The sequence below is a fragment of the Macaca fascicularis genome, chromosome 17, assembly GCF_037993035.2.
Source record: "Macaca fascicularis isolate 582-1 chromosome 17, T2T-MFA8v1.1".
In the NCBI taxonomy this organism is placed as follows: Eukaryota; Metazoa; Chordata; class Mammalia; order Primates; family Cercopithecidae; genus Macaca; species Macaca fascicularis.
In genome coordinates this window covers 81181922-81254010 of record NC_088391.1, presented here as the reverse complement: position 1 = coordinate 81254010, position 72089 = coordinate 81181922, and the positions used below count along the sequence as shown (strand labels likewise).

General features: G+C 36.3%; 1 long non-coding RNA gene and 2 pseudogenes across 1 annotated transcript; 1 reads left to right on the top strand and 2 right to left on the bottom strand.

The window, feature by feature from the left end:
• Positions 1 to 2853: 2853 nt before the first annotated feature.
• Positions 2854 to 3679, bottom strand: LOC102116583 (keratin, type I cytoskeletal 18 pseudogene; annotated as a pseudogene).
• Positions 3680 to 22665: 18986 nt separating this feature from the next.
• On the top strand, positions 22666 to 49976 carry LOC102120685 (uncharacterized). The gene is made up of 3 exons (XR_001486527.3): positions 22666 to 22781; positions 46306 to 46449; positions 49553 to 49976. It is a non-coding gene; the product is annotated as an uncharacterized lncRNA (long non-coding RNA).
• Positions 49977 to 61293: 11317 nt separating this feature from the next.
• Positions 61294 to 62834, bottom strand: LOC102120946 (fatty acyl-CoA reductase 1 pseudogene; annotated as a pseudogene).
• Positions 62835 to 72089: the final 9255 nt, after the last annotated feature.

Here is a 72089-nt window from a genome sequence, read left to right as displayed (position 1 = left end):
CTTAGTTCTAGTCTAATAGCCAGGCGTATAGTGTTACTTATAGCCACTACATCAACAGAAGTTTTTATTTTAAAAGAAGATGCTACAGTATTGAACATACTAATATAGAACTAAAATGTTTGGGGAAAAAAGACATTATAAGAGTGTGAATTTTAAGCTGTTTTGTTTCTCTTATTTAATCCATAAATATAGTGCCATAATTAGGTTCAGAAAATTAAAAAGATGAAGCTTTTATAAATCAGGAAGTTTAAAGTCTCTCCTAATATTGAAATAATCCCATACATCAAGTTTTCTTACATTCCAAATACAAGAGCAAGACTATTCTTAGAAATCTTTACATCGGGCCGGGCACAGCATCTCAGTCTCTAATTCCAGCACTTTGGGAGGCCGAGGCAGTTGGGTCACCTGAGGTCAGGAGTTCGAGACCAACCTGGCAAACTTGGTGAAACCCCATCTCTACTAAAAATAGAAATATTAGTTGGGTGTAGTGGTGCACACCTGTAATCCTAGTTACTCAGGCGACTGAGGCAAGGGAATCACTTGAACATGGGAGGCAGAGGTTGCAGTGAGCTGAGATAACGCCACTGCATTCCAGCCTGGGTGACAGAGGAAAAAAAAAAAAAAGAAAAAAAGAAATTTTTACATAGCTAGATTTTAGGAAGAAAAATATTTCTTTTTTCATAGAGCAGTAAAACCTTATTTCCCACACAAGTATGATTCTTTCATAATCAAGTCTGCAGTCATCTCTTTCCACAGAAGAGAAAAACTATACGAACCCACCCGAACCAATGGAGAAAGTGTGTGTGATTAAAAAAATGTATGGTTATTTCCTTAAGTGCTTGAATAAAATAGCCAGTCAGCCAGGTAATATACATAATTATTCAGCATTTTGAAAATATAAAAAAACAAACTTGAAATGGCAAAACATTTTTTTATTTTCTTTTTTTTTGTCATTTTTTTTTTCTTTTATGAGACGGAGTCTCACTCTATTGCCCAGGCTGGAGTACAGTGTCACGATCTCGGCTCACTGCAACCTGCGCCTCCCAGGTTCAAGCAATTCTCCTGCCTCAGTCTCCTGAGTAGCTGGGACTACAGGCATGCACTACTATGCCCAGCTAGTGTTTGTGTTTTTAGTAAAGACAACAGGGTTTCACCATGTTGATTGGCCAGGATGGTCTCGATGTCTTGACCTTGTGATCCGTCAGCCTCGGCCTCCTAAAGGGCTGGGAGTACAAGCATGAGCCACTGCACCTGGCCCATTTGTCTATTTTCTTAATACTCAACACTTGAAGGCAAATAATGTACAATAATAATCTGACAATTATTGAAAATTATGTATTTCTTTAAAATAAAACTTCTGGTTTCAGAAAGTTTTTTAATGTGGGGTACTGTATTTTCTTAATTATAACTCATAGAGAACCTAGCCAATTAAGAATGTTCATAAATCAATAAATATTACTTGAATAACAATGCTACATACAAAGACCAAAAGAAAATTATGTGGGCAAATTGTTGGCAGCAGCTAGATTTTCTTTAGAAATTCCTTTCACATAACACTATTTGGACAGAATGTTACCTATTTCAATCACTTCAAAACCATCTTGAGAAAAGAAAGTCAAGGAGAGTTGCAAGGTTTTTTGTGTGATGAGAACCTTATCACCTTTCCTTTGATGTGTAACTTTCTCTTGAGCAAGGCCTAGGGCAGCTCTGACCGAGATTGGCATCTGAAGAATCTGAGTGTTGCAACACTGTGGTCCCTTCATTGTACTTGTTTGTAGGTAAATATTTTATAAAAGCCTTCACAAATAAAAATTCCCCGGTCATGATTATTAACATTCTCTCTGGTTTAACCAAGTTTCTTTTCTTACTTTGTCTTAATAATAGGGAAACTGTAGTAAGCACTTTTCAAACATCAAAATCAACAAGCTCATAAAGAATCTTTTATATTATAAAAGATTTTGAATAGACAGTTAAATACTAATCCTAAATCATTTCAAACAATGCTGCCTAGTAGTTATCAAAAACTAATTTGTCATGATTGGCATTTTATTATAATCTTTAACAATAATAAAGTGATTGTGTTTGATCACTTTCAAAATTTTAACAGAGATCTGTGAGCTCTTTATGAATGAATATCACAAAAAACTTGAGTGTTGTCTCTATGTTCCAAAAATATCCATACATTTTAAACTTCAGTTATTATGGGATTCATCTTTTTGACTAAGGAAAATAGTTGAAATAACATATTCTGTAAAAAAACAGTTCTATCAGAAAAATCTTCAAGTTGTGGCGCACGATGGCTCATGCCTGTAATCCCAGCACTTTGGGAGGCCAAAGCAGAGTGGATCACTTGAGGTCAGAAGTTCGAGACCAGCCTGGCCAACACAGTGAAACCCTGTCTCTACTTTATTTTTTTAAATTAATTTATTTATTTTTACCTCTGAACTTCTTATTGGCCTCTTGCTCTCCAAAGAGTACCCTGCTGGCTTAATGTCTCAGAACTTTGGTGTTGTTAGTCTCAGACACCACTTTGTCATCCACTATCTGGCCGGTGGTGGACTTTTGGTTGGTTTGCATGGAGCTCCTGCTGTCCAGGGCATCACCACGATTGAAGTTCTCGCCATCTTCCAGTGGGCTGTGGTAGGTGGCAAGCCTCCAGCTTGACCTTGATGTTCAGCAGGGCCTTGTACTCCTGGGCCTGGTGCTGTCCCTCTCCCTGGGTCTGTGCCAGCTCTGACGCCAGGTGCAGCAGGATCTCGTTGAGCTGCTCAATCTGCAGGGCACAGCAGGCCTCCACCTCCCTCAGGCTGTTCTCCAAACTGGCCTTCAAATTTCCAGGTTGATCTCCAGGGACTAGACTGTATGTCTCAGCTCTGTGAGTGTCATCTCAGCAGCTCCAACCTCAGTGGACTGCACAGTGACCACTGTGGTCTTCTCTTCAATCTGCTGACACCAGTACTTGTCCAGCTCCTCTCAGTTCTTCCGAGCCAGCTCATCATACTGGGCCAAATGTCTGCCATGATCTTGGTGAAGTCCTGAGATTTGGGGAAATCTACGTCCATGGTCAACCCAGAGCTGGCAACCTGGGCTTGTAAGCCTTTTACTTCCTCTTCATAGTTCTTCATGAAGAGCAGCTCCCGCTTGAGAGCCTCAATCTCTGTCTCCAACTGCAGCCAAGTGACATTGGCATCATCAATGACCTTGCGGAGCCTATGGATGTCACTCTCCACAGACGGGTGCATGGCCAGCTCTGTCTCATACTTGACTCTAAAGTCATTGGCAGCAAGATGGGCATTATTGATCTGCAGAAGGATGCAGGAATTGTCCACAGTATTTGCGAAGATCTGAGCTCTCAGGTCCTTAGTGGTCTTGAAGTAATGGTTCCCATCTCTGACGTGGGGTCTCTTCTTCTCCAGGTGCTCCCGGATTTTGCTCTTCAGGATTTTGCTCTGCAGCTTCTAGTTCTCAGTCTCCAGGCTCCTCACTCTCCAGGTAGGAGGCCAGGCAGTCGTTCAAGCGTTGCATGGTCTCCTCGTTCTAGATGCCTCCCATTCCTGCCAAATCCCCCGCCATCCCCATGGCCAGGCCCCAGGACCCCATGTCACCCAGGAAGCTGGTAAAGAGGGACACAGAGATCCGCGAACCAGAGCCCCTGGGGCCTTGCATAGGTGCTGGTCATGCTGCTGACTGGCCGGGCACCTTAGCTGGATGCCTGGACAGAGCCCAGGGAATGGTCATTGGTGGAGAAGGTGGAGCGAGTGGTGAAGCTCATGCTGTTTGGGGAGGAGAGCAAGAGGACAGGACTCAGGCCTTGCCAACGACTCCCTGTCTCTTCTTTAAATACAAAAATTAGCCAGGCGCGATGGTGCATGCCTGTAAATCCAGCTACTCGGGAGGCTGAAGCAGGAGAATCACTTGAATCTGGGAAGTGGAGGTTGCAGTGAGCAGAAATCCCACCAATGCATGTACTCCAGCCTGGGAGTCAGAGTGAGACTCCATCTCCAAAAAGCAACCAAACAAACAAACAAACAAAAACAATCTTCAAGTCAACCCAAAAATTGTCAATAGGCCTGTTTTTGTTTTTGTTTTTTTTTTACCTAATTTCTCTTAAATTAATGTTGCTCTTAACTGAGATAATAAAACAAGGGACTGGTTAATACGTAGGAATCAGTAGAAGTAAAGAGGAAGAGGAACTATAGGAAATGATATTTCAAGGTGAGTGCTTTAATGTGGTATCGTTTAAACCCAGCTATTTCAAAAGATTTTGTAGTCTTATTGATAATAATATGTCATTGTCATGGGAAGAAAGATACAAACACAAGTTAAAGACAATATCCGTAATCTAACTTTGAAACAACTTGGGTGCTACTCAGAACTCATAATAACGAACTCTAATATTGTGACTGCTGAATAAAATTACTTTAACTTCCAGTATCTTCTAATTCATGTACATTTTTAGTATATTTCTTCTTTGTGTTTGTATAGATGTATACAGCATGGGTTTGTAAGAAATTTTTCTTGTTGAGAATACATTATTATTAAGCCATAAACTCAGGACAATTTTGGTTTACTAAAGGTCAAGGTTGCTTTCATCACTTGCACTAAAAATGGTTTAGTGGTACCACTCACCACCGTTGCCTCTCCTTTCCAGCTCCAGAACATTTAATTCTCTGTCCTCAGTCCCTTCGTAGTACCACATGTATACTTCTGTCCTAGCACTTGCCACATTGTGTTGCCAGGTTTTACTATACTTGTGGGCCCAGGAGAAAACTGAGCAGCCCTGATATAGGTTTCTTGGTATAGTTGATACCTTTTCTTTATCATTTCATAACCTGTGCTGAATATAATTTCTGGCTCTTGTTGGATCTCAATGAGTATTTTTGAAAGAATAAATAAATAGTGTGAGCAATGTGAATTTCTGCAAGCAACTTGCTTTTGGAAATAAGTTAATCCATTTGTCCTTATTCCTATTCTGTATGGATAGGGAATGTGCAAATTTTTAACCTCCAAATTGTGAATGTTAATTTTTATTCTTTTAAGTAGAATGGGCTGAAAAGAAGTCAAACTGTACATTAACTCAAAAATTTACCTGGAACAGTAGTAACTGAGTCAATGAATTCTGGGAAGAAAATTCTTCTTGAGTTTTTAATCTTGACTTGTAAGTTATAAATTCTCTGAATATATGCTCCCTGTGTATGCCATAGCATGAAAATAGTAATAATGGCAGAGTGAGCACATCTACAATATCAATTTAACAAGAAGGAAATGGGCCAGGTGTGGTGGCTCATGCCTGTAATCCCAGCACTTTGGGAGGCCGAGGTGGGTGGATCACTTGAGGTCAGGAGTTCAAGACCAGCCTGGCCAACATGGTGAAACCATGTCTTCACTAAAAATATAAAAATTAGCTAGGCCTGGTGGCATGTGCCTGTAATCCCAGCTACTCGTGAGTCTGAGGCAGGAGAATCACTTGAACCCGGGAGGCGGAGGTTGCAGTGAGCCAAGAACATGCCACTGCATTCCAGCGTGGAGCAACAGAGCAAGACTTCCATCTAAAAAAAAAAAAAGAGGGAAATATTCAGACACAGGACATGAAATAACCTCATTGATACTATGTTGGATAAAAGAACCTAGATACAAAAGAATATATACTGTATAATTACATTTATATGGAGTTGAAGAACAAGCAATCCTAATTAATTTTAATAGTTGTAAGAATAGTGGTAACTTCTAGGGAATAGGTTACAATATAATTAAGAACAGGGGCACCATTAGAGTGCTAGATGTGTGTTGGGGTTACATAGGTGTAAGCCTAGTTATATATTTGTGGCTGCACTATTGTACTATTCAGATTAGTTCACTTTGATAGTAGAACTTTCCATATTAAAAAAAAAAAAAGGCTGAATATGGTTTGTAAGAAGGTGTGAAAGAATCTGAGAATAGGTGAACCGTGTTAATTTGCACTTTATGCAAATTACTCGGTATATTTTGTGTTTACTCAGTATGTTATGTGTCAATAAATTCAAGAAGTTTTATCTATACAGATGCGAATCACTTGAACCCATGAGGCAGTGGTTGCAGTGACCCGAGATCACACCACTGCATTCCAGCTTGGGCGACAGAGGGAGACTCTAAAAAATAAATAAATAAATAAATAAATAAATAAATAAATAAATAAAAAGTAAAATCTTGAAGAGTAGCTAAGATTTTACTCAAGTAATTATCTATTGAGAGACTTACCTAGACATGATTTTGTTGCTGATGTAACTTGGCCTTGCCGCCACTTCCGGCCCTAACCCCGTTTTGAATTTGCCTTACACTGCTCATCTGCAAAGCTCTCTGAAACACAGCACTTCTTTGCCAGGGTAGGAAGCTTTGTTCTCCTGCCTTCAATCTCTGAGGACTATGTGTTATTAATTCTCTTTGCTTAAGGCCCTGTCAACATATGCTGTGTGAGCTTACTGATTTGTTAAGATACTCACAATGGTACACTCTTTCACTAGAGTAGAAATGTAAGGTATGGATAATGAAGTTCAAAAGATTTCTTGAGCCATGAGAATACTTTGGGAGACAAAAAGGTATATTTTTCTTTTCTTTTTTTTAGACAGAGTCATGCTCCGTTGCCCAGGCTGGAGTGCAATGGTGCAATCTTGGCTCACTGCAACCTTTGCCTCCCGGGTTCAAGACATTCTCCTGCCTCAGCCTCCTGAGTAGCTGGGACTATAGTCATGCACCAGTCATGCCTGGTTAATTTTTGTATTTTTAGTAGAGATAGGATTTTGCCATTTTGGCCAGGCTAATCTCAAATTCCTGACTTCAGGTGATCCGCCCACCTTGGCCTCCCAAAGTGCTAGGATTACAGGCGTGAGCCACCACGCCAGGCCCAAAAGGATGTATATTCTCTATCTTTTAAATTATTCTCTAAATATAATACATATGTAAAGGAATTTAGAAAATATAAAAATGTCAAAAAATATTTGGGAGTCTGACCTATTATGACCTCACAGGATTTTTCAAATTTGCTTCTATAACACTATATCATACCTGTAATTTTGATAAGTAGGAAAAAATTGTATATTGCTTTTAACAAAAACTGATTTAGGCACTGAATTATTCTTTCACAATATTCAGTTTGCTTTCTGATTTCAATAAATTTGCTATTTTAGTAAGTCCAGTTTCTTAGCCTATTGTACTCTGACATTCATTATTAGCAGGATTTTGTAAAATAATTTGAAATTATCTGTGTGGGACCAAGCTGAACTAAGAAATGTGGCTCCAGACTTGTTTTCATTAGAAACTTGTCTTAATTTCAAATACTGACCCCACGCGCACATATAGACACAGCACCTCATGGAGAAATGGAGCAAGGTTTGCCTCACCAGTGATTACCTGCTGTTCTCTTTCCTGACACTAACAGCATCCAAAATAGTAATCACTGCTTTAAGGGTGTCCAGATAACTCTGTTCTAACCAGTGAGATATAAGTTGACTTCACAGAATGAGGCTTCTAAGAACCCATAAAGGGAGAAATAGGCTGTGAAAACATTTTGTCCTTTGTTCTTCTCTGACCTGGAGTGCACTAAGTGATGTTGAAGATGAAGCAGGCAATGAAAACCTTTTCACCTTAATGTCCCCACTGATTATTTAGAAAACTATCACTCTTACCTCCTAAAACAAGCCAGTAGACTGACCAACTAGAGTATTTTTTTTTTAATTTAGAGAGACTATAAATTGAACCTGTAACAGAAGCATTTAAAAATCTGTTCAGACAGAAGAACTGAGTATTCACAACCACCAACCTGATAAACTGTCTTAAACAGATATCCTTTTTTTTTTTTTTTTCCTGCCTCTACATATCCAGAAGTTTGAAATAGTCCTGGGCTAATACAAGAGTTCCAGTGGTTATCAGGTACGTAAGCATCCTTTAGAATTCCTTTGTCTGTTATTTTTCAAGTGGAGTGAGCTTTTCTGTGGTCGCAAGGTGCCTGCTTTACCTCAACATCACTTAGGGCATTGCAATCCAGACGAACAAAAGACGGACACGATAATTTCACAGCCTATTTGCCCCATAATAGACTTTCATGGAAGCCATACTTCACAAAGCTTTTTATATTTTATTGGCCAGAATAGACTTATTTGAGCAACTTTAGACCAATGATTGGAAGCTAAATTTGGAGAAAGTGGTTGTCCATAGGGTCAGTCAGTCAGCCAACAATGACCTCCACTGTTTTTACTTAAAAGTAATACGACAGACAGAAAAGAGAAAAGTTAAACAAAGGAATGTAATAATGCATACAATTTTTAAAATGTCCTTTCTACAGTGGCTTTGTGTACAGAATAGCTGACAAAAAGGAGTTACTAAGAATTCAGAACTCTGGTCTTGGTTTGCTTGGCTATGCTTTGCTGATATGCAGAAAGGCTGACATACTTAGTTGAGAAAACAATATGGAAATATCATTACATAAGACACAGTTACTATCAATATAATGCTATTATATATTATATTCTTCCTGGGGAAAAATCACTCAAATACAAGCATTAGATTCAAAAGTAGAAGCTGAAAAAGGAGTGTTTACATTAATTACCAGTAACCAAATTTGAATTGGCCCTCCTGGCCAAGGTAAAGTGCCACTGAACCCCAATACCTGAGCTTGATTTTTTCTCGGCCACACTTCAACAGGTGCCTCTCATCCTTCCATTCAGGGAGCAAAAATGGAGTAGCCCAGTAATCCTTTGGAAGTTCATAAGCCTTCAGTTAGAACAATATTTCGCAATGTTTCTTTCAGGTTGTGACAAAATAGTATACTATTTGAAGTTCCTGGAGGAACATGCTCCTGGCTGGACCAGGCTGCATTGAGTGGTTCCATGGATAACGTTGTTAAAGATCATGGGACATCTTTAATCCATTCATAGCCACCCTGTGCATCATAATAAAATGATTGAAAAAATATTTCTTCGAACAGGAGTTTATATCACAGCTAGGGTTTATCTACTAAGCTGAAACATATTCTTCCGGGTAGTCATGACCCTACTAATAACTCATCCACTTTCTTTGTCCCCCATGTCTTTTTTCCCGTCTGGAACAATTTGTCTCATTTTACAATCCAAATTTGTCTAATTTCATTTTATTTTCAGATCCTTATCCTTATTTAAAAAGTCTTACTCCTTTCTTAATTTTTTTTCCAAGACTTGACTGTTCTCTTTTTATTAAATCATAGTATGCAGTATGGATCCTGAACAGTCATAGGCAAGCTGTGTGCATTGATTAGCAAGGTGGAGCTTGTCCCTGAACTGATTCTCTGTTGGCAAATTCAGCGTAAGGTCAAGTATGAAGTTTACAACTTGTGTTTTCTCTGTTTTTGACTACCCCTCTTTTTGTGACATTCTTGCCCTCACTCTTCAATCCCCTTGGCCCACCCACCCTAACTCAAGAATATTTTTCCTCTGGGACTGGTTTTCAACCAATCAGGATCTTTGGTCCTCCCAAAAAATCTCTTATCATACAAAAGTAATTGTGTTAAAATTATTTCAGCTGGTTTTACTATCACTTGGCATTTCATCTAAATCATAAGTTCCTTGAAAATAACTGAGTCTTCTAAATATTTGTACCCACAATGCTACACTATATATACATAATCAATAAGGTATGCTTTCAAAAATATTTTATAACTTTTAAAGCATAAATAAAACTATAGAGTGTGGTATAATGTACTCATTACACCCATGATTCATACATGGCCAATCTTAGTTTATCTTCATCTAATGCAGTTAGTATTCCCAAATGTCAGACACCAAATAGTATGTCAATATATGTTTCTAAAATATAAGGGCTTTAAAAAATGTAACATAATTCTGGGAAGCAGGTTCACCAAAAGAGGACTCCCATTGTGGGGAGGATTGCAGAGATCATCATCATGTGAACCACCAGGAATTGGAGTCCAAACCCTTCCACCCACTGCAGCCTGGGCTGCACTGTTACCAATGAGAGAAGGAACACATTCATGTGCAAAACTTATTTAAAGCAGGCTTATTAATTAATTTTAGATGGGTAGGAAGGGAAATAAGAAGTCTTGGATCCATTGTGAGCTGATCCCCATGGTTCAGGAAAGTTGCCCAGGGCAGATGAAGTCTTGACTGCACGTGGTCCACTTGCACAACAGCTGAGTACACCACCTGGGCTACTAACTCAGCAGCATGTGACTCACTGGCCAAAGCTTTGAAGCCGGTCCTGCTCCCAAGGGTGAGAGGAACAAAGATCCAGTTTGTTCCAGATAGTTTCTCCCTAACTCAAGATGTTACATTTCCTAGGAGAGAGAGAGACAAGTTCCAGGCAGTTTCTCTCTGTCTAAGGATATTGCATTCCTAGCACATTCTACACTTATTGTTGAGAACTGTAAGAAAGAAGGTGGGGAAAACTAACTCAGTCCAAGACCATGTGAAGAACTGTCCTGAAAATACCACGTTCACCCTAAGAAATGAACAGTAATGCCATAATGTTTTGCCAGTATTCATATTATAAGAGTCTTACAAGTGATTTTAACATATTATATTTTTGGATCTGAATACAAAGAAAGTCCATATATTGCAATAGGGTGTTAAGTATTCTTAATATTTGTATCTATTCCTCTTTCCATCTACTTTTTCAATTACGGTAAAATTTACATACAAGGAAATGCACAGATTAAGTGACAATTCCTTGAGTTTTGACTAATGTATACATCATGTACACTGTACTCCAGTCAAAACAGAAAACATTTCCATCACCCCATAGACTTCCCTTATGCCTCCATCCAGTTTTTATTGTCACCCCATCATTCGCATTTTCTATCAAAAATGAATTTTGTCTGATCTAGAAATTCGTGTATATGAAATCAGACTTATTATTTTGCAACTGAAATATTTCTTTCAAAAATGTTTATAAAATTCAGCCATGTCTTCCTATGTATCAGTCTTACTATTTTATTTTATTTTATCTTATTTTAAGTGGGGTCTCACTCTGTTGCCCCTGCTGGAGTACAGTGGCTCTATCCTAGCTCACTGTAGGCTCGGACTCCAGGGCTCAAGTGATCCTCTCACCTCAGCCTCCCGAGTAGCTGGGACCACAAGTGCAAGCCACCATGCCTGCCTAATTTTTTGTATTTTTTGTGATGATGGAGTCTTACTATGTATGTTGCCAAGGCTGGTCTCATGCTCCTGGGCTCAAGGCATCCTGTCACCTCGGTCTCCCAGTGTTGGGATTACAGGTGTCAGCCATTGTGCCTGGCCCCATGTATCAGTCTTTTATTATTGGCTAATATTGCAGTATACCAATGTATCCCATTTTATCCATTCTAATGTTGATGGACATTTGAATTGCTTTCAGTGTTTTGCTATTATTAATAATTATTCTATAAACATAAGTAATGTGTAAATGGATCTTCTGGACATACACCTTTGTTTCTCTTGTGTAAGTAGTTGGGCGTGGAATTAGATGGTCTTGAAGTTGGTGTAAGTTGGACTTTATAAAAAAACTATCAATGCAGATTTTTAAATTTTTTTATTGTTATCCTCAACGTATATGCATTTTCTAATTTTTTCACATCATGGTCAAAGTCAAATTGGGTTTTTGCTTTTTAATTTTTGATACATAGGTCATATATTCTATATATCTATTTTATATGACATAATATGTGATAAATATGTAAAAAGGAATGCAATATATTAAACAGTTAATATAAAATATAGTATACTACAGTATAATGTAATATAAATGTAGGGCAGATAGAGTCTTGACTGCACGTGCTCCACTTGCACGACAACTGAGGGACACCATAAAGTAGACCACCCTGGGCTACTTTATTTATAATTTTGTATAAATTACAAATTATCTATATAAATATAACTATATAGTTACATATGGTTATCTACAACCATATGTAAATATACATACAACAGATTATAAATTATATAATAGGTAATATATAATATAACAGTATATGATATGATAAAACATATAGTTTATATAATATTCTATGTATCAGTAACAAAATGTCAACCATATATATAATATTATATATTCTGTTTTGTTTTTTTTTTTTGACACAGAGTCTCACTGGGTCACCCAGGCTGGAGTTCAGTGGCACGATCTTGGCTCACTGCAACATTTGTCTCCGGGGTTCAAGCGATTTTTCTGCCTCAGCCTCTGCAGTAGCTGGGACTACAAGCATGCACCACCATGCCTGGCTAATTTTTGTATTTTTAGTAGAGACGGGATTTCATCATATTGGCCTGGCTGGTGTCAAACTACTGACCTCGTGATCTGCCCGTCTTGGCCTCCCAAAGTGCTGGAATTACAAGCATGAGCCAGCTCACCAGGTGAGATTATATATTCTTTATGTCATTATATGTATTATGTATGTCATATAATATATAATATATATTATATATGGTTACATGTTACAGGTTGGAAGTTAGGATATAAGACCTTCATAAGTGTTATACCTACTAGATATGGAAATATTTTCTCTCAATATGAGGCCCGATTTTTATTTTCTTAATGGTGCTATAAAATGAAAAATAAATTTTGTTAATATCCAATTTATGTATTTTTCATAAAAGCTTAGTGTTTTATGTTTCTCAAAGAAATCACTGACTACTAAATAATTGCAAAAGTATTCTATGTTTTCTTTGAGAAATTTAAAAGGTTACTTTTACTATTAGATCTATTAGGATTCCAAATTAATATTTGCTTGTGTTGTGCAGTAAGGATCAAGGTTTTTTATTTGATGTGTGTGTGTGTGTGTGTGTGTGTGTGTGTGTTTTCCCCAATGCTCATCCACTTATTCCACCACCATGTTTTGAGATTTTCGTTTCTCAGTTGAACGGCCTTAGCAAGTCTGTGTTTAATTGATAGCATTTGTGGGGTTAATTTCTGAATTCTCCATTCTGTTCCACTGGCTGATTTCTTTACTTTTATATCAACCACACACTTGCATGATTATTGTGGACTCATAAATAGCCAGAAAGTCAGGTATATCTATGATTTTCCTGTCAAGATATCTTTGGCTCTTTGAGGTACTTTACATTTTTACATAAATTTTAGAAATAATTTGTCAATTTCTCGAAACATGTGCTGTTATTTTGGTTGCATTTCCATAGAATCCATAGCACATTTTTTTAGATAATTGACTTCTTAGAAATATTACATTTTCCAGCGTATAAATATATTATATTGTGTTATTCACTGGCGTCCTTAATTTCAGCAGTAATATTTTCATCTCTTAAATGTAGAGGTCTTGCACATTTCACAAGCATATTTCTTAATATTTTCTTTTTATGTTAATGTAAATTGCCTTTTATAATTTCATTTTCCAACTGTCAGTACTATATATAATACAACTGATTTTTCTTCATAAACCTTCTATTCTGTAATCTGTCTAAATTCATTTTTTAATTCAATAGATTTAGTACTCTCCTTAAGATTTCATTAGTAGCCTACCTCCTGTGTAAAAATACTTCCTTTTCCTGTTATTATATAAAGATGTATTTATTTATTTATTTATTTAATTTTTCTTGCCTTATGGTGCTAACCAGGACCATAGATATAATGTTGAATGGAAGCACTGAGAGAAAATATGCCTTTTGTCTTATCTCAGAAGAAATGCTTCATCACTATGTACGATGTTAGCTATAAGGTTTTACAGGTGCCCATACTTAGGCTGAGACATTTTTCTTCGATTATTTTTGTATGAGTAATTCTATTATGAACGAGAGTAGAGTTTTTTTCATATGAATTTTCTTTGGGTATGTAGACGGCCATATAATTCCTTAGCTTCTTAATATGGACATAAGCGCCTTAATTTTAAACTGTTCTCCTTTTCTGATATAAACATGTAAGTTATAAATTTCCTTCCAAGTACTCCTTCAACTGCATGTCACAAATTTCGACAAGTACAGTTTTCATTTTCATTTATTTTAAAATATTTTTAAATTTTCATTGTGTTTCTTCTTGGACAAATGGGTTATTTCAATAGGTTCTTGTTTCATTTGTAAATATTTGATGCTTTTAAAGTTTATTTTTATTGATTGTTAATTTAATTTTTTATTTTATTTTATTATTATTATTATTTTTTGAGATGGAGTCTCCTCTGTCACCCAGGCTGGAATGCAGTGGTATGATTTCGGCTCACTGAAACCTCCACCTCCTGGGCTCAAGGGATCCTCCTGCCTCAGCCTCCTGAGTAGCTGGTATTACAGGCATCTGCCACCACGTCCAGCTAATTTTTGTATTTTTAGTAGAGACGAGGTTTCACTATATTCATCAGACTGATCTCGAACTCCTAACCTCAGGAGACCACTCATCTCGGCCTCCCAAAGTTCTGGGATTACAGGCGTGAGTCACTGTGCCCAGTTTAATTTTATATCATTACGGACAGAGAACAATATTGTATAAGATTTTATTATTCTGAAATTTGAGTCTGGTTTTATGGCCCAAATATAGTAGAGCTTACTGAATGCTCTATGTGCATTAGAAAAAAATGTATATTCTGCAGTTGGTGGGAATAGTATCTTATAAATGTAAATTATTTCATGCTGACAATGTTGTTCCAAAGACATAAATCTTATTATTATTATTATTAGTTTTTGATAGAGAGTCTCACTTTGTTGCCCAGGCTGGAGTGCAACGGCATGATCTTAGCTCACTGCAACCTCTTCCTCCCGGGTTCAAGTGAAGCCTCAGCTTCCCGAGTAGCTGGTATTACAGGCATGCACCACCACACCCAGCTAAATTTTGTATTTTTAGTAGAGGCAAGGTTTCACCATTTTGGCCAGGGTGGTCTTGAAATCCTGACCTCAAGTATCTGCCCGCCTTGGCCTCCCAAAGTGCTTGGATTACAGGCGTGATCCACCACGCCCGGCCCCAAATCTGATTTTTTTGTGTACTTGTTTTATTAATTAGTGAGGAAGCAGTGCTAAAAACCTCTAAGTATGATTGTGACCTTCTCTGTTTTTATTTTTGTCACTTCATATATTTTCCTACTCTATTATTAGATATATACTAATTTTGTATTGCCAGGTTTTTCTAAAGAAATCACTCTTTTATTATATGATGTTATCTCAATCTGTGGTAACACTACTTGCCTCAAAGTCTTTTTTTGACAATGTTAATATATCCAATTTTTTTTGAGCTTCTACTTGGTACGGTTTATCCTTTTTTCATCTTCTTCCATTCAGCTTATCTCTGCATAGAATAGGCAAGTCTGACATGGAATCACTTTAAATTGCAGTATTTAGTTCTTTATATTTAATAAAATTATTTCAATTTGTTTTTGTTTCTGCTATCTGCTTATTTTTTCTTTTATGTCTTTTAAAAATAACTGCTTGAATATTCTGTTATTTCTGCAATTTGCTTTTTAGAAGAAATTTTTTGTATATTTTTCTAGTGGTTTCTCCAGAGGCTAAAGCATGTCTAATTAATCTATCAGTCTACTAAAAGTAATGTTGTACCACTTCAGGTAAAATCTAAGAACTTAATTGCAGTATCATCTCATTGCACTCCTTACCATATTTTATATTATTATTGTAACATATTTTACATCTAAATATACAGTGCACCAAATTCTAATTTTTTTCTTTGAAGAGTTAAAGTACTTTTAATGAATCGAAGGAAAAATTAAAATAGTCTATATTTGTCCATATCTTTATTATTTCTATTATTTTGCATTTCTTTCTATTGATAGAGTCTCTATCACTTGATTGTTCCCTTAAGCATGAAGAGCTTTATTTAGCATTTCTAGTAGCACAGGTAAAAATGAATTCACTTAGCTTTTCTTATATGAAAATGTCATTATTTCATCCTTATTTCTAGAATATTATTTCATTTGATAGAGTATTCAAAGCTAACTTTATCCCTTTCTCATGAACTTTAGAGATAGCATTGCTTTGCTTTCTAGCATCGAAGATGAGAAGTCAGCCGTCATTCCTATCATCATGTTCCTCTGTTTGTAAAGTGTTTTTAACCTCTCTGATTGCTGCTGAAATTTTGTCATTGAGTTTGACTGTATTCTTACGGTATGCATAGATTTGATTTTCTCTGTTTTTATCCTGCCAAGGTAACTCTTAGCTTCTTGTATCTGTAGACTAAATTTTTTCACAACATATTAAAATTTATGCCATTACTTCTAGGTGGTCATTTATCCTACAGAGAGTCGCATTATCTTGACATTTCGGATAGCACTCCTATAGTGTCATACAATATTCTCACTGCTTCTTGTATGTTCTGACAAAGGTTATAGAGTCATGCTCAAAACAAAGTATGACATTTTGGGAGAAAATAGAGCTCAATACTATTTTATACGTTGTGTATTCCTTTCAGGAAGCAAACATTACTATATTGTTTTTCTCTCTGCAGTGTTTTTAAATAGTAATAATTACAGATCAATTTCTTCGTGTGCGGTTGCAAAATAATGACAGTGTAATTTATCATATTTTTTAAGTTGAACAATTTATATAAATTCAAGTATCTCATTTTAAATATGTGGTTCCATAAAGTTCAATTCATACAAGAAAACAGGATAGTGCTAATTTTTTGATATTTATTTACAATTTTTCAAAATAACAAGGTGGTTCACTAATATTCTCTATGGCTATACATTTTAAAATTATAATTAAAAACTTCTAAATTAAGCATTTTAAGTATATTCATGCATAGAAATTAATATCTTATTTTCAAGCCAACAGATGTCCAGCTGCCTTAGTTAGCTCTGTTTTCTCCTAAACAAATGCTGCTGCCGTGTGGATATTGTAGCAGCCAATGGTTTTTCACCAGTTTCTCACATTTTAAAGTTCCTAAGGACACTTTTTCCCCCAGTTAAGCCGTAGATTTTAGCTGCAGATTTTTTGTTCTACTATTCTTTTTGAAAGTATATAGGAAGAAGCAGGAAGCATTCTGTTGTTCTGCTCTTAATAATCTTGAACTTTCTAAATAAGTCGATGCTGATGTTACCATTATTGCTCCAATTGTTGAATGTCTATCCAGTTATTTTTTATGTGGGTGTATGTGAAAATTTGGCATTATGATAATGAATTAGTTATAGGGCAGGAGGGTTCCATAACCTCCGCCATAGTAGATTGCATCCAAATATGCTCTGCTCAACATAAGGAGTGGCCTTTGTTGTCTAAGTTTCTTTGTAGGTGAAAGAGAGGTTATATTTGAAAGGAGTTATGATAAATGATCTCTGGGGACCATATGGGTACTGTGTGCACTTTAAACCTTATTCAATAGGGAGGCAATTCATAAGAAATGAAATATCTCTCATTATCAAGAAGAAAACAGAGGTTTTCTTTCTATTTAGAAACATTATTTAGTATTTTCCCATTATAAACTTGCATAATAACTTAGAGCCCAATTTTGTATCTTTTTCTAGCCTGTTAGTATTCAATAAAGAAGCACATGCAACAGGGAATACTAATTTACAGAAACATTTTCCAGTAAACATAAACCCTGTTGACATTGTGATTAACATAAAATCTCCCATTAGTAGTTTTCTATGGAGATGACTGTACTTGTTGAATGATGATGCATTTGCTTCAGATATCTGTAGGTCTTTTTGTTTCAAACAGATACAATCAACCAAGGCATATTGTTCCAAAGAAGAAATAAGCTAAACCATCTTCTTACCAAGGCCAGAGATTGATTGTTCTGATCTATTTCCACTCTGTAACTACTTAAAGCAATTCACTTTCATTTCCCACAAGAGGAGATTTGGAAGTGCATCAACGACAAACTTGAAATTGGGTTAACCCCTTTGTTCTCAGTTTTTGCCACTTGGCATCAACTAGCTCTATAAAGAAAGGAGAAGCTTGGAGTGCCACTTATGACCTGATTTCAAAGGCTATAACTGAAACTCTTTGGGAAATAAGTGGTCATTTTTGTTCAATTATTTCATGTTATTTTTTTTCTAATTAAATTAGTGGAAACTGTTTGCTTCTAGGCACTAGTTAAGGTCTTGTTACACCAGTCCATTGGAATCGTATTTTAATTTATATACTTTTTAACTTCAAAAGGAGCAGTCATTTTAATTTCATATCCATTGCCTTGCCATCCACTGCTTCAATTTAATTTCAAATTTATTTTAAATTATGTGAACATGACCTGTTCAAAAAAATATTTGTGAAGGACACCTTTTTTCTTAGTTAAAAACTGAATATTCCTGCATACGTTCTTAAATGTACAATAAACCACACAACTATGTAATTAGATTTAAGAACATGCAACATGACAAAGTGAAAATTAGCCATACATAGATTAAAATATTTATGGCAATATGCTCAGTCAACCCATTCCTGCTTTTTTTCTAGTTGAAGATATTTGTGGTCTTAAGAGGTTTATTTCCCATACTAGTTTGTACTTCCATTTTCAGTTCTAAATAGAATCTGTTTTCTCCAATTAGACTTCACGGGAGTTATCTGTTGTTCACTCTGTTTTTTTAGAAAGCAAGTTAGCCAAAAAATAAAATAAAATAAAATAAAGAGAGAGAGAGAGTTTTCCACATTTATGGGTGTGCAGAAGCAGTACCAAGGGCAGAAGTAGTTGTAGTGACAACTTCTTTATTCTTTTAATCCCTGCATTGGAGCTATACTATACATTCTCCGGATTCCAAGATGTCAAGAAGCCATTGCTTTGATAGCGATAGGGGAGAAAAGGAAATTTATTTTCCTCCCTCATGTCAAGGTTAATGGCTTACACTCCTATAACAGAACATAGATTAACATGAGGAAAGCATAACAAATTTATTTAACCAAAGTTTAATGTGACATGGGAGCCTTCAGAAGTGAAGACCCAAGGATCCACGGCAAACTCTATTTTTATGATTAGGTTCAATAAAACTGGATAGTTGTGTAGAAGTATGACTGAATAAAAATGGGGTATGAACTACTGGTAACAAACTTGGAGGAACTTAGCAAGGCTTATATGTTCAGATTCTTCTTGGCCTGTGGATATACGGTAGAACGCCCCAGAAATGAGGTTCTTATGACCTACTACCAGGTAAGGAGGGCCAAAGAATTTTCTTTAGACCATGGATCAGGGGAGAAAGGTGGGAGGTGGTCAGAGTAACCTTCTCGCCCCTGCAGTTTTCTCAATGCCCAACTTGCCGTATTGTGAAGTGTCTTGTTCTCAGCCCTGACACAGAATTTTAGGCAACTGTTGATTTCTTGCTTCCAACATACAAAGAGTAACCTAGAGCAAGTTGTATATGTTCTGAGAAAGTTTCTTTGAGGTTTAGCCTAGAATCTGGACTTTCGAAATTTTCGCAGATTTTATAGGCAACAAGCTCTTGGTTAAAATAACTAGACGTGGCCCAGTGCAGTGGCTCACGCCTGTAATACCAGCACTTTGGGAGGCCAAGGTGGGCGGATCAGGAGGTCAGGAGATCGAGACCATCCTGGCTATTATGGTGAAACTCTGTCTCTACTGAAATACAAAAAAAAAAAAAAAAAATTAGTCGGGTGTGGTGGCATGTGCCTGTAGTCCCAGCTACTCCGGAGGCTGAGGCAGGAGAATGGCGTGAACCCGGGAGGCGGAGCTTGCAGTGAGCCGAGATCCGGCCACTGCACTCCAGCCTGGGCAACAGAGCGAGACTCCGTCTCAAAAAAAAAAAAAAAAAAATATTTTTTCTTTTTTTTTTTTGAGACGGAGTCTCGCTCTGTCGCCGAGGCTGGAGTGCAGTGGCGCGATCTCGGCTCACTGCAAGCTCCGCCTCCCGGGGTTCACGCCATTCTCCTGCCTCAGCCTCCGGAGTAGCTGGGACTACAGGCGCTCGCCACCTCGCCCGGCTAGTTTTTTGTATTTTTTAGTAGAGATGGGGTTTCACCGTGTTAGCCAGGATGGTCTCGATCTCCTGACCTCGTGATCCACCCGTCTCGGCCTCCCAAAGTGCTGGGATTACAGGCGTGAGCCACCACGCCCGGCCAAAAAATAGACTTTTATGAACCGAGTCTTGACTGATCCAGACACTTAGAAGCACTAGGATTCACATGCTCTCATTCACATTTTTTTACTACTCACTTGCAATTTCTTTTCACCCTCAAATGCCTATTTGGGGATTATTTTCACTTCTGATAGAGGAGGACATGTGTCTAAATTCCAATTTTTACCAAATTACTGTTGTATTAGGATTACTGCCATGCTCTTCCTGTGTCTTTCTGTGTTCTTTCCTGCTTAGAAGTGTTTCTCCTTTAATAAAATAAAAAAGATAATATTAGCAAATGGAAAAAAAAAAAGCAAATACAACAACAGTAACAACAAAAACAGAAATATACATACGAAAATAAGACACATCTACTGATCAATTTTCCATCTACATACTGGTTAATTGGAAATAGCATTCCCATTAATTATGTAATAATTTAGTACCATTTTGTGATCTAAAGCAAAGAGCTTTATGTTCACTTGTCAAAATGCCCTGAAACAAAGCACCATGGAGTGGATCTGCAAAAAGAAGGTCTTTATTTATGGTTAGCATGAGGGTTACTGTGAAAGTAATACTCCCCTGCCTTCTGACCATAAGCAAACGTTTTATATGTCTCAGGGAAGTGGTTTGATCAGGAGTAAAAGGAACAAGGAAACAAGAATGTGTTGTGCCAGGCAAAGTAGTTTTCTAAAGCAAATGGCCTCCAGGTAAGCAAGGCTAGAAAAGTATGTTCTGCAGGTTCAAGTTAAGAAGGAAAACTGACAGTTTAAGCAAGTTTTGAGTTTGGCAAGTACTTTAAGGCTAGAGGAATATTGTTGTAGGTGTTACACAAAAGATCTTAATATTTATAATCTGGAACAATATATCAGTTTGTTCTGGGTATCTTTAAGAAGTACATACCTTTGTCAAACCTGAGACACTGTACACTTAAGATCTGTGCTTTCTATTGTAAGTAAAATCTCAAAAGAAAAATAATTAAAATGGTGAATTCTAAGTAACAATGTGCATGCTATTTATGGAAAGCTGAACTGACTTCTAAATTTTACTTTTTAGACATCATAAATAAAATGGAATAATAGATGGATAAAATGTTGCATAGATATAAGTAACATGCAGTACCATGTCAATGGTAGACATTTGACAGATACATTATGGACACTGTAATATTATTTCAACTATGCTACATATTTGAAAATTTGTCTAAAAATATTTGGAAAAAGAAGCAGCATTTTAAAAAAGACAGGATTCAATAAGAGTTTATGAATACTATGATGTTTGAAATAAAAAGCATAAATAAGTGATTATATTTTCTTGGGGAGCAGGGCAGGCATGCAGCATGCGTAGGAATTCTATAGTAAAAGAAACTAACTCCACAATCAGCTTTATTACTATCCTTTAAATAACCTTGCTGAAATCAAATACATGATATAATGAAGATAATAATAAATCTCATGACTTCTCATTGTATTGTGAAGATTAATGTTCAAATTACTATGCAAATATATATTTGTATTATTCAAGTTAAGGATTCCATTTAATAACACTCTAGCAATACACAAATTCAATGCTTGCCTTTTAAGCACAGATTGGAAGGTCAGAAAGTAAAATTTTCCTCTCTAATCCTTGGGGTTTCTTTCCCTTCTATTTTAGGCCGGTGTTAATTGCTGATAAATGGTGGCAATTTGTTAGAAGCAGACAGGATTGTATCTAACCAGTGGAGCAGAGTAAAGCATTGTTAAGCAAAACCCCTCAGATTTGATGGAGATCTGTAAAAAAACAGTATAAAGGCAGCATTGAAGCTAGTCTCCATTAGAAAAAGGAAGACACCAATACAATGACAATACAATGTGTCCCGTTGTTAACTAAGACACGTGAAAGTGCGATACCAGCAATATCCACAGGGTTATTGACAGAAATGAGGACTAGTGCATTCATTTCCTATTGTGGCATAGCAGAGGACCACTCCCATGGCAGCTTAGCACACACATTTATTACGTGACCGATTCCATGGTTCAGGAGTGCTGCTCAGGTAAGCAGGGACTTCTGCTCAGGATCTCTCTGGTTGAATTCAAAGTTGGCAGGGACTACTATCTCATCTGAAGTTCAGAGTCCACTTTTCAAGTTGGCATGTTTTTTGATAGAATTCAGTTCCTTTTGTTTGTAGAACCAAAGTCCGCCCCCTCACTTTTTTTTTTGATAGTTGTCAGACAGAGTTTAGTCTCAGCCCCTGAAGGCTGCTCTCAGATTCTATCCACATGCCCCTGTCACAGCATGGAAACTTGTTTCTCCAAAGCCAGCAGGGGACTCTCCCTCTGGTCTGCTGTAATGGATGGAGTCTTATATAATGTCACATAATCACAAGAGTTACTATCCCTTTAAATTTAGAGGTTCTGTCCGTAGTCAAGCAGAAGGGAATGCACAGAGTGTCCATCAGGCGACAGGAATTTTAGGGGCCATCCTAGAATTCTGCTGACCACAGACAGGGACATTGACAAGAAAATTAATATTGTCTTAATTTTAAAATTTCAAAAAAAATGTTCAGCTTGTTGAAAAAGATGACTGATTCATGAGTAGAGTTCAAAAATAATACTAAAATACTAGGTCATTAATGATTCCAATAAAATAGGGAAAGTTTGCAGTGAATGAACTGAGAACATTGGGACTCAAAAAGCAAACTAACAGAAGCAAATGACAGCTCTGGGTTTTTGCAACCTATACAGGAACCTTAACAGAGGCAGTGAGACAATCAAAAAAAGAACGTCATGATCCAAAGACATCACTGGGCTCATGAAGGATGTCATCACCAGTCTGCATGGTAACTAAAGAATGAGAGGTCAGTATAGTCTGAACAGCATCAAAATGCATTAATTTACTCATTTCTTCATTTCCTTAGTAAAGTTGTCTTCATTTGTGTCCATATGCCTATTACCAATTGTCATCTTTCTGGTGTTATATAAAAGTGAAAAAGAGAGGTCTCACTCTCAAGAAGATCCCTTCCTACTGTGAAAATACTCAAAAGAAAAATAACTGGCAACAGCAGGGAGCAAATGATGGTGGTGTGCATAGGACTTTCTAGTTGCATAAGAGGGCACCCAACATGAACATTGCTTGTCCGTGTCATTTTCCTAGCATTGATGACACTTTTGTTGCCCTAAGTTCAATTTGGACTGGGCTAAGAAAAGAACCCATGATCAATGTTACAAACAGAGTGAAGTACACATTTGAAGGGATAAAATTATGACAGGCTCTTGGGGAAGCAAACAAATGGATAAAAATATAGTACTCTGGTTTGACTAGAACACACGTGGTGTGACAGGAACTGGCAAAGACGTGGATCAATAGGGAAGATTTATATGTGGATGATAAGTGATTAAGAGAGATCCGGATAGGAGTTTTATCTCCATCAGTAAAGGTAGATTACTTGGGCCAATTAATCAAGCTTTCCAATTCTTAGTTTCATCATCTTAGAATGGGATAATATATATCACAAGGATATAGTAGACCAAAAGAGACCAAGAATATACAGCCTGTACTCATGCTCGGCACTGAGGGAATCTTCAGTACATAGCAACTATCATTAACTAGGTAATTAGTTAAATTCTAGGCAAAGAAAATTTTTTCAAAAAATCCAATAAATGGTTTAAAGCAGGTGGGTGTGGTGTAGGTGGCAGCAAGATGAGATTTGTATTTTAGAAATATTGCTCCATCAAGAGCTTACAACATTGATTAAAAGGAATTGAGGCTGGAGGCAGGGAGATGAATAAAGGCATAATAATGGGACCTTTCGCTAAGTTCATGGCAGTAAAGACAGTGAGCAGAGGAAGGATTTGAGAGACATCTAGAGTAGAAACATTAAAAATTCATGATGAACTGAGAAGGAAAAACATCAAATGATTCCTAAAGTATCACATTTGGCTGATTAAGTTAATAGCAGCATTATATACTGATGAAACAAGATGTGTTATAAAGAAAATAAAAAAGATAACATTTCTATTCTTATTCAACTACCCCCACCCCAAAGAATTAAGGGAGCATGGGGAGACCACGGAGAATTTTGCAGGGCTGGAAGCTGTGAAAGAAAGTGATTGGCAGAAAGAGGCAGAAACTGCCAATGAGGGTGAAAGGAGAGCCCTCAAGAGCCAAAATAGGAAGGAGATTGTGATTTTGAATGTGTGGGTGTTAAGGATTTTATTAACATTCCTTTTTAAAGATGATGGAGAGCATCCAGGATCTTGGAGGGGGATGGTGGCAGGTTGTGGTCCAGGAAGGCTGGCTCGACCAGGTACTGCCAAATTCTGCACATCTCCTTGTATCCAGATATAACACAGAAACAGCCAAAGCATCCACCTGCATACAAACCTCAGGTCTCGGACAATATATGTTCCTGCAGGGCACAGTGTAAGCTAAGATTATAGGACTGAACCACAGGGTTCTGGAAAATTTATTTCCTCTGAACTTTATCAGGCCCTGGAGAGGGAGAGTCCTCAGAAGTGCTGAGTTTTAATTTTTGATACCACAGACAAGAAAGGTTATTTAAATTAGAAAGATACAAATAATGCATGTTTTCGTATAATCTGATATAGGTGAAACATAGTGGAAATAATTTTGCTAATTGCGTGTAAAACTGTGAGAAGTTTGTAAGAAAATGTTGCAAGATCTTGAATGACATGTGAATTTGCTTCTGGGAAGAGACATTTGGAATAGAGATATAAATTCGGAGGTCATCAACGTATAGGTAAAAAGTAAGATGTTGGGCATATATTAAATCATCCAAAGTTAAAGAATGTAGATTGAGACTTGAAAAAGGTCACAGACAGAAACCTTAGAGATATCTTCTTTTTATGTGTGTGAGAAAGAAGGGCTACCAAAAAAGAATGAGACCAAAAATTACAATCTTACCACTATCTTATAAATGACTTCCCTGAGAAGAAGAAAAACCAAAAAACAAAGATGCTTTAGGTCACATTAAAGGAAAGAGCCTTAAAAAATAAAGAAGGATCCATGGTAAGATAAGAAGAAATTATTGAAAGGTGAACTAAAATAAATATATCCTGAAAAATATCAATTGGATTTAGTAATTAGACTCCAATGAGACAAGTCTTAATTTTTTTCATAGCTTAATTTAAACTGTTATAGATTATGTCAGTGGTAAAATGTCATTTAAAAATATTGTGCCTATAATTTTCTTCTCAATAACTTTAGAAGATAGGACAGTCTTCTTCATCATGTTTATGATTCAGAAATCAGAGCCTTGATGAAACATGGTAATTTTTTTCAGTGTCTCACAATAAATAAGAGACAGGCCTTGGATTCAGATGTGTTTGAGTAGATCTCAAAGGAGAAAGGTTACTGGAGGAGGTTCAGGTTGCTGTGAAATCTGCTCTGCAATTTCATATGATGCAGAAGATCTAAAGAGAATGGGGTCATATGATGCAGAAGATCTAAAGAGAATGGGGTCATATGATGCAGAAGATCTAAAGAGAATGGGGTCATATGATGCAGAAGATCTAAAGAGAATGGGGTCATATGATGCAGAAGATCTAAAGAGAATGGGGATGCTAAGTGGTGTCTCAGGCCACTTGGCATCCTCATTCAAAAAAAAAAAAAAAAGACTTCCAGAAAGAGCTCTAGGATTCTGAGGCAACATAATGCTTTCTATGACAGAGTCAATCACTCTTGAAAGCAGCAGTTTCTAGTTACCCTGCATTAAGTAACAAGTGGTGTTTTGCATCATGAGCTAAAATTTCACAGATTCACTGAGTCATTCAGTTGAATGGGAACAGCTACAATCTATTGTGTGTTGAAGATGCATGTCCAGAATTAGGCCCAAACAAATCCAGAAGTTAAAAATAAATTATATAAGTAGGTGGCTTAGATCCCATAGCATCTAGCTGTTGAATCGGTGCCTCTTCCTCAGCTTGCGCTTGTGGACACATAATGGCTCTCCTAGGACAATTGCCAAAGAAGGAACTAATTGGGTCTGGCTCATCAATGGATTGATATAATACATTGATGGTCACAGTAGACCTAGTCAGGGACTGGGCCTATAATACGATGATAAAAGGATATGAACAAATTTGAGAGTGGTAAGTGTATAGACGTTCTGTCTGAATTCAGGGAGAAGCAACCCACGGTACAGGTGAAGATGGAGTCCCAGATGGTAAATAGTAAATAGGTTGCCTGGTTGATCGAGGACTTGGAGGAAAAACAAATGAAAAGAGAAAAGAAAGTGTTGAGAATGGTGATGCATGCAGACTGTGTTTCTGAGTTCGAAATATGCAATCTTTCATCTGACCAGAGACCATCCACTAAAAAAGAGGCACGAGACAGCCAAGTGGATAGGATACCTGGCTAGCTTAAATGTCAGCCAGCCTCCCTCTTTAGCCATTTAAGTGCTGCTGCAAAAGTCTCATGAATGAACTAACCATGGCTGCTGCTTTTGAGGTGACCCTAAGCTGAGACAAATAGGCTTTTGAAAGGCAGGTCTTCTGAGCACCCCTGAGTAACTTGTTTTTGCGATTGTCTGTTGTTGATGTCAGTCAGTTGATGACTCTGGTCTCACAGGAAAGTTGGTTCTAATATATCAACCGCCATAGCTTCTCAACTCTTTCTAATACTATGGCAAGGCATTTTTGGTCAAGTCCATCTAGCTCATTATCATATCCAAACTTCAATAAGTCATTCTGGCAACATGTTAGCACATCTCCAATATCCTGGCTAAAAAATTAATTCCTGTATGATGGGAGAGTATAAGTAAGTTTAGTATGGTTTTTTTTTTTTTTTTGCCATCCAACTTTACATTCTGCCACATCTAAAAAATATCTTTTGAAAACTAACTATATTTCCATAAATTTCATCTCAATACATGATAGCAATGCCCTAGACTTCCTCTGGAGTTTACGTTACTTCTTACTTGATACAGATTCTCTCCACGGAAGTTGATGTGGAAGAGAAGTTAAATATTAAATTTAAACTCAATTAAACATGGACACAAACAATGGTCACCAAGTTCTGGAACAAGTTGTATGAGCCCCTTGAGGCATTCATCCAGCACTGTTTCTTAGAAATCTCTATTTCAATCTATTCCTATATGTTAGTTATTAAAAAACAACAGACAGTCACAAAAGCAAGTTGATCTTTTTGTGTTCCTTGAGCCCAGCTGGGAAGGGCCCTTGTGACTGGGCTTCACGCCAAACAACTCGTTACAAAAAGAACTAGGGTCCCAGATTGTGCTGAAGCTTCATGAGACCTCTCCTGTCTGTGTATGGACGAGTGGCCAACTCTGGAGCCCAGGCTCTCGCTTCCCGGTCTGGTGGTGAATCCTTTATAATCTGGTGAGTGCAGTGTCTGACTCTCGAGCTCAGGCTGATGCTTTCCGGACTGGTGATGAATCCTTCATAGCTGGGTGAGTGTAGTGTCTGGCTCTGGAGCCCAAGCTGTTGCTTCTTGGTCTGGTGATGCTTTCTCCATAGTATGGTGAGTGTAAATATATGCATTATCTTTTCCCTTCTCTCCTTCCCATATCAATTTACTTATTATATCATGTGCTTATGATATGTGTATTGCCATATACTTTGGATAAAGGCTGCTTACCATTAAAAGTATTGAGTGTACCTTTTCTTTTCCCCTCATGCGTCTCCAGCACAGAACAGTTGGTCTAAAAACAATGTGAATTATTCTCTTTAGTAAATTGGAGAAAGGAAGAGGACAAGTGTCATCTGATAAAGCAACTTCTTCAAATGTGATCTTTGCAAGGTTTTCAGATAAGGGGAACCTACTCTTGTTTACAAAGAAATAAAGTAGCTACTTAAACAGAAGCTTCAAGAAAACCTGTGCATTCAAAATTCTCAGTCTGCTGTCCAAATTTTCACATACCAGAATAGGGGTATGAACTCATACCAATCATGACACTATTTTTGACCTAGGATATGTATCATGGTTTAGCATTCAATCTCCTATTAGCTTTCCTACCCTTACATTTTATTCCTGGCCTGATTTTCACCATAGTCAGGCCTGAGGCTATAAGAGTTTTATGCCTCCTTAAATGCTACTAAGAACTCCTCTGGTTTTCAGAGCATGTTATGGCTTGAGAGTTGGCTGACCTAAACCTGTTATTCCTTTTCTTAAGGTTTCCAAAGCAAGCAAATAAAGCCAGGCAACTTTGTAGTTTTTATAATCATCATTGGCCTCATAATGTTCAAGTGTCACATATATTACTTAACCCAAATTATAATAAGAAAAAAAGTATCATAGAGACTGATAAATGATGGAGACAAGGAAATATCATGACAGATACTACAGTTGACAAGATGTTAAGCATAACTTCAAAGCATCGAATTTTTGTTTCGTTGTACTTTTTTATATTAAAAATATCGTGTACATAAAGAAAAATACACTCTTTTACAGTATATAATATTCGAAGGTTAAAAAAATGTATATAGTCATGTAATCATGACCAAAACCAATACAAAGAACAATTCCAAGAGTCTCTGAAATTCTTGTGTGCCCCTTCCTCCCAATCTCAGTCACTCAAAAACACTTTCCTTACAGTTTTATCTTTTCTAGAATGTCATATAAATAAAATCATACCATATGTAGGCTTGGAGGATGGCTTCTTTCCCTTGCCTTCTAGCAGTTAAGATTCTCCGATGTTGTTGCAAATATCAATGATTTAGCCTTTTAAAATTTCTGAGTTGTTCTGTACGAATATACTTCAGTTTATCAATTCACCAGCTGAGCAATTTGGATTGTTTCTACTTTTATTACAACATGTTTTCTAATTACAAGAAACAGACAAATCTTTTGGAAAATACACACCCAGTCAAAAATAAATTCAAAATATAAATAGTTACATATCAGTTTTTAAATTTCACAAAGAAAATTCTAGCTCCAAATATGTTCACTAGGGACTCTCTAAACAGTTTTCAAAAATAATATTGATCTTAAATAAGTGTTCCAGGTAATAGAAAAGAGGGAAAATGTTCTGATTCATTTTGCGAAACAGCAAAAAAAAAAAAAAAAAACATAGCAAAATCAGACAAGGATATTAAAGTAGAGAAAAATTAAAGGTTAATATCTTTCATGAACACAGATGCAAACAATGTTGTAAAATATCATAAACAGAAGATTCTTGCAAAACAAATGTAACAATATAAAGAAGAAATAATATATAATAGAGAAGTGGAGCCTGCTTTAGAAACATAAGGTTTCAACATTTGAAATTAAATCATTATGATTTACCTTAGTATCACATATTAGTGTGTTAATATCAAATGTACTAATGTGTTTAAATGTATTATTATGTTAAAATAAAAGGAAGAACTTGGTTTATCTTAATAGGTACAGAAAATATTACTTAACAGAATGCAACGTTTGTTAATCATTTATTTCTTAATGGCAAGAAAATTAAATAAAAATATAATGTCTCTGTCTTTCCATACTAGCACAAAAGCAAGATAAAGTTGTCCATCTCAACAATTCCCTGGTTGATATAGTAAGAATACCAACATTATATTAGTGTTCTTACTCTAGGAACTATAGCAATTAAAATAAATAAAATGTATAAATCTCAGAAATAAATGTATTAACTTCAGAGAGAAAAAAACAAAACTAACATTAGCAGGTACATTATTATATATGCACAAAATAAAAAAATCTAAACATTTAGAATTAATGTTAATTTCATTCAACATTCAAAAATCAATTGAATATGTATATATTAACACCAAACAACTAGAAAATGAATGTAAAAAGTATGTTTTCAATATCATTAAAAATCAAACACATGTAACTTTTTTTTTAAATTTTTTTGAGACAGAGTCTCGCTTTGTCACCCAGGCTGGAGTGCAGTGGCGTGATCTCAGCTCACTGCAATCTCCGCCTCCCAGGTTCAAGCGATTCTCCTGCCTCAGGCTCGCAAGTAGCTGGGACTACACGTGTGCACCACCAGGGTGGCTAATTTTTTTTTTTTTGTATTCTTAGTAGAGACAGGGTTTCACCATGTTAGCCAAGATGGTCTCGATATCCTGACCTTGTGATTCTCCTGCCCCGGCCTCCCAAAGTACCGGGGTTACAGGCATGAGCCACTGCTTCTGGCCCTCAAATTTTAAATAACAAGGAGTAATGCAGAAGAGTTCCTATAGCTTCACATGCTTACTGGTATTCTGTAATGTTTTTAAATTAATTCAGAGGGTGTGCAGTGGTATTTCATTGCAGTTTTATTTTGCATTTCTCTTACTTCTAATTGTACTGAGTACATTTTCATGGACTATCATGCCATTGTTTTTCTATATATTCCTGCATGACATCAGTTCATATCATTTGTCCATTAAATAAATATTTAAAATATAGTAAACATAATAGCTGTATTAATAAATAAAATGTATATGAGGCACTACATAAAGATTCCTGGAAAAAATCTTACCTATATATTGAACCAACAATCAATGATAGAACACAAAAACACACAAAAAATGAGAACTTAGTATTTAGAGTCACATTTATTGTGGAGTTATTTGCCTATTCTGAAAGACGATTGAGTTTGCAGAGGGCTCTGACAGCCTCCGTGTCTAGGGAAACAAAAGTTGCTTTCTGATATTGGAATGCTAAGACACAGGCATTAATATAAATATAATTCTGTTTCAGTTTAACTTCAAGAAGGTAAAAGAATATTCACAATTGTAGCTCAAAACTGGAAAATATAAAGAATATATAACATATTTGAAAAAAATTAGATATAGATTTGTAGTGAAAATAGCCTCCAATACAAATTTGAAAATTAACAAGCTAAAAGATTCTTCTTAATTCAACACAAATAATGCAACAAAGGAAAACCAGTGACAACTTCAGAAGACAGAGCAAGAAACAGTAGATAGTGAGACAAATCTAATATAACCATATTCTGAGAGAGCATAAAAATCTGGCACAGAAATAATATTTGATGACATAATATAACCAGGCATTTTAGATTCAAGATGCATTTTTAAACATTTTTCTGCTTCTCTAGTCTTAGCTTTGAGATGTGCTTCAGAATCCTTCCCCTCCCTTCCTGGCAATGCATTTGGTTATCTAATTATTTGCTGCCTTAACATTTCCGGGGTTAATCTTGAAATGAACCAGGCCTGGATACTCAGCTGAGGAATTCCCTCCCATTTGGAGATCACTTCAAGCCCATTACGCTACAACCCAGTCATTGCTGAGATGGTGTCAGCCTGTACTTCAGATGGACACTAACTCAAGTTGGTTATTGAAGCAACACATGTAGACCCCATATCCCGGACCATTCTCGTGTGCTTCTCATACTTAGTTTCCCTTCTTAAATTCGTTCGAAATTGTGTTTTAGAGGCATGAGCCAGGCCATTTCCAAACTGCTATTTGATTAACAAAGCTGGTTTCCCTTCACTAACCTTACCTTTTAATAGGCTTCTCAGGCAGTGAGCACCGGGACTTGTATGTGGTTACAATACTAAGGATTTCCCAATTTTCATCAAAGACTGCAACTCAAAGATTCAAATTATGAAACCCATCTAGGAAAAAAAATTTTTACAAGAGATGTGAATGTACAACCACACTGGAATAATTTACGCAAATTTTCCCTCCTATCAGATCAACTATAAATCTAGAAAAATAATGACAAAGCTATTTTGAGACACTAGATTGCATCCAGATCAGGATTGCGATCCTTAAAAGAAGAAAAAGACACACACATTGTCCGTGAGCTGGGGTGTTGTGTTTAAATGTAGTATGCAGTTTTGCTGAACTGAGAATGCAGGACTTCGGTGCTACTGAAGCTAGAATTTATGGGCAGAATATGAGAGAGAACATGACTACACAGCGCTGAAGCCCCAGAGAGTAAGCGGGGGTTACCATTGGTTCTTGGCTGGGGAATTAGCTGCACGCAGGCAGGGGGAATGTTCATGGGGCTTTTTGATGAGTTATTTCTGAGGGACTGGGAGACAAGCAGAGGTGTCAGAGGTCATGCAGGCTTGGGAAGTGCAGGGATCCTGTCCCAGCCTGGCTAGAGAGACCTCACTGTGTACACTGCACATTCAGCAGAAACCTCAGAAAAGTCAAGCCTTAGCAGTAAGGACTTACACGCTTGGATAAGAAAAAGTGACTAAAGACATAACAAAAATAAGCAAGTTCCAACAAAAATTAAAATCACACTGAAAGGGTCAATAAAGTCTACCAGTAACTTTGGTTTAGACAAAATTAAAACACTAATTAATAAGATATAAAAGAACCAGATGGAACCTACATATATTATCTGATATTTAAAATTTACTGTATAAACATAACAGCAGATTGGAGATAACAGAAATAAGAGTCAGTAAACTTCAAGATATATTGGTAGGAATTGTGTGATTGGCAGGAATGGGAGAAAATAGTCAAAAATAAAGAAACAGAGCATCAGTGATACTCAGTAAGAAAAGAAAGGGAGTTGGGGGAAGAAAGAGAGAGGGACGGAGACAGAGGCAAAGGGAGAAAAATCTTTAATGAAGCGAAGTCAAAATGTTCCCAAAATTTGAAATGAAAACATCAAAACTATAATTCTGTAAGCATTTTAAATACAAATAATGCCATACCTAGACACATTATAATTGAATGCTGAACATAAAATAATAAGAAAATTTTGAAAACGCCTGACGAGGGCTAAAAAAGACATATTATACATAAGAAAGCTACTAAATGAATGATGGTTTACTTCTGAGAGGGCAATGAAAAAGCACAAAGTGCTGAACAATGACAGGACAAACTCAGGATCAGATACTTAATGAAAATATCCTTAGAAAATGCAAGTGAATAAAGGCATTTTCAGACAGACCGCATTGGGGAGGATTTGAAGACAGTTGACCTTCACTAAAACATATGCTCTAGGGAGGTTTTTTAAGATGAAGGAAATGGAATGTGATGGACATTTGAATGTAGGGTAAATATTAAAGGACACCAGTGACAGTAAATATGCACAAATATAAAATACCATTTGTTGTCCTAATTTACTGAAAAGACATTTGCATGTTTGAGACACAAAATACACTGTTGGGATTAAAATATACATAGAGGCCGCACATGGCGGCTCATGCCTGTAATTCCAGCACTTTGGGAGGCCGAGGCGGGTGGATCACCTGAGGTCAGGAGTTTGAGACCAGCCTGGCCAACATGGTGAAACCCAGTCTCTACTAAAAATACAAAAAAATAGCTGGACGTGGTGGTGGGTGCCTGTAGTCCCAGCTACTAGGGAGGCTGAGGCAGGAGAATCACTTAAACCCAGGAGGCAGAGGTTGCAGTGAGCTGAGATGGTGCCATTGCACTCTAGCCTGGGCAACAAGAGTGAAACTCTGTTTCAAACAAACTAATTAATTAATTAATTACATATATATAGAAGTAAAATATACACATTTATAGCAAAATAGATAGTGATGTTTAGAATTACATTGTTGAAGGGTTTACTTTGCATTTCATGTAAGTTGTCATGACATTAATTCTAAATTATTTGTGTCAACATAGCTAATACCACTGTAGTCACACAGGAGATTAGTTCATTGTAATGGTGACTGTCTTAAACCTTGAGATGTACTTGTCTCACAGGACCTGGTTAAGAAAAGATAAAAACTAAGTAAAAAACAAAACATTCTATTCTTACTCTACTTAATCTTCCTGTGGAATTTCATTCATTTCTACAATTTCAACTAGTATGCATATACTCATGTCTCTCAAATAGTGAACACCAGCTTACCTATTGAATATTTATCTTTGCTAATTTCACCTCAAAATCTACATATACAAAACTTGCCATGTCATTTTCATCTCCAGTTATACTAAGAGTAGGTGTCTTATCTCAGGGAATGGCGACATTCTCCATTTGCTGCACAAGCCGCTGTCTAGGGAGCATCCTTTAATCCTTTTCCTGCCCCTCACCTAGCCCTCATCTGGGATGTCACAGTAGCAAGACTTTGACCATATAACAATTGTTGAGAAACAATATTTGTGTTAGTCTTCGGAGGCCATACAGCTGCAGTGCAGATGCATAGCTGTGTAATGGTAAAAAAAAAAAAAAAAAAAAATAGAATAGGAACTCAACTTACCTGTTTAACCCTCAATTATTATTATACAAATCCTCATAACAATGTGATATAATTTCTAATAGTGCAGAGACTACAGCCAATAGAAGGAACCCAGCTGAGACATTTAGGTGTATTTACTCCCCTACATTAACTCTGTTTACAATACTTAGGGAAGTTGAAATGTCTTTACTAGAGAGAGAAGAAAAATTGCTCTTTAACGGGAACCCCCAGATATGCTATGGTTCTCTTCAATATATTGTTTTTGTTTAGTTTTGTTATTATTTTTTTGTCAAACGAACTTATTTTATAATGATGTTTGGGATTGTTTTGATGTCCTATACAACATTTACTTCATCAAGCAAGTTGCAAATTGACCTTCCACCAGATGAAAACATCAGATGTCAGCTTATTAGAAAGAACATTCCAGGATGCTCAGAATGGGAAAGTATGCATCCTTCAGCCAAATTGATTAAATAATGAGTACCCCAGATGGGAGAGGTTATGGTCAATGTAAGGGAAAGTTTACCTTGGTACAGAAATATTTTAACCATATATATTTTATCCAATTACGTAAATGAATACACTGTGAATAAGAAATAAATGGAGATATATAAGCTCAACTCAACATGCTTTGATTTTATTCCCTGTGTTCTAATGCCTTTTGATATAAACTTGCCTACGATCCCCAGAGTAAGAAGATTTTATGGGCCCTATAAAAATTAATTAGCCAAAAGAAAAATCTAATTGGTTAGGGGATACAAGAGACATTAATACCCATTAGATAGTTCAAGTACTAGTGGTCGCAGATGAATCAATTTGTCTCTTTTCTATGTTAAATAGAGTAATCAAGGTTTATAGGACTGCACTGTAAACATAAAGGGTCAGTAACACCTTTTCAGACACATTTGTCCTTGCACTAAATTATGACCCTTAATTAGTAAATTTTAACTAGACTGTAAAATGAAGATCTTGATGCTTGGATGAAGGGGCCAAACAAATTATAGTCTGTTGGCAAAACCCTGTGACATTAGACAGGGGATAAATCTCTTTCTTGCTGGGGGCAAATGAAGGTTTGTGTGAGGTTAAACTTCTTGCCAACAGAAAAAAATACCTTTTCCCCTCATCGTCCCTGTAATGGACTTGACCAGAAATACCGCTGTGCCTGGGTTGATGAGGGTGTTATCACTACCGGTGTGACTTATTTGGTCAAATGCCTTTTAGAGAGGCTACAGTGAAAACTTGCCAAACAGAGAAGCCCAGAGACCTTATACTTGGCTGGAATGAAAGAGAATGGAACTACTGGTTTTGCTTTTACTCACGCTATTAGCTTCTCAGAAAAATGCAGAAGGAAAGTTAAAAACAGGTGAGCTGACACAGTCTAATCAGCAAAGTCATGCAAGGCTATATAGCAGTCTGATTTTCAAAGTGGTTGCAATGAATTGACAAAAACCTACCATCTCACAGTGAAATACCGCGTAGCCTTCCAAACTCTGTGATTAAAGAGTGACATCAGCTTCTGACAAAACAGTATCAAAATCTACTGATGTTGCATCTGCTGCTGGTTTAAACCTACACTGGACACTTCATGTTGGTTTATTCCTACATTAAGAGTGGTCGCTGAATTGGACCACCATGATTGACTGACCACTTATAAAATAAGACTAAAAAATATCCTGAAGTGACAACTGAAGACAGGCTATTTGAAAGACTGAATAGAAAAGAAAATAAAATTTAAAAACAGGTTGCTTGGCTTAAAACCCAAGTCCAGAAATAAAATCTAGTTATTTTATGAGTGGGTTATGGATAAACGTTCAGACTTGATAAAAAAAACCCAGATATCCTGATAATCTATATAAAAGAGAAATTTCCAAAATGGGATGAAAATGATACAGCACTCTGTTTGATATGATAACCACTGTATCAACTAGAAGTGGTTAAGAATGTTATGGGGTGATGATGTCTTCCTGAATTGACTTTGGAAGATCCAAGTACCTTTTTCCAAAACAATCCCCCTCATTTAAATAAGGCATATATAATCTCAATATCTTTCTCATGTAGAACTTACGCCTTGCGATATTATTGATCTCACTCCTTTGTGTATCTGTATTACAGATTCTTTGCCCTGCAATTTAAAATGTATTCTTAAATCACATGTTTTTGGCTAATTCATTGATGTATCAATAATTGAAAAATGTTGGAGATAATGTAATTGTGAATAAAATAGTCATATTTTGTCCTCCTCTAGAATTGCTACATTTTTATTTGATATTTGAAATTTAGTCAAATTGTAAGTATTACAAAAACATAGGTATCTTAAAAGTGCCTGATAATTTTAATCCAGTGAAATAAGAAATTGCAGCATTGGTTCTGGTTGTTCATTTGAAAGCCCTGCTTGAGTGCAGGTTTCTGGGCAATGGTAAGAAAAATAATTTAAGAACGTGGTACATCCATTGAAACATGACTTATTGTTAGAAAAATACCCTATAGCAATGTGCCATAATGTTTAATAGTTCATACAAATCTGCTACTTGATAGAACAGAACTGGGGCTTTCAGAGACATTATTTCTATTGTGCTACCTTGGCTTGGAATTCTTAAGGATGGTGAAAATCATTTATCAAAAATTGAAGCCACTCTTTAACAGGAATTACCATTTATACTGTGGTTCTGGATCTCTACATTATTTTGTATTATTTTCTATTAAGTGAATAGCATTTTGCAGACATTTGTGAAAAACATTGGGGAAAACATAGTCACAATGGGGAAGAACTTAAATGAAATACATTGGGAACATTGCAGCCAGGAAATGAAAGAGGCATCAGAGATAAGGCAGGAAATTATATCTCCAGAGAAACACTTGTGAAGGCTCATGAAAATACTGAGATTTATTCTTATGATTATAGAGTATCCTCCTCTTACACACCTTACAGCCAACTAGAATAAGACACAGTATAATAACAGTGGATTACAGGTAAAAAAGAACGAAGACACAGACTCTTTCTGAGAAAAATGATTAGAAAACCCAAAGTCAAGAGGGAGACAACAACAAGGACACTAGGGAAATTTGTAGATTTTAGCACCTACAGCTACAAAAAGACTTTTAACCCAACCCACCTCCTACCCAGATTAACATAAAACTTCATGCTAAATGCCTATTTATGTCAGTTCCCATTACCCAATACATCATGTCCAGCTTTTAGGAAAAACTTGCAAAACATTGTAAAAGACAAGAAAAAATATAATCTGAAGAGAAAAGCAACCCTGACAACCAGACTCAGAAAATGCACAGATATTAAAATTATAAGATGGATAATTTAGAATAACTATAGTTACTATGTTAAAAGAAATAATGGGAAAAAAAGTAATGAGAGAAAACAGATGGATGGTGTGAGAAGAGAGATAGAAATTCTAATAAATAAATAAATAAATAAATAAAGTCCTAGAACTTGGCCAGGCACAGTGACTCATGCCTGTAATCCTAGCACTTTGGGAGCCTGAGGCAGGTGGATCACCTGAAGTCAGGAGTTCAAGACCAGCCTGGTCAACATGGTGAAATCCCATCCCTACTAAAAATACAAAAAATAGCTGGACGTGGTGGCACATGCCTGTAGTCCCAGCTACTGGGGAGGCTGAGGCAGGAGAGCTTGAACCTGGGAGGTGGAGGTTGCATTGAGCCAAGAATATGCCACTGCACTCCAGCCTGGGTGATAGAGTGAGACTCTGTCTCAAAAAAATAAAAAAAAAAAAAGTCCTGGAACTGAAACACAGTAGCTAAAATGAGAAATATTTTGATGAGCTCATCAGTAGACATGACATGTCTGAAGAAGGAGTTAGTGAGCCAGAAGATACATAAATAGAAATATTTCCACATGAAAAGCAATAGTAATAATAATAAACAATATCAAAGAAATGATATCAAAAGGATTAGCCTGCCTGTAAATAGATACCAGATGAGAAAAAAAAATAAGACAGAGAAAGACAGAGAGGAAAGTGCAGAAAGAGAGAAAGGAGGTGAAGACATATTTGAAGTAACAATGAATGAAAACTTTTCAAAATTAATAACAGACATAAAATCACAGATCCAGGAAGCTTAGAGAACAGCCAGCAAAATAAAAACCAAAAGAAACATAGCTAGTAATAAGACATAACTTCAGAAAACCAAAGACAAAGAGAAAATCTCAAAAGAGGCTAGGGATAATGAATGGGAAACTACCCTACTTATAGAAGAGGAAGAGTAAGAGTTACAGCAGACTTCTTTTCAGAAACCATGCAAAAGAAAGGAAAGTGGAGTCAAATTTAAAGTTTTGCCAGAAATAAAATAATGAATAAAAGCATCAACAGGAAATTCTATATCCAGTAAAATTATCCTTCAAAGTTTCAAAAGAATAAAGACTTTCACAATTGAAAGCCGAGGTAATTCATCATAAGCAGATGTGCCCTACAAAATAGGTTAAAGAATTTATGAAGAAATAAAATAATACAGTTTAGAAACTTGGCTCTGAAGCAAGAATCAAAGAACATCAGAGAAGGATTACAAAGAGTGTCAGAGAAGAATTAAATAAATATAACATATTATTTTATGTTAACTTATTCCTAGGTGATCTAAAAAAAACTTTAAATTAATAACAGTAATGTGTTAAATGATTTTTTACATACAAATAAATGAAATGTCACAAGAGACAGAAAAGAGAAGTTGGAAATATGCAATTATAGCAGGCCCACACTGTACTCTTAAGTATGAACTACACATAGTGACTGTTTCAAATAGTCCAGTAGGGAAAGTGAGGAGAAAGAGTAACTTTATACTAAAGAAATCTGAAAAGCACTACTTTAGCCAGTTGATGAAGGTTAACAACAGAAGTGCTAATTCACATTGAAAGTATGTTTCCTTTATATGATACCATGAAATGGCACTTTATTTGTATGGTTTTCCTCGCCCAGACCCATAACCCCAGTCTAATCATGAGAAAAACATCAGACAATTTTCAATGGAGGGACATTCCTTAAAGCAGTTCAACTGGCAATACTCAAAACTGTCAAGGTCATCAGAAACAAGAAATGTCTGAGAGACTATCACAGCTGACAGGAGCATAATAAATACAAGTAATGTGATATTCTGGATAATCCTGAATAAGAAAAAGAATAGCAAGGAAAAACTAATGAAATCTGAATCAAATATGAATGTTAGTTAACATAATATATTAATATTAATTCAATAATTATGGCAAATGTACCATACTAATGTAAGATGCAAATAGTCCAAACTGGGTTTGGGTATGTATGAACTCTGTCCTATTGTTGTGACTTTTTAGGAGACAGGTGCGTAATTCTTTTGATAGTTTATCTTTTTAAAATTGAGTAACCAAAGACTTTAACTCAACATAGATAATAGGATAGCCCAATAAATTCACTCAATGAAAACAAAAGCGTTTTGTCGTGAGACCAATAGCAAGAGATTCAAGAAATCTTGAGCAGAGAGTTATTTATATTTGACAGATCACATCATTGTTTACCAAATGTACTACAAAATATGTTCCTTTCATTCATTAAGATTTTTATGGGGAATGTTCTTTTTTATTAGTTAATGAGATTAAAGAAAATTAGATAAAGCTATTTGTGTTTCATTGCTACTATATTCCCTACAACCTAAATTTTGCCAATCATGAGTGAGCCAAAGTAGATGTGTAGAATGTGGGATTTGAAGAGCTTTGAATTTGAATTTTGTGCTCCGAGGTTCATATAAAAGAGTTACTTAAGTATTAGTATTTAATACTACACTGTGGCCCAGCAATCATACTAATACATTATTTTGCTGATATTATAGACCTTACTAGGAAAGCAAATTTCTGTCCTAACTTCTAAATTCTTGAGAGATCTTTGGTTTTATCTATAAGTACTGGCAGTAGCTTATAATTTAAAATTACATTTGTTTTATAAATATCAAAATATTAATTAAAATATTTAATTAAAACATTAAAACCATAGATATGGAAATTACAAAATTATGCATTGTCAATATTTTGTTAAAAAATAGATATCATTAGGGAAAATAAATGAAAAATAATGAGAGATAATGTAGGTATTTTAGTCTGTTCTCACACTGCTATAAAGACACACCTGAGACTGCGTAAGACTGGGTAATTTAAAAAGAAAGACAAAAAATGTAATTAGCTTATGGTTCGGCAGGCTTTACAGGAAGCATGACAGCATCAGCTTCTGGCAACTTCTCAGGGAGCTTTCACTCATGACTGAAGGCAAAGTGGGAGCAGGCATCTTACATGGCAAGAGCAGGACCGAGAGAGGGTGAAGGTACCACACACTTTTAAATAACCAGATCTCGTGACAAGTTCATTATGAAAACAACATCAAAGGGATGGTGCTAAACCATTCATAAAACTTCCACCACCATGATACAACAATCTCCCGCCAAGCCCCACCTCCAACATCAGGGTTACAATTGAACATGAGATTTGGGTGGGGACACAGATTCAAACCATATCAGTAGGTATTAAAGTTTATTAATGTGACATTTAAATAACTGTGATTAATATGTTTAAGAAGTAAATAAAAAGAGAATTTCACCAGGAATTGCAATCCATTAAATATTAAATTTAAACGTAAGTGTTGTAAAATATAACTCTTTTAAAAAATCCATAAAAAAATTTAACAGATGAGTCATTTGACAGATTTGTGAACTGAAAATGATATCAATAGACAATATTCAGATAGACAGCAAAATGTCAGAAACATAAAGAACACATGAAAAACAGCAAGAAATCTGATATATTGCAAGCTAACATAGTTCTAGAAGAAATTCTAGAAGATAAGAATTGAAACAATACAAAACTTGTGTTTGAAGTTTTCTCAAACTATTAAAGAATATGAATCCTGAGATAGAGCAATCTTTACAAATCTGAGTCATAATAATAAAAAGGGAACCACATCTAAGCTTGTCATACCGAAGTATGTAAACATTAAAAAAAAGATAAAATTCTAAATGTAGGCTACACAGAAATACTACTTTAAAGGAACAATGCTAAATTTAAGAGGTAATTTTCCAGATGAAACAATGGAGCTCAGGAAAGCCTGAAATTGCTATCTCAAAAATGATGAAAAAATATCTTTCAACCCAGAAATCTAAAATTAATAAAAATATTCCTCAAAGTGAAATTCCAAGACACTTTTGGACAAATAAATATAAATTAATCATACATAGACCTGCAATAGTCATACTAATGCTGTTACTTCAGTTAGAAAATAAACCATTCCAAATAGAAATGTGAAAATTTTGAAGAAACTTATGACCCCCAAACAGGCAATTACGTGCAAAACTCTTAGTGAATGTCGACTGACGATAAAAGCTTAAATAGTAATAGTAAAAATAATGCTGTCTTGTGTGATTTAAAATACCTGAAATGCTTGGGTTCCTACAGAATTATGACAGTTGCCTGATTTCAAATCTCTCAACATTTCCTCAAAAATATCATACATGTGGAACAATGCAGGACAAAAACACTAGACTGAGAAGTAGCAATCTTTTACATTTGGGAGTGATCCAACTTGGAAGGAGAAGATGTCCAGTGGCACTAGAAAGAAAGGGGAAAAATAGCAGGTAGTAGAAATTAAGGCTTCTACAGAAAGTAAAATGAATTGCAAAATTAAGAACATGTGCTATCCCACTCTACTCCAAAAGGCACCATCAGTTAAAGGCATTGTACCTCACTTTATTAATCAAAAAAGGCACCTATGAAGTGAGAACTACAGAAGGTTATCAAAACCTTTAATTTTGGCCTATATACTCATTATTTCTGGTCCAGAAAAGTGCAACACATTTAAAAGTGAGAAAGAAATTTATATGGTTTGGATTTGTGTCCCTGCCAAAATCTCATGTTGAATTGGAGGAGGGGCCTAGTGAGAGGTGATTGAATCATGGGGGGGGGATTTCCCCTTTGCTCTTCGCATGATAGTGAGTGAGTTCTCACGAGATCTTATGGTTTAAAAGTGTGCGGCACTTCCCCCCTTTCTCTCTCTCTCTCCTGCTCCAACATGGCAAGACGTGATTGCTTCTATTTTCCCTTCTGCCATGATTGTAAGTTTCCTGAGGCCTCCCAGTCATGCTTCCTGTTAAGCCTGGAACTGTGAGTCAGTTAAACTTCTTTTTTTCATAAATTACCCAGTCTTAGTTAGTTCTTATAGCAGTGTTAAGAATGGACTAGTACAGAAATACACAGTTAGAAGGCATACGTAGCTACTATAGTAATACAATATAAAAATCAAAATGTTTTTAACGTTAAGACATCATCTGATAAAATTTATATCTAGACCATTTACAAAAAAAAGAAGAAAACTAACACAACATTCAGATTTAAATATGTACATACTATTTAACAGAAAAAAGAGTTTATCAATGGGCTTAAATTTGTGATATTCAAATGATTTGCCATATATCCACATTCCTGGAGTGGATTATTGAAGCCTCATTTATGTCACTAATTATAAGATGTAAATTGAATCTGAAGTTAAAAGACACACTTACTAATTTTAGTCTCGTATATCTCTGGCCAAAGGCAAAGAAGGTTACTATATGGGCTAGTATAGCTTGTCCTAATTATTACGGAGAAATTAGTTTGTTCCTATATCTTTGGTGTGGGACGATCTATTCGTAGGTAACCTGTTAATGCTTCCATTTCCACTAGCAAAAGTTAATGAAACATTACAGCAATCAATGCAAGTGTGGGTAGGATCACTGAGGCTACAGATAGTTTAGAGATGAAGTTTTTGTTCACCCCAATGCTCACATCACCTTCCTCCTTTGACAGAGGGTTCCCCATTATATTTTGCTATTTGGTGGCTTTAGATGGAGGCTTGAAAGCCAAAAAGGGAAAAAAGACTTGCTTCTTCCAGTTCACTTGCTAGTCCTACAAGCTTCCCCCTAGCAATGGCCCTTGCCCTGACCTGAATCTCATCTCTATTAAGCCCTTCCTCTGGACTCCACAGATATTGTCACTAGCTAGATAACACCTCTGAGGCCTATGTCTTAGAATTTTGGAGTCTCTTAAGCAAGCTTTCAGGTTTTGATAAAGCCAACGTTATTTTTCTTGTCATTATGAAGGATAGCCTTCAACTTGGCAACTGCTTCCTGTGATTATTGCGTTGTGTGATTATTACAACACAATTAGTACCTGGTGTGGGTGTGGACAAGAGGCTCCCACCTATTTTTCTGACGAACGTGTGGTGGTGCTGCCAGATACTCCCTTGCTCCCCACCAAGATTGTCCCAACTTCCCCTAAGACCACACCCACACTCCATTTGGGGCAGAGAGTGGCAGAGTCACAGGCTGCTGATGGAAGAGGGAGCTGGGTAGGGCATGGAGCACCAAAAGTCAGGAAATAGGCTGCTAAGAACCCAACCCAGGAGTGGAGGGAGGCGGTGTGGAACAGTCATGTGTGAGCCGAGACTCCAACTTCCGGCATATGCTTCATTGTCTCATCTGACTTCACATGCAAAGCACATATTCATTGATAAAATTATTGTGAATTTCAAGATGGCAACCACAGAGCATTAAACTCTTTCTACACTGGGGTTTTGTGTGACTGCACCGGTTGCTTATCTACGATGCCAGCTCTGTACACTGGCAAGGTAAATGCAAACATTTTACTATTATTCAATAAGGAATGCAAATTGCACATTTTCAAGGTCTGTGTAATATGAATGAGAGGATGAGGTCTGATTAACTTTTTAATTGCTTCTACAAATTAAGTGCCTGTCTGGTACTTGGTAATTTTTTCCCTTGAATCATTTCCTCAGACTGTCTGACTCAATTGCCAGAATTGCTCTATAAATTGCATTTTTTTTGTTGTCTGAAAATCATAATGATTTTACAAGAATGTGACATCACTCTATATAAGTATGTTTATATCATGCATGTTGACAAGCTTATCAAATACTTAATGTGGTCTAGAACCATTTCATTTCTTTTAAATTTAATTAAGTAAACATAGGTATTAAAACTGATTTACTATAATTTTTCTTTCCTTTTTTCTGTTTGACGAATACATACATTTGTGATCCCTTATCAAAGTAGTAGCTTTCTTTTTTACCTGATCACAGAATTTATACAAAATTAATCACTGATTTGCTGATGGTTGGAGAAGAAGATAATACACATGGCCTTTAATTTATTTCTTGATTAACTAATGGAAGGTGCTACCTGAAAGGAATGAAAGCAGATAACACAATTTATTTCTTTTCTACAAAGCTGCTAATGACCAATCTCCTATAAATAGGCAAAATATATTTTAGATGAAGAGGGATTTTTAGGAAATTCATTTAGCGGGTACCCTTGGTTTGGCATTGCATAGGCAAAGCAAAACTAGGATATAGGGATTGATGAGGTATGGCTTTTGGTAGCATATTCCATAAGCTATACCAAGTCTAGAAAGTCTAGGATACAAAGTAGTGCTGTTTTACCATGTATATAGTAACTAACCTGTATCCGCTGTTAAAGGCCCCATACATTGCCCAGGGCCAAAAAGCTTATGTCTGATATGTGAAGGAAGGAATCACTCTGACCCCGTTTCTCCTTTGTTTATTTATTGAATAATTAAAATAATGGGCAGAATCTCTGAACTGAGTCTAATTTGGCAGTCAAATTATTTTCATAATTACAAACATATTTGAATTTAAACTTAAGGACAAAAACATGTGTCTTAGCCCCATATATTTCAAGCCACTTACCCTTTAAAATTTTGAAATTTGAAACGATGTGTTTGACACGAAGCCATTTATCCGGAAAAAGCGGGAAGAGAAATTCTTGATGTTAATGCACACAATTATACACACCTAAAACATTTTAAAAGCTGTCAACTTCTTGGTTCATCAACCTTAACAGCAACCCATAAAAATGCTCTTGTTTTGTACATCTTTAATTTGAAAAGCAGAGAAGCATGATGTTGTACAGCTTTGATAGCATCTGTCACTCACATCGGGGACATAAGTTTGTTTCCGTAATGTGCCATATCTATATTGAAGTTTTTGCCATAAATCTTATTTTTTAAATAAGTAAATTCATGAAGCTTATAATCGGCACATTATGTACAATTTTAATATATAAGATGATAGCACCCTGTAACATTGATTTCACTTAATCTTTAACCTGACATATTGCAGGTTTTACAGTAGCAGTTTTCACATTGAGACTCCATCTGTTAATGGCAGGAAACGACATTGCTATACTCCAGGAAGCTGCCAAAAAGTGTAAATGACTTGATATGCCGTGCACTATGGTGTTCCACTGTACTTAAAGATGTTCTTTTTGTATTTCCCGAATACATGGTAATGGTCATGAAATACATCTGATAACAATCCCTGAAGATCAGTATCAGTTACACATTTTAAGACATGATGGAAACAACAATAATTTATATCTACTACTGTTGATGTATAAAAATTCTTGCAGCATCTCTCAGAGAAGTACCTAGGCATTCTGACAGAACTATTAAAAGTGTTAGTTCCTATCAGTGAGCTAAGTTAAGGTTACCAAATGCTTTCTCAAGCTCTACAAGTCAGTGAATCTTTAAGTCATCCTACTTTTATTATATTAGTTACAGGGCTTCTCATAATCTTTCCAAGCATGTCAAACTGGAATAATGTGAGCATTCAAAAGCAATTTATTTCCCAGAAAATCTTCCAAAAATGCAAAAGATACTTTTCTGTAGATTAAATAGGGGACCACGTCTTGATAAATAGAGTCTTTTTCCAGGTCAGATTAATAAATATTCATTTGGCACCTACTGTGTGTCAGGAAATTGCTGAGTGCTGGGCCTATAGATATCACAAAATATGTTTTCTTCTCACAGAAAACACATCAATAAGTTACTGAAAATGATACACCACATGGAACTGGAAGGCAATCCATTTGTCATAAAAGCACCAGAGAGAGAGAGAGAGAGAGAGAGAGAGAGAGAAGTAACATTGTAGTTTAGGATAGTAGAAAGAGCTAGAGTTTTAATTGACACTGGCTTGAATAAAAGCAAACTTTAACACATATTTTTTTGTTGTTGTTCAATGACATTGATAAAGGTCTATGATTTATATAACTTTGTTTTCTTATCAATAAAGTGGAAGGTGTTTATGCCTTCCAAAGCGGGTAGGTTTATTGTAGGAATTAGATGAGATGTGCAAATATATAAACTTCAAAGGAAGAAGAAATTTAATGATTTTTTATGGTCATATAAAGCTTCACATAAACTATCATACTTAACCAAGGTATTGAATGCTATCTATGTTTTAATAGGTGGAAGACAGAAAGAGAAAACCATATGAAAAAAGACACACATTTCTGAAAAAGTGTCCTGTCTTTGAAGAGTGGCAAATACTATTCCGTTTTTGAGTACGGAAATAGATCCAACTTGGAATTATAAAACAGAATGCTAAGAATGTAAGTAGAGAAAGATAGATAAACTTGTTGTTTTCTATATTGGATATTTTTTCTCTAGATGTAGTCATTATTGTTTTTTCATCCAAACATGCTGTAGAAGTTGGATTTGTTTTACTAATTAAGTATTCTATTTAAAATAAGATTAAATTAACATCAGAAGGCAGTCTAAAAATGTAGTATAAATTCCCTAAAAGGAGAAGGTTCTACAGTGTCAGCTTCATATAGAGACTTATACTATCTAGCATGTATCTTATATAAAACACATTTTAAAATATATGTTGAGAAAATTATGTTAATATTTGAAATGTAATACAAGTACATATAGTAAGCATCATAAATTTAGAAAGCAATTATTAATCATGCAGTATCAATACATTATGAAAGGTTATTTTTGTTTAATTATAAACTTATTTATGTATTTATAGAATTATCTCACTCTCACAAGGCAACTTTAATAGGCTACATACATTAATTCATCTCTTTGGAAATACTATTCACATAGAATTATCACTGAAGTATGAAATTAAGATTGCTGATTCAAAAGTTCTATAGTTTTAATTTTGTCAATAAAGGTAAACATCTCATAATTTTTCATGACTTTTAAACTATAATAAACTTTTAATACAGTCCTGATATATTTTAAGTAAATTAAATTTACATTTCAAAATTATTAATTTTTAAAATTCATTCAGCATAATTTACCATAATATATCAAATATGAGAAAGTTCATGAATTAGTTCCTTTTTTGCCTAGTATTAATGGCAGATCTGCTTACATTAACCCAAGGAAATATTGACACTACCGTTTTACTCAGAGTTACAAAGAAAATTCCAAAAGACTTGCTCTTTAACTCATTCACATGTTCACACACTCACAAAGTATACAACACTCACTTAGGGAGAGTTTTTTTGATCTCTACCAGTGAAAAATACTGCTTTCCTGGCTTCCAAAAAGGGTATTGTTATATTACATACATTTATTTGGTTGGCTAATTTAAATCTGTCCTCAACTTAAGTGTGCAAAATCTTGATTCTTCTCATATTAAAGAAGTCAATTAGTGTCATGAATTTGTTTTCACAAAGCTCATGGCAGCCTGTTACCTCTGTTATGCCATTGTTGTCCACATCCATTGGGCTTCTGCGGAAACGCAGCTACTGTTTTGCACCATCTTCTGGATGTCCACAACCGAGTCCTATGGTTGCTAACTTCTTTCCATCAACATACTCTCCTAAAGTCTTGTCTGGTTAAACCTCCCTTTTGTGGCATCTACAAGTCAGTTCAAATTTTGTTTTGGGATTGAAAAAAGGCTTTTTTACATTAATATTACAATGAGGAAATGTAAAACGTACAGCATAAAATAACTTGTTAACACAGAAGAATTAACAAGTGAAATTTAAAAGACTGTAGCTCTGGGTATAAGTTAAAATTGTACCAGGCTACTAGTAACAAATAAATCATAGGAATTTAAACAAAATAAACATTTATTTTATCTATGTGGCAGGGTGTTAGACTACTGGGGAATGTTGGATTACTTGTGGATATTGTTCCGAATCTTTTCCTCCCTCCCCGGAATAGAATTTTACATTCCTTTGTTTCTAACTTTTCAGTGCCTCGTCACTTGGACTTAAACATATGACTTGTTTTGGCCAATAAAATATAAGTGGAAATTCTACTATGCTACTTTCAAAAAAGTCTTAAAGAAGTATGGAAATTTTCCACAGCTCTCTATACGTGTCTCCCATCCCCAGTCAGAAGAACACATACTAGGAAGTTGTAGATTCTTTAGCTTAGATCCTAGAATGAAGACACCTGGAATAGTCTTGAAAGTCTGAAGTCCAGCTGACCCCCAGCTCAGATTAGTGAAAATACAGTCCACCAGCCAACCTGCGAACAGGAAATGAACATTTGTTTTAAGTTGCTATGTTCAGAATAATTGTACTAAATCTATCTCAGATTATCAGTTCTCCAGGGATAGTGTGACAGCTACCTGTTGAGACATTGGACACTTTTATGTTTTAGGCACAATATACATAACTGACTTCCATCTTCAAGGAAACAGCTATCCCCAAACAGCAATTGGAATTTGCAGGTAACATTTCTAATAAATATTTTGCCAAACTTACCTACAATAGAGCCATAAAACTGTAATCTTTAACTAGGAATATTGCCTGTTGTTATAAAATTGTGGCTCTGTTACTAAGAAAATAATGGATGTGGAACAGACATCTGGTAATCACTGCCAAATTCTAGCATAGCCCTCTATTGTAGGCTACATTGTGTTCTCCCCAAATTTATATGTTGACATCCTAACAGCCAGAACCTCAGAATGTGACTGTATTTGGAAATAAGATCTTTAAATTGGTATACTTCATTTAAGTTAAAACAAGGTCATTAAAGTAGGCTCTGATATCCAATATGACTGGTGCCTTTATAAGAAAAGACATTTAGGACGCAGATGGGTACAGCATGATAACCACGTGAAGACAAGGAGATACACAGTCTCTACAAGCTGAAAGAGAGGCCTCAATAGAAAGTAACTCTACCAACATCTTGATCTCAGACTGCTACCTTCCAGAATTGGGGTACTTTCTTATTGCAGTTTTACCAAATAAATACATGTTTTGATACCAGGAGTGAGGTACTCCTGTAACAAATACTTAAAAGATGTGGAAGTGGTTTTGGAACTGGGTAACTGAGGCTGGAAGAATACTGAGGTGCATATTAGGGAAAAAACCTACATTGCCTGGAAGAAATTTTGTAGAAATATGGACATTAAAGGCAGTTCTGGTGAGTACACAGAAAAAAGGAGAGCTGAGAGCTTTTATTTTCAGAGAGAATGCATATATAATCATGAATGGAATATCAGTAGATATATGAATGTTAAAGATGCTTGTGGTGAGGTCTCAGACAGAAATGAAGATGTGATATTGGGAACTGGTTGAACAGTGATTCTGGTTATGAAGTGGCAAAGAACTTGGCTGAGTTGTGTATGAGGGTTTTGTGCAAAATAGAACTTTTAAGTGGTAAACTTGAATAATTAGCTAAGGAGATTTCTAAACAAAGTATTGATGGTGTTTATTGGTTTCTCCTTGTTGCTTATAGCAACCTGAGTGAGGAGAGAGATAAATGGAAGAACTGTTAGGCAAAAATGAACCAGAACTTGAAGACTTGGAAAATTACCAGATTATTTATATTGCAAAATAATACCAAAGAATTTTGGGAAGAGAACATCAAGGATATGACTGGGCTAGAAAGATCTGCTAGAAAAATTACAGGTAAGTGACACAATAAGATATGCATATTTGATCTCTGCACCTGGTTGCTTATACAGTATTCCTAAAACTCTTATAATTTCCTGAGTGATGGCAGTGATAGAAGCATCTTACCCAGATCTTCTAAGTTCTTTGAAATTTATTGGGTGACAGGAACATTTTCATTTTTATGAGGCAACTCTTGGTGGGCTCCCAGACAGCTTCAGGGTGGGGGCAGGTCACGAGAAAGACCAAGCCATAATTAGAAGCTAAAAACATTTATTCATACCCCCATATCCTCTAGCGAGGGAAGTGGGGTTAGAGATTGAGTAAATCCATCATGCTCACATGAATGAAGCCTCTATACAAATTCCTAACCTATCGGATTTGGAGAGCCTCTGGGTTAGTAAACACATCCACATGCCAGGAAAGTGGTGTACTCCAACTCCACAGGGACAGAAGTGACTGTATTAGGACCCTTCTGGACTCTGTTCCATGTACATCTTCATCTGGCTGTACATTCGTATCTTTTATAATATTCTTTATAATAAACCTGTTGAGTAAAGTGTTTCCTGAGTTCTATAAACTGTTATAGAAAATTATAGAATTATTGAACCTGAGAAGGAGATTATGGAAAACCCTGATTTGTGATACTTTTGGTGGTAGTCTTAGAAAACTAATATATTATCCCAAAGTCAAACTTGCTTACTATATTCTTCTTTAATTTTTTTTTATTTTTAGTCATTTTCTTACAAAATATGATCAAATCACTATATTATACAGATAATTTGACATCTCCTTCATGCTTTAGAATTTTTGGTTGACAGATTGACTTTGTTTTCTATATACTTTTGCTTAATTACTAATTTTAAATAATGTATCTTGTATTTATTGATCTGTTAACTAAGATCAACTTAAGATCCTCAATTGACTGATTTCTTATTTACCTTCAAACTTCCTTAAGCTATCCCTTCCCTTTTCTATTGCTAAGGTTTACATAAGAAAAGTTTGTTCTGTAAATACAATAGTAACTTACAATTTGTTTCAAGATTTGTTTAAATAATTGAAAACTGATAACAGCATTTACAAAGCCTTAATTATATAAATGTATTTAGAGGACTAGACCTATTTAAAAAGAGGCAAAATGATTTATCATCAAAAGTAGGCTTAGCAGTTAAATATTAAAAGCATTACTATCAGATTGACAGCATTTTCTAAATTATAAGAATAACTCAAAATTATATCATGTCTATGCTTTCTTTTTTATCTGAATTATCTTTTATAGATTCTCAGACCAGTGAGATTTATTAATTGTGTTTATTTTTTCATGTTGACAGAAGAATAATTTGCTTATTTCTCATTCCTACTACTATCCAGATTCCTAATTGGGCTTCAGAAAATTTACTGATTTACAGAGTAATTATTCTCAGAACCTTGTGAACTTTTGTTTAAACAGTCATTTTCTAGGAGAGGTGCACAGCTTTTATCATAGTGCTTGTATTCTTTATACTCTGAAGTAGAATGCATTTTGGAAGGCAAATTTTCTTCTTCTTGATTCTTTCTTTTCTCTTCCAGAATGCATTCTCTTTTGACTTTTTCATTAAGCAACATTCTGAAAGAAGTAAAATTTCTGAGTCTTAGTATATCTGAAAATATTTCTTTTCTTGGTGGACATTTGATGGAATACCAAATTTTAGATCCAGAATTTCTTTTGCTTAGAATTCTGAAACTATTATTTTATTCTCTTTTGCCAAATTATGTTGTTGATGTGAAATTAGGTGTAATACAACCTTCATTCTTTTTATGGTAGCATGCATAACGTTAGTATGTGTTTTACTTTTGAAACTTCACTAGAATGCATGTTGGGCAGATTGCCTGTCTGAATGCTGGATCTCCTCCTTCCTCGAACTGCCAATTTAATCTAATCATTTTGCCATCTCTAAAATTAATTGAGAGTACTTTAAACTTGTCAAGAATTGTGATATAGCCATAACTTTGTCCTCTTTTCCCTGAGCAATTTTGTCCAATTGAAAGAATACACTTCATTCCACACACTTAGATGGACTTTTACTATGAGGCATCTTAAAGCTTTTGGATAGCAAGTATATTGATCATCCTTTTAATTTGATTCTCCACACAAAGATGGGCTTCAATCTGCTTTTATTGATCAAAGTTTTTCTCAGTTTTGGTTTTAAATAGTTGGGAATAAGAAAGATGCCTCTTCCAACACTTAAAGTTCAAAAAAGTTGGATTCTTTTATTTGTCTATTGCAAAGTGGTGAATTCTTTTTCTGAATTCATCTCCTCTCTGTAGTGTTTTGACAAATAGAGCACATTGTGATAAAAATGTTTTGTGAACATATCATTGTATACTTCTCCCCAAATATCTTGGCAAACCAATTCTATAACAAATTACTGTTCTCACCTCCCAACTCCCAACCTCTGTAACTGAAGTAGGCAGAATAGCTTGGAGGTTGGCGTTGCAGACTGCAGTGTCTGTGAGTCACACTGTGTGAGTGGAAGCCTGTCTCCAACACTTACCAGTTGTGCAATTTCAGACTGATATTGCCTGCCTTCTTCGTGTCTCCTTTCACTCACCTGGGAATAATGACAGTTTCTTTCTCATTGGGCTGTTATTAGGAAACTAATCAATCAATTGATCTACCAATAGATAGATGAATCAGAACATTAGCTAGAATTTCCTAAGAGCAGCTGCAAAAGCAGTAGTAGTTATAATTACTGTTTAATTAATTGTCAATAGCAACAGGACAGTGAGGTGGGGAAGTGCCTGTGTGCTAAAACTTGATGCAATATTTAGAAGAGAAGTAATTCACACGTTTTTCCTTTAATTTTAAGATGTTTGGGGCAATTTCAAGGCAAATGGAAGCAGCAATTAACCTGCCACCATGTACTCAGGCACCTAAGTATGATAGATAAAAAGTAACTTTTTAAAAAATGTTATTTTAAATTAGTTACCAAATAGTTGATCTAATACCTTATCCAAAATTTTCCATAAGTACTGGATATATATTTTCTTAATCAACCAACATCACTTTCTCTATTTGTGATAGCAGAACCTCAGTTTCCCATAGAAAACCCATTTTTTAATGGGTTGGAGAAGGGTCTTAAGCTATTTCTTTCTATTATAGCAAAAGCAGTAAGCGAGCCTGATTCCTCGGACCTAGAAGCCAAAGAATTCCATTTCCCTGGCCTCGGTGATTAGTTAGTTTGCAAAATAAAATCTTTCGCATCACCATGGCATCCATGCATAAAATGAGGATGAAGTCTCAATACATATTTTAAAAATATGGATTATTAATTTATTTCTGGCCATTACAAGATGATAATGCACTCTTTGAGGTTTTAATAATAGGTTGTTGACTTTTTTAGCTTCAAGGAATTGATATAACTGCTTAGCAAAAGGCATTCAAAGCTCTATAAAATCATAAGTATCTACTATTAATTTTGCTTTTAATTCTACTTATTTATTAATGTGTTTTTTCATTTATATATTACCAACTTTAAAACCATTATTTAACATGTATTCTAAAGTTTCTGTTTATTTAATCACAGTTATATTGATAAAGATTTTCAGATGATTGGCCCTATTAATATGACTAATCATTGACAGAAGCCAAAATTAGAACCCAGGTTTATGAGGCATAAAATAATTTACTATTTATCATCATTCTGTTTTTACTTTATTATTCAACTGTTACCAGTGTCTGCTGTTTATTACATGAATTAATAATTTGCACAAGGCCAATAAACTCAAGTGTAGAAAAGTTTCATGATAATGCATCTGGGAAATGTCAAACTTTCTACTTAAAAATTAGTTATCTCTCAAAGTATCAAAAAGGAAACATATAGTCTTTACCTTGGATAACTTTACCTTGGATAATATTCTGAGAATTGCAATATACTTTACTCATGAGGAAATAATAGACGTTAAAATACAGGAAAATAAGGTAAAAATAAGGAACTATGAAAAGATACTATGAGAATCAAATGAAGATCTGCGCTCAAAAATTTCTTTAACATTAAAAGTGTACAATTGGCTGGAATAGATATTACGCGTGTGACACGTTATAGACAAGTCTGAGAAGTAATCGTTTCTTTCTTGTAATAAGAAAAAATAAAATTATTCTAAAGAATAACATATTTGTTTTTCTGTGTGTATTATTCATCTTCAGCAGTGAATTTTTCTATTAATTATAATGAAAATGTTTTCAGTTAAAAATAAGTGCTGTGCTAAAAATAATAATTAACACTTATTGGGTATTTTATTATGCTAGACATTGTTCTAATTATTTTGCACACTTTTACTCATTCTATCTTCAAATTACCAGGAATAATTACTCCAATTACAAATGATAATTTCAAAATTGCAGATGGTAAAATGAGGCAGAGGGCACAAGTAATTCACCCCATCTTACAAATGATAAATATCTGAGCTATGATTGGAAGCCAGGCAGGGCATGTTAGACGCTAGATGCTTAACTACTATACTATACTACCATGTTATAAGTAATTACGTATAAAAAATAAATAAATAATTTTATTATATTTTTTTCTGTTGTGTTGAGAAAGTTGACCTAGATGTCTTGACATCAACATGCAGAGAAAAATGACTATAGATCAAAGTAGCATTCAACTGTGTAGCTAAGACTCACATAAAATTTTCAGTGCTTTTCAAATTGTGGTAGAAAAGTTATAATTAAATACTGAAGATTCAACTGTTTTTTTTTTTTTTAATTCTAAACTAAAAACATAAAGCAATGTTTAAAATGTTACTCTCTTTAAATTTAATCATCATGTGAAGAAATAGCTAATCTCAAGCCTGCTTCATTACATCAGCTCTGCCAGGAAAAAAACTAAGAAATTATCTATATGGCATTGGACCATGAGATTCAGTTTGTTATCCTAAGAAGACTGATCTCACATAGCCTCACTTTTTTCCTGCCTCCATTACATTCTTCATGTAAACTACGTATTAATTTTTAGTTTTTCTACTGTTAAAAGGAAATCTAAAATTAAATATTTAGAAAAAAATTTAAAGACATCAGCTTCTGGTTCAAAATTCAATAAACTAAATAACTTATTTTTATGCAAAGACATTATAAATTAGGAACTAACAAAAGAAGGGTCAAAGTTTTATTGTCAAAATTTGAAAAAATTAAAATGATGAATTTGTGTAGCTCTTTACAATTTACAGAACACTTTATCATAAATTGTCTCATTTTATTTAATCATTACCACACCTTTATAGAGACCATCCTAGCATATTTCAAAAATGACAATGGTCTTCATAAAATGTGGAACAATAGAAAACCAAACTCTGTAAAGCCTAGGAGAGTCCTGATCCTGAGCAGAATTAGAAAAAAGTGGATTTTTATAGTCAGGTGCCAACTTTACCAAAATGAATATTTTAATTTTGTAAATTTATATTTTTTATGTCCTCCATATTTTTTCCTCTTGTAGTTACTATGGTGCTCCAACTGGCTGAACATGCTGTTACTATGGAAACAACAGTATATTTCTCTGCATCTCATACATTTTGGTACATTCTTCAGATCTTTCCTCACATGTACATTTATTTTCATATGACAAATATGTAATTGAAAGTTCTATAATTCTTGAGCAATTACGGCAACTTAGACATTATTTTCATACTTACAGAGCAATTGGAAATTAATGACAGAATATACACAATATTGTACATTTTTACTCATCTTGGTATTCAACCAAAAATTATCAGCTTACTTTCTGCATGTGTTCTTTATAGAAATAACTTCTTTATTTAAAATATTTTATGATAAATTATTACATATTTTCTTGGTGCTTCCCAAACAAAATGAATAAAAATATATTTACTGGCAACACAAAAAGGAAAATAGGTTGCAATAACTGTTATGATGCCTATTAGTTAAAAGGAATAAAATATTTTTGTCACTGAGTGAACTCCAATAAGAGAAAATAAAATTACTCTAAGGAATTATGTATTTATTTTTTTCTGTGTGTATTCTTCATCTTTATCAGTTCACTTTTCTGTTGATTGTGATGAAAATATGTGCAATTAAAAATAAATGTTGCCCTAAAAGTAATAACTAACACTTATTGGGTAGTTTTTTGTAATGTAAGAAAGCCAATAAAAATAAGTTTACATATGTTTTTCATGTATCAGTTTCAGTGAAGAAAATTCCTGTAAATATTCATATATTATGATTGTAGGCATTATCTTTTTAATTATACTACTTCTGGATTTATATACTTTCCACTACCCTGCATACATACACTGAAAGACATTTGGACGACTAAATCATAATTCATTACAACTTCCAGATAAATTATAATTAGGACTTTAACAAAACATATTTTTAACTGAAAATGCAAACTCAAGATCTGCAATGAAGCCTATTGTTGCACAAAATTATCTTTCTACTAATGTTTGTTTTGTGTAGTAGGCTATCATCACTTTAGAAATGCTTACAAGTATTTACTTGTGTGTAGATGGCATGATGTTCTAGTCTTTCATAATCTAAAACGCGTTTACCATACATTTTACATTTACCAAACCAGCATGTGAAACCCAATTTTGAAGTTTATACATTCGTGCTACCTAAAATCGATTTGACACTTTATTTCAAAGAGTTATAGATTTAAGGACAGGTGTAAATTGGTGCTCCTTCTGTATCTAATTTATCCTTTTATAGGAATTGCACATTAAAGTAATACACATTCCCTTAAAATTAAATATAGGTTATTGAATACGTTTAATATGTTAGAGAAAGACTGCACTATAAATAAATGTAGCACTTAAAAATATATTTTGTAGTCCGAGGCATGCACTGAAGTGATGATTACATCCTTATCTTGATACAATTAGGAAATATTTTTGCAAGTGAGGATGCCCTTTATGGAGGGTAAATACTTGGAGTTATTCATCTCGCGCTAAAAAGATAAAGGAAATGGACACACACAAGGAGTGAGTTTAGGGCGGAGGTTTAATAGGCAAAAGAAAGAGAAAGGAGGACAGCTCTCCCTCAGAAGACAGAGGGGCACACCAAAGGGAAATCTAGCCCACTGCGGAGTGCACCAGATTTTATAGGTAGGCTTGAGGAGGCGGATTCTGATTTACATAAGGCCCACAGATTGGTTGGACCAGACCTGACATACTAATCTTGAATAATCTTATTATGCAAAATGACTTTCCAGTTGGTTGGCACCATGTTGTCGGCATCTTCCTGTACACGTGGCTGACAAAGAAAAGGGAAGATGGAGCCACCATTTTGAATATGCATCTTCCCAGGTAGCCTTTTCCTATTGGCGCCACTGCCGGCATTCGCCCAAGCAAACCTTCAGCTTGCTTGTCTATGTCTGCAGCTCGATTTTACTGGCTGCTCTTGGAAAATAAAATGATTTGGGGGCCGCTTTTCATTAAAAGGAAAACCTTACCAAGAGTAATTTCCTTACCCTCACTATCTGCCTAAATAATTTCTTCTTAACTTCTATATCATTACTTTACACTATTTACCAGTTATTATTATTATTTTTTAAACTTCTTGGGCAAAGGTGTAATAAATTTATTGAAAAACGTTATGTTAATGCTCCGTTTTTTCATGTTATGCTGTTTGGATAGTTTTGTAAAGAAAATGGCCTCTAAAATACTATATTTAAATAACAGCAATTATATTAATTATTGTAATAATTGCTTCCCTGATTAATATATTTTCCCATATTTTTTATTTAATAAAGACAAATCAAAGGAATTATTTAACAATTTTTGCACAACCATGCTTAACTGACAAAGATGATTTGTTTAGGATCTTAAGGGTAACAAAGATATATGCTAAGAGGGTACCACCGGGAAAAAAGACAAAAACATTCTACCGCAAGAAAATGCTTCAAGACCAAAAATATTAATTCCATAAGAAAATATTTCATATCTCTTTTATCAGACAATTAATTAACTCATTTCTGTAATCCAGTTACGTGGCATATATTCCTTTTTCTTGTTTCTCATGCAAAAGGTTGGAAAGTTTAAACAGAGCAAGTCAGTGCTAATGGTTTCAAGTCAGGGCTGGCAGTCAGCCTGGAAGAGCATGCTCAGAAGGCCATTTACACTTACCCGACCCCTGCCTGATACTCTCCCCCGCTCCAAAAGGGTTCAGTTAATTTCTGTTACTAATGAATTATCTCTTATACTTAACAGACATATGAATGACTACAAATGTACCTATAAATTAACAGGATATCATTCAATGTGGAGGAGAACAGCTGGAACCTAATGACACCCTGGAGGTTTCTTGGTTACTGTTTTTAGAAAACAGAAGAAAACCTTCCTCATTCCAGGTAATACATAAAAATAACACTTTAACACAAAGTGTTCATCCTGCCTGTATGCTTCCCCTAAAATGCCCTGTAAGCAACTCAGAATTAAACAAAATTAGGATATAAGACTTAACGAGTACACCCCAAACAGACAAGAAGTTTAAGTAAGGACTGCTTCCTGTAATCTTATCCATATTGTTTCATGGATAATTTTCAGAACATAAAAGTACAATAAATACTGTAATGGAAATATAGGGATTCATTTATTACTTTTTGCTTTGCAATCAAAGACACCCAATACTACTTCTATTTACTTCTTATAAAAGATTATCAATTTACATTTAAAACAAACAAACAAAAAGCATAAAAGAAATTCCAAATGAATTCCTACAGACAGCACAAAAAAGGGGGAAAAGGAAATTCTTTTCCCTGCTTTCAAGCTTTATTATGCAGGTTCAAAAATGATTATTTTATGCACTCCTTAAGTCAAAGAACGTACTGCCATGCTTCTTTGCACTGAGTTTTAGGACATGTTAATGTTGCCAAATCAAATTTAAATATAGTCCCAATATCATCACAATTTACAAATGCATATGCCAGGATTAAGGGTGAATAGGGGGAAAAACTCCAAATGTTTTAGAATGCAATTTAATCAAATGAGTTAAATGAAATAAGAAACATTTAATTTAGTAGGCTATCTTGTTAAATAATGAGTTTGTGTAGAAAGCATAATCAAACAGAACTAAAAATCATGTCTAGTAAATGACACAAATGATTTCTCAAATGTTTAAGTTTGACTTAAGTTCAAAGTCTAGTTGGTGGGGATTAACGATCTATATACTCTTTATACTAATTTTAGAACTTTAAATTCCAGAAAGACAAACTAATTTCTTCATTAGTTTACTTTTGACAACAGAATTCTAAACACACAGAATTAATGCAGTGGCCTCAGCACCCTCCCAGTTAACATTTAAGTTAGATTACAAGAACAATAAAACATTTCAGGCTGGGCGCAGTGGTTCACGCCTGTAATCCCAGCACTTTGGGAGGCCGTGGCGGGCGGATCACGAGGTCAGGAGATCGAGACCATCCCCCGTCTCTACTAAAAATACAAAAAATTAGCCGGGAGCGGTGGCGGGCGCCTGTAGTCCCAGCGACTACGGAGGCTGAGGCAGGAGAATGGCGTGATCCCGGGAGGCGGAGCTTGCAGTGAGCCGAGACTGTGCCACTGCACTCTAGTCTGAGTGAAAGAACGAGACTCCGTCTCAAAAAAAAAAAAAAAAAAAAAAAGTTTCAGAAGACATACACTCCCTATGCACTTCATAGGCCTGCCCAAGTTGTCCCCAACTCTTTTGCAAGACACAAAGACAATTCACCTGATTCTAAGTCTATTTCGCAGAAATATAAAAATCATACAAATATTAGCATATTTTCAACACATTATGGAAATACATTTGGAGAGATGGAGTACTCAATATATATTATGTTGGCCACTTTAAACCGAAGGCATCATTATTTATTCAATTTTCAGACATTGTCATGGTATCTTATACCTTCATATAAGGTAGGTCCAAGGCCAGAGACTTTAGTATCATTCCAAAGAATATAGAGATATATATACACACACACACATATTTCTTTTAAAATAATATTTAAGAGTTTTACTACAGAAAGTCTGGCTTCAACATGGAAGCATTTTTCCTTTACAAGATTATACACCTGCATGAAAGTAGGTGATTTCCTTTACATTTAATTTTTTTTCACAGTAGCAAAATAGACTTCTTATACATTGCATTTAAATTGACAAAGAAATTTAAGATATAAAGTTCCATGTAACTTTTTGTATTGTGAACTGCTCTCTTTAAACATACTCCAAATACATTTTTGATTATTTAATACAGTACAACTTGATCAACTTAATTAGAAGGGTTATGATGAATAAGCTGCTAAACCAAATGTATCTTAAAACAGTAAGTAGAGTTTACTATTATGATTAAAAGGGAATTTTAATGTATCCTTAAAATATACATCAATTTTCTTGCTATCACTTGTTTCTAGCATGCGTTTCTTTCTAAAGCTAAAACCACATGCATAAAAAATAGATATCTTCAAACTCATTCAACAGTTTGCTACTTTATGTGGTATGTAAATAAAGTCTTTTATTTAATTTCTTACACATTATCTTAAGCATGATTTTATTTTTCTTGAAGGAATTCATCTTTCAAGGTCAAAATTAGTACGCGTTTACACATGAAAACATTTTCTTAATGTTATTACTACCTGCAAATACATTCTTCCACAATGGACTTTCAGTTTTCATCAGAAAGATAGCACATGCCTTTTTAAAGTCCTATGAATAAAATTTATACGGGGAGGAGAACGCAAGTATGGTGAATACTCTCACTTCCAACAAGGTCTCAAGAAATCCTCCTGCTTCAAAACATAAACACAATCTCACAGGATTTTTGTTTGATCGTAATGTGGGCAAGAAAACTGTATTTCTGTTCTTTTTGATAGTAACAGTTATACTGAATTTGTTTTCACTTTCCATCAAAAAACACATAGCATATGTTGTTACATGGATTCTCAAACCTATTTAGATCCAGTATGCTCATTAGAATAATATAGCATTCTGATTTTAAAAGCAGCTGATTGCTTATAGAAAAATTATATGCATCAGACATTTAATCAGAAAAGAAAAATGAGAACATGTCTTTCATGTTTGATATCATTTAACTTACAGGATGACATGAAAATAGGTGGGTTATAATTTTAACAAAATTACAAAATTAAAACCCACTTCAACTAATGAAAAAAATCAAACACTGAAGAATCAAATATCTACCAACTTAACTAGTATTACTGTCCAAATAAATGTCTTCCATTGCACTGAACATTAGAATTAGAAATTCACTATATGTTAAGGCATGTTTTAATTATGCTCCAGAATTGCAGTTATACTGGTCAGTGTTCCTGTTTCCCTACTCTTGCCTTCATCCCACCCCTTTCTTCCAGGGCTCAAAATATTAAGTCATGTTTTGGTTAGCTATTGTAGATTAGAGCTGGCATAACACAGTGTGTTCACTAGGTTTTATGAGCATAAACATTAAAATGTTACCTAAAATGTACCATAATTTACTTTACACTCCAATCTAAGATGGTTTAATGTCTTGACAAAAGGTGAAAGGACTTAAGTACATTTTACCTTTTGTGCATTTAGACCACCATATGCGTAGATGTTCTAATGCTGAATTCTTGGTCTTCAGTATCTCATAGTGCTGGATGCTTGAAACTATGACAGAAACTTGTAACACAGACCAATCACAAAGTATCACATGTTTCTTGCCTTTTGTGATCTTGCAATAAAAATGTGCCAGGTGAGGATCACAAGGATAGTATTAAAATCATAAGGTATATCCTGCAACTTGTTCAGATGTTTTCTGGCTGCAGGGAGGCCAGACGTTTATTTATTCAATATGTACTTCTTAGTTCCCATGCAGTAGTTCTCTATATATTCTGCCCAGTGTAACTGCTGTACATCAATATTGAAAGTCTTTTATCTTCAGGGTTTAGTTGATTCATTAACATGTTGACATTTTCAGTATTCCAAATCCAAGAATTACTTGTGAAATACTCAAGTAACATCATAGCTTTGTGAAGATGAGTTATTGTTTTCATCATCCTTGGGCTTCTTCCAGTCATCGTGAGGTAGATATCATAGAGGAATGCTGGGGCCTTATGACTTACAGCAATCCAGTAATGATATAAAAGGTGACTGGAAGTTAGATGTACATTGGGCCGTTTGGAGGTCTGCTCCAGAGGATTCCTCTTGAAAGTGGAAATTACATGGTATTCAGCTTCACCCAGTGGAAAGGATTAGTGCTATCTGTTGTACAATTATATGCCATGAGGTTTCTTGATCTATTAACTCCGGAATACCAGGCTGCCACAAGATTCTTGTTCACAACTGCATCTAAGGAACAAGATCTGCAAGGGCATTATTGGAGACATGCATTGTTCAAAGAATTCCTTTCCCTGCCACAATAAAGAGACCACTTGGTCCATTAAAGTTATCAATCCATCCTGGAAAATGTTCTTTCCAACTGGCACCAACAATAGATGGCCTTACAATCTCCACGTTTAGCTTTGTTCCTTCTTGTTGTACAACATATTCTGCCAATGCTTTTGTGTATATGTATGTGTTAGGTCTGTCTCCTATCAACTTTGTCATGATATCATTTACTAGGCCACAATCCATCCACTCTAAAGAGTCAATCAGCTTCTTGAGATCCACAGGTGGTGGATAGACTACTTCATCAATATGCTTTTGATTACAGTAGGCATATGCTGTTGATACATGCATGAACACTTCCAGATTCTTTATTTGTTGTGCAAATGAAACTCTCCCATTGCAATCACATTGAACTGAACAGCATCTCTTAAATTTTTATTAAACCTTACTGTAGCTGCAAAGTGGAATATAATATTGGTAGAATCTGTGATCACCTCTTTATCTTCTTCACTGAGAGCCAGTTTAGGTTGGGTGAGTTCACTGTTGATTGCTGTAATTTTAACTCTAAAATCTCGATTTTCATTTCTCAGTCTGTCAAACAGATTGCCACTGAGGACTTCTTCCACTCGCTCTTGTGGTGTCTGTCCAGATTTCTGCCTCACCAAAACATATACTGAATTCACCTTAGGATAAGATATCAGCAACTTTTCCAGAAGCACTTTCCCTAGAAAACTAGTAGCTCCTATGAGGCGGACATTCTTGCCTTCACAGTATTCTGGCATTGAAACCATTTTGATCTTTCTATATAAATTTTGGCTCACAGGCTTAGTATCCAGATCTGATTGAGAAGAGCATCCAGCATGGGTACTCTTTCAGGAAACCTTCCCTGATTCACTCCATGCCACTCAGATTACTTCTCTACTCTGAGTCACCGCAGCACTTAAGTATTCTGTTAACCTTCGCCACCTCTATGCTGCCTCCCAACCCAGGTGGTGCCCCTAGGCTCCATGACTGCAAACCAGACCTCACCGTGCATCCCCCTTATGGGGGGCAGTGGTGGGGCTCTGATTAATATCTTAATGAGCTTCAGTGAAATGCTAGGGAGAAATATCTTCTTATTTTCACATTTGATTTTAATTTATTGACATAAATTCTCCTATTACTGTTGCAGTTGTTTCAATCCTATTGTTAAAGAGTGGGTGAGAGTCTTACAGCTCTTTTACTTCCCCATGTCATTTTCCCTTGGAGGTGAGCTTTGGATTCTTTTCCCACAACCAAGAAAAATAAGGTGCATGGACAACAGAGAGTGAGTAAGGCAAAGTCAGATTTACTAAGTGACAGAAAAGCTCTCAGCAAAGAGAGTGGCCCCAAAAAAGGGTTGCCAGCTATGAAGCTGAGTCTGGGGTTTTTATGGACTTGGAAGGGAAAGAGTGTGCTGACTGGTCTGCAGACCATCTTGGAGAAAGCACCACTCAGAAAGAGGTATGATTGTGTAAAGAACCAATTGGAGGCAGAGGTGAAAGCTTGGCCTGGGACCTTGGCTGGGGAACAATCAGGGGCTGAATTGATGATTAACTCTATGTAAATGAAGACTTGCCCCATGGCCAATTCTACAAGTGTAGGAATATGTAAAATAGGTGAAAAGAGATTAAGACATGCCAAGGAGAGAGAAATGTGTCCACAAAAGAAGTGGAATTAGTTCATGTGGGTTTACAAAGTAGGTGTTTCCATTCAAGGATGCAAGCTCTTTCTTATTTGGGCCTGCAGTTTGATTTTTAGGATGTTCTTTGTTTAAAGGAGTTTTACCAAGGACCCACTCTAACTGCCTACGTGACCAGTTTCTTCCTCCTCTCGCATTGTCCCTTCAGGAATGGAGATCCTAACTGCTGTTATGGAAGTGAGGCAATGATCCTTCTGGCTGTTTCCTGCTAGAGTGGGGGACTGTGTGGGGAATAGCAGCTAGGGTTCCTACCAGGCCCAGTCTAAGCATCCTCAGAAGAAAAGTGAATTCATACATGGTTACATTTGCATCACCATTTAGAGCTTGATAGCCTCTAGGTGAGAAGAAATAATCTGGGTTATAGCATTGGCATGAAAGGCCCAAACATTAATACAAGACAAACAAGGAAAAGAGGTCTTAACAAAGGAGCTAAGCAGGTCCAAATATAAGACTGGAATAGTTAAGAAGAGATTGTAGCCAACTGGATCCAGAGACAGCCTTTTCTCTCAATCTGCTAATAATTCTAATTTTGTCCTTAAGTAGCTGTAAGTTTACTTCTACCTGACTGGAAGTGTTGATCCAGAAGCAGCATGTCTCATTTAAGGGTGCACAGCCACCCCCTACCTTGACTGTAAGGACATCAAGAGCTCACTTATTTTGCATTTCCACAGAGGTTAGACAATTTATGGATTGTTGTTGGGTTTCTATGGCTCCTACTGTTGCCTTCCACCCTCGTTACATCATAATAGAGAGATTAAGTACTGATCAAATTCAAGAAGAGGAATACTGGCAAATTAGAATAGGCCTCTGCCTATAGAATTCCCCATAAATGGTTTTTCTAATATAGGATTGTCATGGGCCTGTCCTCTTTAGTACCCTCTGTCTGTTAAATCTCCATATGATGGCATAGAGATAAGTGATCTCCTTGTTTGATGTGCACTGGAAAATGCACTTTCCAGAAAAAAGGCCAGATTGGGGATTTCACCAGATGATACTGCTATGTCAATGGAGTTTAAAAATAATCGGTCACAGACCACTGCCACTATGGTGCACGTTCCCCTCCAGTGCCTGGGGAGGATTAAGTATAGCCAGGCGCCACAGAGAAAGTAAAGCCTCATTTCTTGAAGGGATGCTTCTAAGTTGTGGTTTGTGAGGGTTCTAGCTAGATTTAGTCCAGGCCCTGTAAGGTCGTCTCCTTTACATCAAATGAGGGTATTTTTGGGATACGGATATCCATACTCACTATAATCACAGCACCATTTGAAGTTTTACATGCTAGGTGGAAATAATCTTTTTTGGCAGATGGAGTTTTGAAAGATCAGAGACACAATATGTCCTGGCCAGTATCTTAGATAACCCTCTTTATACGGGCTATTGGTCCTCAAGTTCCCTGTTCACTTGCAGATTTGTAGATCACTACCATTATCAAATATCATACAAGGGTCCAGGATTACATATGTGGGCATGTTTGGGAGGTCCATGAGTTATTTATTACCTGATAATAATGCTGGCAAGAGGTGACATCCCTGGTCAGGGGTAACAATTCCCACTTGGAATTCCAACCAGGTCTAGTTAGATTCTTAAAAAATTTTCCATAGCCTTTCCCAATGTTTGGTGTCACCCATGTTCCTTCTTAATCTCCAAACCTGTGCTCTCTCAGCAATTACAAGTGTAGTGTTGCAATATTTGATGTCCCCCAAGAGTAGTCCTTTTTCTCTGCTCCTAATGCAGAGGGAGGTATTTGCCATCATTTTGTTAACCTTACCCAGTCTAATGGTATGAGTGTTAACCTTGGGGAATATGTTTTTATAAGTGGAGTTATAAGTGCTCTCATCTGTAAAGAGAGTCCAGTCTGGGTTTCCTAGGGAAGTTTCTTTGAGGGTCTCACTGGTTGCATAGGTTTGCACTACTGCCTGTTCACAGTCATGTTCTAACTCTCCAGTTTCCTCTAGAGGCAAGTTCAGGCAGGGCAGGTTTTTAACTTCCTTCTAGAAGCAAAGCCTAATATTTAGAGAGGTGATTGTCTTTTAACCAGAGACTCCCTTTAGAGGATAGCAGTTCTGCCACATTATATGGGATATATACAGTTAAATCATTCCCTATGGTCAACTTAGTGGCTTCTGGTACCAGCAAGGCTACTGCTACAACTGCTTGGAGGCAAACTGGCCACCCTTTAGCCACCAAGTCAAGATCCTTGCTGAGGTAACTGACTGTTGAGCTGGACCATGGGCCTGAGTCAAATTTCCAAGGCTGTTTCCTCTCCAAGACATGAAGATTATGGAAAGACTGAGGGCTGACACTTTAAGTAAGGCTTGTTTTAGCTGGTTAAAGGCCTTTTTGAACCACAGGTTCCCAGGCCAGGGAGTGAGATTTAGGTGCTTGAGTTTCTTTTATAAAATGATATAAAGGGCGAGCTATCTCACTGTACCCAGGTAGCCACAATCTGCAAAAATGTGTAATGCCCAAGAATCCTCTTGGCAGTTTGAGGGTTTTAGGAAGGGGAAAAGAGGAGATGGGCATAGTTCTCTCCTTGCCTGATGTTCTGATCCTTTCTGATAAGACCAGACCTTGGTATTTTGCTGAAGTCTGGCAGAGCTGATCCTTAGATTTTGATACCTCATATCCCCTGTCAGCTAAAAAATTAATGCCTTCCTGAAAAGCTTCCTTGGTTGGGGCACAGAGGAGAATATCATCTACATATTGTAAAACTTCAACCTGAGGATGAGAGAAATCAGAGAGCTCTTTTGACAGGGCCTTGTCCGAACAGTTGGGGGCTGTCTAGGTAACCCTGAGGCAGTACTGTCCAGGTTAACTGGGTGGTCTGATTGGAAAGATCTTCAAGTAAAAACAAATTTTGGAAGTCAGGGTGCAATGGTATACAGAAAAAAAGCAAATTTCAGGCCCCAAACTCTGAGTCATTTATTTCCCTTGGGTATTTGAGTTAGGGTATAGGGATTGGGCACTACCAGATGAACTGGAACCACAGCTACGTTAATGAGGCAGAGGTCTTGAACTAGTTTCCATTCCCTGTTGGGCTTTTGCACTCCTAATATTGGGGGGTTTCAGGGGCTGTTGCAAGGTCTGAGGAGACCTTGTGTTCTCAAATTATTAGTGATAGCTTCTACCCCTTTTCTAGCTTCTGGTTAGGGAGGAAGGTAGGATCCTTAAGGTAGATCTGGACTGGTGTACCAGTTATACCTCTGCTAATTCTTCCTTAGGTTGCCCAAACCTTTGGATTAATGTTGGCTTTCACCAGAAGGAGACAAAGAGTTTGTCCTGGAGTCATAAGAGTGGTGGCTCCCATACAGGCTAGAATATCTTTACCTATTAATGGAGTGGGACTTTCAGGCATAATTAAACAGGCGTGGGTAAAAAGTATGTCTCCCAAACCACACCTGAGGAGCTGTAGAAATATTGGTTTAAAGGCTTTCCTGAGACACCCATTACGGTCTTGCTATGGAAGGAAGAAAAGCATGCATTGGAGAGAACAGAGAGACTGACTCTGGTGTCCAGAAGGAATTTTACCCTCCTCCTTTCCACCTCCAGAATCACCCAGAGCTCCCAAATAGTGATGGCAGTCTGAGGAATTGGAGTCAGGGAATTGAGCCGTGAGACCCATCCATCCTTCTAGACCATTTGGGAGACTGGCCCTGGACCCAGTGCCCTATGCCTCTGGGGACAGTTGGCCTTCTAGTGGTTCCCACCACAAGCTTGACAGGGTCAAGGTGGCTTCCTTTTGTTGCCTCAGCAGTCCTTTTTAAAGTGTCCTGGCTTGACACACTGGTAGCAGTTAGCAGGTGCACCTCGGGGGTTCTGGATTTTATAGGCCTGCAATGCAGCCACTAGATCCTCTGTTTTATTTCTTGTGCTTCCTCTTTTTCTCCTGGTTCCTAATGTAAAAGACAAAGATGGTCACTTTTGGGTGGTTCCCTAAGGTGCTATCTGGTCCCATGACCTGTTTCTGCAATATCCTTCTGATATCAGGGGCTGTCTGGTAATGAACTTGTCCTTTAGAGTTGGTGGTCCTTCGACCAAATCAAGAGACAGAGGGGTACATTTTACTAAAGCTTCTCTCAGTCTCACTAGAAAGTCTGAGGCATCTAGTTTATGGTTTATCATGCAAAGCTTGGAGTAATTAAGAGGTTTGGCTCTGGTCCTCCATAAGCCATCTAGTATGCTCATCTTGAAATGGCTTTTCTTCCACTTATCTGTGGGATCACTGAGGTTCCAATTAGGGTTTTCCGTGGGCACTGCCTCACTTCTTGTTGGGTATGTGATTTTTGTGTCATTCTCCCCTTCTCTTCTTCTCAACTGGTAATAGGAGACATATTGCTGGTCTCCAAATCCCCGTGCTTCCTGTGGGGCAGGGCTGCCTGTCCTTCAGCAGCATTTAGGATTTGGTTTAGGATCAACATAACATCTCTCCATGTAAGGTCAAACACCTGGGATAGGTTTTGGAAAGCCTTTATACAACAATTGAGGTCATCAGAGAACTTGCCTAGGTCCCCCTTTATTTCTCTTATGTCCTGAAATGAAAATGGAACTTAGACCCTAGTGGCACCACATCCATCAGGCATTTTCTGTACCCTGCAGGGTAACAGCAAAGTTGAGATTTTCCTGACTGGTAGAGCTGGGGGTACTGATGACGTAGCTAGAGGAAGTCCCAGATAGAGGCGGGCAAGAAGGGCTGAGAGATCCGGGAGTTTCATTTGAATGTTCCCCAGGGATTTGTTTGACTGACTTTGGGGAATTGCTCTCTGTGGGCTTGCCCGATACAATTGCTAAGAGGGCAGGATCAATCCTACCATGTTGACAAAGATCCGAGTGGTCTCACAAGGCAAAAAATGCTTGGGACCTTGGATCATTTGCCTTCCTATCTGCAGGGAAAATTCAGTTATTGGGTGTTGAAATTAATGCTTTCCTAAGGAGGCCAGGCCTCCTCATCCTGCAGTTGGTATGATGGCCATGCTTGAGTGAAAAAGAATATGAGGCACTTATTCTTCAGAGTCTGAGGGTTAAAGAAGTTCTAATATTATAGAATACACTTAACAAGAGTGCAGGCTGAAGATTGTTTGCTACCCAGATAGAAAGAGAGAAAAGAAAAGGTGCCCCTTAGTATCCTTCCCACATTTAGGGTGACCAAGAGTGAAGAGAAACATAGATATGGCATCCACCTTCTCCTTCTTCCCTCCCTGTATCCTCTGTGTTCTGGCGACTGTCACAGGTGCTACCCATGGATGTGAGTGTGACCTACAACCATGGATCTGGAGGAGCTAGTCAGCAGGTGTAGTCATGCTCATATGCTCATTACCCTAGCTCTCCACGTGTGGATTCTCATTGCTTTCCTAGATCCCTTTGATCCATAAGGCTCCCAAGTTTCCCTAGATGGGGCTCGGGAGAGGTTATGCAACAGTTGGATCTGGGAAAGACACTTCAATGGAGGGAGTATCTTAATCTTTTCCTTACTTCTATGACAGTCTGGGCAAAGTTATGAATTCCTAGAGAATGTGACCAATTAACCCTCTAGACATAGAATCCCCTTTTCATTCAGATGCCAATGTAGGTGGATGCAGAATAGGTGCCTCAAAAGAATATAAAGGTTGAATGGCTGTCCTCCCTGTGATGGGGACTGCACTGAAGCTAAAACTTCTCTTTCCACTGTTGAAGGTGGAACATTTCTCTTTACAGATGGGGAATGGTGCCTGGTTCCTAATAGAGAGACATAGAAGGGAGATAAATTAGGGAACTAGAGGCCTTGGATAAAGGGTGATAGGTTCCTCCAGGGAGATAAATGCCATTCCACTAGGTGACTTAGTCAAGACTGAAAATGTTAAGTTGTAATTTTTTCTTCAAATATTTTCCAGGCAAAGGTTAGAAAGAAAGGTTTGAGGCTTGATAGGCTATCTCAACAGTATGCCCCCTGCAGGAGAAAATTAATTTGTCTCATAAAGGAACTGTTTAAATTCACAGGGCAGTGCTGAGCTCTTACATGGAGGAAAAAAAAAACAAACAAACAAGTGAAAAGGAGGGTATCCCCTTGGGGTGAAGAAATATCCCCCTATACAGTGCCATGAATATCTATTATTGAGGAATAAAAAGTCCCTTACTAGGTGAAAATTTAGACTGAAATCTTAAAATCTCCCTGTCTCAACAAAATCACCAAAACACCAATTCTTTGAATTATGCTCCTGATTGCTAAGGCACTTGCAGACTGTATCTAGCATGACTATGTTCCTGGGCTTGCAAAAATACCTACGGCATTGCTTACAAAGAAAGGACAGGAGCCATAATTGCCATGGAGGAGAGAAAGGAAGAAAATGTGATAGGAAAGACTGGAGGTCCTGGTGTTGACACCCTAATGAGCTGTCAGAAACTGGAATTAGTCCAGAGGCTTTCAGGTAACACCAAGGTGCAGCCTTGGCCAGAAATCTTCAGTTGCCCTCCTTCCAACCCCACGTGATTGTTAGATCTTCTGTGAAAGTAAACTGGATTGGAACAAAGTCAATATTCTCAATGCTTGAGCGACATGGGGGATTGACAGAGTCCTCTCCAGAAAGCCTGTCTCCTGAGTCTTGTAAGGCTGGCAGCTGCACTATCCATTTTTAACTGACTGACAGGGACCTAGTTTTTAATTTAATCTTGTTAAAAAAAAAAACCTAAGGACAAGGAGCCTCAGAAATGAAAGTGAAGAGTTGGAGATTCACTCTTACACTTTCTATGAATTCCTGACCAATACACCAACATTGTTGCAGCTTTCACACTCCTGTTCTTTGGCAATCTGGAGGGAGTGTTATGGCTCTTTTAATCCCCCATCACCAGCAAGCCCTATGTTCCTGTTCAACAACCAAGAATTAAGGCACATAGACACCAGACAGTGAGTTAGGCAGAATCAGATTTATTAAGTGACAGAAAGACTCTCAGCAAAGAGAGGTGACCAGAGAGGGTTGCCAGCTATGAGGCTGAGTCTGGGGTATTTATGGACTGGAAGGGGAGGAATGTGCTGAGTGGTCTGCAGACTGTCTTGAAGAAAGCACCACTCAGAAAGAGGTATGACAGTGTAAAGAACCAATTGGAGGCAGATGTGAAGCCTTGGCCTGGAACCAGTTAGGGGCTGCAGTGAAAGCTTGGTCTGGGATCTTGGCCCAGGACCAATCAGGCGCTGAGGTGATGTGAAGACTCAGCCTGTGGCCAATCATAAAAGGTACATATGTAAAATAGGTGAAAAGAGACTAAGGCACACCAAGGGGAGGGAAAGGTGTCCTGCAAAAGAGTGGAATTTGTTCATCTGGTTTCACGGAGAAGGTGTTTCCATTGAATGATGTGGGCTCTTTCTTACCTGGGGCCTGCAGTTTGATTTTCAGGCTGCTCTTTGTTTGAAGGAGTTTTACCAAGGACCTACCCTAACTACCTACTTGACCATTTTCTTCCTCCTATCTCATTACCTTGGAGATATCCAATGTATTTCAAAATGGAATGAATTAACCACAGATTAGAAGAATAAAGTTTCTTATTGATTTTAACCTATTTTTCAAAAATGTATTTCTACATTGTGCTTTGTTCATCTGTAAGAAAGAACCCTACCATAGAGAAATACAATAGAGCATATATGGTCCTCTGTAGCATATATGTTCCTCTGGATCAATTCTTTTTAACTGTGTTTCATGAAATACCAATATGCTACTCTGCATTATGGATCTCAAGTGAATTTCAGAAAGATGATAAAAATGTTAAGCATTTTGGTGTGGTGTAGTGGCTCATGCCTGTAATCCCAGCACTTTGGGAGGCTGAGGCTGGCAGATCATGAGGTCAGGAGATCGAGACCATCCTGGGTTACACAGTGAAACCTCGTCTCTACTAAAAATACAAAAAATTAGCCAGACCTTGTGGTGGGCGCCTGTAGTCCCAGCTACTCAGGAGGCTGAGGCAGGAGAATGGCATGAACCTGGGAGGCACAGAGCTTGCAGTGAACCAAGATCACACCACTGCACTCCAGCTAGGGCTATAGAGCAAGACTCCATCTCGCAAAAAAAAAAAAAAAAAAAAAAAATTAAGCATTTCCCACACTTTTTCACCCTCAAAGTATCTTTCAGATACTTGATTCTATTCTTCTATTATCAGATGCCTGTGTTAGTCTAAACTGTTTCTTGCTAATATGGCTAATGTTTATAGCCTCTGCCATTTATTCTTACAAGAAATAGTACTTTGAATACATATCTGATTTCTAGTGCTGCTCTTGGTTCTAGGGGTACAGCAGTGTAAAAAGATAAACATTTCTGGCCAGGCATGGTGGCTTATGCATATAATCCCAGAACTTGGGAGTCCAAGG